The sequence below is a fragment of the Bos mutus genome, chromosome 2 (assembly GCF_027580195.1).
Source record: "Bos mutus isolate GX-2022 chromosome 2, NWIPB_WYAK_1.1, whole genome shotgun sequence".
Lineage (NCBI taxonomy): Eukaryota > Metazoa > Chordata > Mammalia > Artiodactyla > Bovidae > Bos > Bos mutus.
In genome coordinates this window covers 124,787,479-124,859,567 of record NC_091618.1, presented here as the reverse complement: position 1 = coordinate 124,859,567, position 72,089 = coordinate 124,787,479, and the positions used below count along the sequence as shown (strand labels likewise).

The 72,089-nt window shown below is 37.9% G+C and overlaps 1 pseudogene; it reads right to left on the bottom strand.

Annotated features, from left to right (window-relative positions):
• Window positions 1-26,589: 26,589 nt before the first annotated feature.
• Window positions 26,590-46,710, bottom strand: LOC102278127 (cyclin-dependent kinase inhibitor 3-like; annotated as a pseudogene).
• Between the last annotated feature and the right edge of the window lie 25,379 nt (window positions 46,711-72,089).

Sequence of the window (72,089 nt, the reverse complement as noted above, 5' to 3'; positions counted from 1 at the left end):
TCTAGTCAGAACTAGTCATATGGATCTGCCTCACCAAAGTGTTGGTCTGAGAAATCAAGGGCTGCTACCAGCAGAATCTCACACACTAGCAAAGTAATGCTCGAAATCCTCAAGTCAGACTTCAATAGTACGTGAACTGTGAAATTCCAGAGGTTCAAGATGGATTTAGAAAAGGTAGAGGAACCAGAGATCAAATTGCCAACATCCGTTGTATCATAAGAAATGCAAGAGAGTTACAGAAAAACATCTACTTCCGCTTTATTGACTATATCAAATCCTTTGACTGTGTGGATCACAATAAACTGTGGAAAATTCTGAAAGAGATGGGAATACCAGACCACCTGACCTGCCTCTTGAGAAACCTATATGCAGGTCAGGAAGCAACATTTAGAACTGGACATGGAACAACAGACTGGTTCCAAATAGGAAAAGGAGTACGTCAAGGCTGTATATTGTCACCCTGCTTATTTAACTTATATGCAGAGTAGATCATGAGAAATGCTGGGCTGGAAGAAGCACAAGCTGGAGTCAAGATTGCTGGGAGAAATATCAATAACCTCAGATATGCAGATGACACCACCTTTATGGCAGAAAATAAAGAGGAACTGAAGAGCCTCTTGATGAAAGTGAAAGAGGAGAGGGAAAATTTGGCTTAAAGTTCAACATTCACAAAAGTAAGATCATGGCATCCAGTCCCATCACTTTATGGCAAATAGATGGGGAAAGAATGGAAACAGTGACAGACTTTATTTCTGGGGGCTCCAAAGTTACTGCAGATGGTAATTGCAGCCATGAAATTAAAAGACACTGGGAAGAAAAGCTATGACCTGGGAAGAAAAGCTATGACCAACTTAGACAGCATATTAAAAAGCAGAGACACTACTGTGCCAACAGCGATCCATCTAGTCAAAGCTGTGATTTTTCCAGTAGTCATGTATGGATGTGAGAGTTTAACTATAAAGAAAACTGAGCTTTGAAATATTGATGCCTTGAACTGTGGTGTTGGAAAAAACTCTGGAGAGTCCCTTGGACTACAAAGGGATCCAACCAGTCCGTCCTAAAGGAAATCAGTCCTGAATATTCATTAGAAGGACTGATGCTGAAGCTGAAGCTCCAATACTTTGGCCATCTGATGCGAAGAACTGACTCCTTGGAAAAGACCCTGGTGCTGGGAAAGATTGAAGGCAGAAGGAGAAGGGGACAATAATGAGATGGTTGATGGCATCACCGACTCGATGAGCATGAGTTTGAATAAGCTCCAGGCATTGGTGATGGACAGGGAGGCCTGGCATGCTGCAGTCCATGGAGTCTCAAAGAGTTGGACACGACTGAGTGACTGAACTGACCTGACCTCCAGAATATTTGGTGAAAACTCCTGTGATTTCCATGGTACCAAGTTGCAGAGTACCTTAACATAATTAAATTCAGTTTTCAGTTCAGTTCAGTTCAATTCAGTTGCTCAGTCGTGTCTGACTCTTTGCTACCCCATGAACTGCAGCATGCCAGGCCTCCCTGTCCATCAACACCTCCAATACATTGCTCAAACTCATGTCCATTGAGTCGGTGATGCCATCCAACCATCTCCTCCTCTGTTGTCCCCTTCTCCTCCTGCCTTTGATCTTTCTTAGCATCAGGGTCTTTTCCAACAAGTGAGTTCTTCGCATCAGGTGGCCAAAGTTTTGGAGCTTCAGCTTCAGCATCAGTTCTTCTAATGAATATTCAGGGTTGATTTCCTTTAAGAATGACTGGTTTTCTCTCCTTGCTGTCCAAGAGACTCTCAAGAGTCTTCTCCAGCACCACAATTCAAAAGCATCAATTCTTTAGTGCTCAGCTTTCTTTATGGTCCAACTTTCACATCCATACATCACTACTAGAAAAGCCATAGCTTTGACTAGATGGACCTTCATCAGCAGAGTAATGTCTCTGCTTTTTAATATGCTGTCTAGGTTGGTCACAACTTTTCTTCGAAGGAGTTTTACCTTCTCACAAGGTATGGCACATCCAAACTAAAAATAGTTAATAATATATTACAATGGCTAAAGAGAGAGAGAGATAGATTATGTACGATATACAAGATCTGACTAAATTTTTGGCCTAGCCACTGCTTGCTATTTACTTTCTTCTTTAATCTTTTTCCTTTCCTTGTCTCTTCTTTTATTTCTTTCATTTTTGAATCATCTCTTCAATTTCTGTTGGCTCCAATCATTCCAGGTTATTGTCACGACAGTCCTGATTTTCTACTTTGTTTAAAATGCCCTTTCTTCTATTCAGTAGTGGACCACCTCCTTCCTGGGTCCAGTCTAGCTTTCATTTACTCTTCTGATTTAAAAACAAAACAAGCAAACAAAAATTCTTAAACTTTTCTTAGTTTTTTTCCTTTAAAACCACCTCAGTAAGCAGCCCCAAATAAGTAAAAGCAAAAAATAAGAAATCAGTAATTTGCTGGAAACAGAAGTATCAAATCACTCAGAAACACTCATTAGATTTTTTAATCTGATGTGTTAATTTGTTCTTAGTCTACATTCAGTCATGCCTATTATGTGATATAGTCTTGTTAAACTCAGGGACATCAATATGAAGTAGTAACGTTGCTTTTATGTTATTCTAGTTTCCTAAGATAATAGACTTAATATCCATTTTGAAAAATCATTATTTTTGTTGTTGTTGGTATTTTGCTTTGTTTTGATACAAACCCAAATCAGGAAAAACACACAAACAAAAACGTTCACTGGATTATTTATATTTTAAAATAACACATAGAAATGGAATTCAAAGAAATAAGTTAAAAAAATAAACACTATGTAATCACTCATACCAGTCCATTCTGAAGGAGATCAGCCCTGGGATTTCTTTGGAAAGAATGATGCTAAAGCTGAAATTCCAGTACTTTGGCCACCTCATGTGAAGAGTTGACTCACTGGAAAAGACTCTGATGCTGGGAGGGATTGGAGGCAGGAGGAGAAGGGGACGACAGAGGATGAGATGGCTGGATGGCATCACTGACTCAATGGACGTGAGTCTGAGTGAACTCCGGGAGTTGGTGATGGACAGGGAGGCCTGGCGTGCTGCGATTCATGGGGTCGCAAAGAGTCAGACACGACTGAGCAACTGAACTGAATTGAATCACTCATAAAACAGCTGCCTCTGTGTAAGAAAGATAGAAGGAATATGTGACTGAAGATTAAGATTTTACTCTATAATTTTTTATAGTAAAGAGATGGGATATGATTTTGACAAAATCATCTTTGCTACTTCTGAGTAGTATACAAGATATTGAGTATCGTTCCCTGTGCTATTTTATATACAGTAATATATCTTAACCCCAAATTTGGTGTATACATACATTTTTATCATTATGTTTTCATTTGTGTTTTTATGGCATAGTTTAAAAATCGCAAATATAATTTTTAAAAGACTATTCAGTACTTTACCCTATCAGTAACTCTTCTTAGTAATGTTTTCTACAACTTTGAAACTATAGTCTATTTAAGGCAATTTGTTAAAGCAATAAAAACAGGAGTCTTAACTCAGAATATGAATAGTTGACAAAGGATTCTGGAAAAGCTGATTTTGAAGTGAGATAATGCAAATTATACCCATTTAGTCTATTACCTTTTCGTTTTTTTTCATGCAAAGTAATCAAAATTTATGGCAATATCATGTACATATATAAAAAAAGACTTCTTTATTATCCAGAGAATGTATTCATATAACCACTTTAAAAATATTTCTCATGCTTTATTTGCATATTTGAGATGTTTTAAAATGTTATGTGTGCCATGCGTGCTCAGTTGTATCTGACTTTTTGTGGGTTCATGGACTGTATCCTGCCAGACTCCTCTGTCCACTGTATTTATTTTATTTTATTTTATTTTTAAACTTTACAATATTGTATTAGTTTTGCCAAATATCAAAATGAATCCGCCACAGGTATACATGTGTTCCCCATCCTGAACCCTCCTCCCTCCTCCCTCCCCATACCATCCCTCTGGGTCGTCCCAGTGCACCAGCCCCAAGCATCCAGTATCGTGCATCGAACCTGGACTGGTGACTCGTTTCATACATGATATTATACATGTTTCAATGCCATTCTTCCAAATCTTCCCACCCTCTCCCTCTCCCACAGAGTCCATAAGACTGTTCTATACAGATGGCTAACAAACACATGAAAAGATGCTCAACATCACTCATTATCAGAGAAATGCAAATCAAAACCACTATGAGGTACCATTTCACACCAGTCAGAATGGCTGCGATCCAAAAGTCTACAAGCAATAAATGCTGGAGAGGGTGTGGAGAAAAGGGAACCCTCTTACACTGTTGGTGGGAATGCAAACTAGTACAGCCACTATGGAGAACAGTGTGGAGATTCCTTAAAAAACTGGAAATAGAACTGCCTTATGATCCAGCAATCCCACTGCTGGGCATACACACTGAGGAAACCAGAAGAGAAAGAGACACGTGTACCCCAATGTTCATCGCAGCACTGTTTATAATAGCCAGGACATGGAAGCAACCTAGATGTCCATCAGCAGATGAATGGATAAGAAAGCAGTGGTACATATACACAGTGGAGTATTACTCAGCCATTAAAAAGAATACATTTGAATCAGTTCTAATGAGGTGGATGAAACTGGAGCCTATTATACAGAGTGAAGTAAGTCAAAAAGAAAAACAGCAATACAGTATACTAATGCATATATATGGAATTTAGAAAGATGGTAACAATAACCCTGTGTATGAGACAGCAAAAGAGACACTGATGTATAGAACTGTCCACTGTATTTTTCAAGCAAGAATACTGGAATGAATTGACATTTCCTATTTCAGCATATCTTCCTGACTCAGGGATCGAACCCATGTCTCTTGTATTTCCTGCATTGACAGGTATATTCTTTACCACTAGCACCACTTAACCAAGATTAAAAGATCATATAGAATATTTGATAAGCCATTGATTTTTTCACTTTAAAATATTTATCTAAATAGCTAAGAAAGAGGGACAATTTACTGTCCTTTTAAGTAAAATTTGGCATACTGTCCTGAGAACTCAATGCATCCAGTTGTTAATTTCTCATTCTCTCATGTGCTGTGCTTAGACATTAAGTCATACCTGACTATTTGCGTCCATGTGGCCTGTAGCCTGCCAGGCCTCTTTGTCCATGAGGATTCTTCATGCAAGAATACTGGAGTGGGTTGTCATGCCCTCCTCCAGGGGATCTTCCCAACCCAGGGGTTAAAACCAGGTCTCCTGCATTGCAGGTGGATTCTTCACCATCTGAGCCACCAGGGAAGACCCTCATTCTCTCATAGAACACAATAAAATTTACTTAGAACAGTCATGTTTTGGGAGAATCACAGGTTTTCTACTTGGTTTCACATATATTAGAAAACAGCAGCAGCAGTGTTTATTGTTGTTGGTTTGACTGATTGCAAATTTCAGAGACATTTGGAAGGCAGTGATACCATGAGAATTGTTTAAGTAAAATCAATATGATAGAAATTAGGAATGAAGGGGAATCCAAATATCACTACTTCATACTCTTAGTCAGTGGAATATTTTTCACAGCTTTCTTAACAAGTGATAATTTGTTTTCAGCCCTTCCAGAAAAATAAATAAATAAATAAAAAGCATAATATTCTTATGAAACAGAGTATTTGCTCAATGCATCTATATGTCACGAAACATTTATAGTTAGCAAAATATACCTTCTCCTAATTTCCATTTATTGATCTAACTAAATCTTGAAGTTAGTTATACAAGAAATAAACCATGATTTTCTGTGAAGAGTTTATTATCTACCATTGAGAACCATCTGGCCAAATTTATGAAATGCTTACTCTAAATGATGCCTAAATTTACCCATTTCCTCAGTCATGTCAAGACTCTGGAATCTAATCCTGAGCTAAGGCATTACGTATTTGAACAAGAGAGGCTAGAAGAATATGAGTGTCGTCAATCAACTGGAAATTGCTTCCCTAACATGCTTGGGAACGTTTAACTGCTGAGATTGGTCATCCCATACCAAGTCTCTTACATTAGAAGGTCTTCCCTGGAATCCCTCCATTTCCCAGAAATGTTGCCAACCAGTGGGGTGCAGATCCTCATTGCTCCAATGCTCACAAGTCTCTCTCTTACACCTATATTTGCCCCAGACTATTGAATGAGGAAGTGTTGTTACGTACCGTGATTTTCTAAGACCTTTCTCTCTCTCTGTCTTTTTTTTTCTCCCCATGAACCCTCTAATACCACCCAAGGATTCAGGATTTTGGAATACAAAAGCCAAAAAGATAGTGAAATCTACTTGTGCTTCCTGCCCATCCATGTACTTTCTCTAAAGCAATAATAAGCATGGAATTTGTAGAAATTTAAGAGAAAAGTCATGGAGGAATAAAGATAAAAACCAAAAATTAGCATCCTAAGTTTAGTGTCAACCACATTAACAATCTGGGCACTATATACTGTCCATTCCTACATGTGAATATTTTACTCGTACCTACTCCACGTTTTTTTGTTTTGTTTTGTACCACCTTAGCCATTTTAGTATACATGTTCTCCTACTTCTTAATTTATATTTTGATACATTCCCATGAGTCAGTTCTCAGTCACATGTGACTCTTTGTGACCCCACGTATGGTAGCCCACCAGGATCCTCTGTCCATGGGATTTTCCCACAAGAATTCTGGAGTGGATTGCTATTTCCTCCTCCAGGGGATTTTCCCAACCCACAGATTGAACCTATGTCTCCTGCATTGGCAGACAGATTCTTTACCACTGAGCCACCTGGGGTGCCTGCATGAATCAATATCCAATTTTAAATGAGGCCTCCACCCTGAGCATAACCCTCTGGATAAAATGTGACAGTGAAACATTATAGAGGGCTGCTGCTGCTAAGTCACTTCAGTTGTGTCCAACTCTGTGTGACCCCAGAGACAGCACCCCACCAGGCTCCTCTGTCCATGGAATCCTCCAGGCAAGAACACTGGAGTGGGTTGCCATTTCCTGCTCCAATGCGTGAAAGTGAAAAGTGAAAGTCAAGTCGCTTGGTCATGTCCAACTCTTCGCGACCCCATGGACTGCAGCCTACCAGGCTCCTCCGCCCATGGAATTTTCCAGGCAAGAGTACTGGAGTGGGGTGCCATTGCCTTCTCTGTTATAGAGGGCTAGAAGTCACATTTGTGAATGATTGTACTGTCATAATGATACACATTTTTTCTTAAGTTTCTCATCACTGAAACCAAATAATCTCTTTATATGTTAACAAACGCTAAGGCATATTCAATAATCTATCTATGTATTGTTTTGTGTGTATATGTGTTTACGTTTAAGCATGAGCCTTTCCATTTGTCTCTTAAGTTCACTGGCATTTTGTTATTCATTTTAAAATATTTCAGTATTTATATTTTAGAAAGTAGTAGAAGGTACTTCTAAGTTATCACGCCTTGTGTGGTTCTCATGCAACAGTAATTCACCAATTTTGGCTGTACTATTTTCTGAATAATTTTTCCATGAATATATCAGAAAAGAAACTATCAAAAATAGTTTTGAAAATCGATGGATGTGGCTTGTTCTATCAGCTGAGCAGACACATATTTTAAATGCTTTTCTTAATGAATTTATTCTGATCTTTCATCAAGTCCTTTTCTAAGGGTGTATAGAAATAATGACTGTATTTTAGAATAAAATTGGGTAAATGTTATTAACCTATAATTTTTAAAATGTATCTTTATATAAAGTAGATAACATATGTCACTCTCAAGTCTCAGTGACCTCTCTAATTGTTCACTAATTACTATTCTAATGTACGTAGTACATAACACAATTCCTAACATGTAACAATTGCACAAACTGTTTGGATAGAGGGAAAGAAGAAAAAAAGAAATTATTCAAATAACTGAGTTGGAATGAATCCTTCAAATAATGTATTCTTTCCTCTTTCTGGAATTAGAAAATATAATCAACAGAATACTTGAAAGATAGTCACAGAGACTCTGTCTGCTTAAGACTAAATAATGTAGAATTATATATATATAATTTCAAAGGAAATTGGAATATTTCCAAGTAATAAAGTAGTGTAACATTTTACTACTCTGATTTAGTTATAAAAATGTCACTTTTCCATCACTATCATTTGTGTTCTGTTTATTTAAATAATTTAACGCAGTTTAAAACTGTTTAACTTTTTCAGTGGTTTCAATTTTATGAGTATTGGAATATACAATTGTAAAAGCCTATAGACATGCAGCTTGGAACTTTTTAGATAACTAAAACATTTACAATACAAATGAATGATGAATCTACAAATGGCTCTTTCAGAAAATTGACACTGTAAACTCAAGGAAGTCACTTAATATTAATGACTACTGAAAAGGGAATATAAAAATATCTGCTTCATAAAATTTTGAGAGATTCTAAATAATCATATGAAAGTACTTATAATGTACTTTAAAAATTAAACTTAAGTTTAAAAGATTATTTTTCAGAATTATTGTTATATTACCACTCTATATATTATAGATGTTATAGCCAAACTTCTTGAATGAATTGTCTCAACCTTAAAGTTTGAGAACCTTTACACCTCAAACTAGGGCTTCCCTGGTAGCTTAGCTGGTAAAGAATCCACCTGCAATGTAGGAGACGCTGGTTCAATTCTGAGTTGGGAAGATCCGCTGGAGAAGTGATAGGCTACCCAATCCAGTATTCTTGGGCTTCCCTGGTGGCTCAACTGGTAAAGAATCTGCCTACAATGTGGGATACGTGGGTTTGATCCCTGGGTTGGGAAGATGCCCTGGAGAAGAGAACAGCTTACCCACTCCAGTATTCTGACCTGGAGAATTCCATGGACTATACAGTCCATGGGGTCACAAAGAGTCAGACATGACTGAGCGACTTTCACTTCACACATGTCAAACCACTCAAACCTTAGTTATTGTCTTCAGTTTCTTTGAAAGTTGCTTATCATCATGCTATCTGTTCAATGGTGGTATCCATTAGGCTGATTTTATCCCCATTTGTACTTCATATTTTAAAAAATCTTAAAAATAAAAATAATGCCATAAGTTGGGCAAGTGTGAAGAAGGTTTGAGTTGCAGAACAGTGCAATGTGAGAGACCATATTGAGCAGTTTATCCATTCATTTGATATCTCAGAAGTCATGCCACAGGAGGTATTTCCTAAACTGAATCATGGTCTGCAACAAAGACAAAAAGTCAAGTATTCTTTGCAAAGAATGGAAGCCCAACGGAGTCAAGAGAATAAGCCAGCAATGTATCTGCTTATCAGAAAGGAACTCAACATCAAATTCCACTGTCAATTATACAATAAAAATTTTAAAAAGAGTTAAAACTAGCAGATAAATACTTTATAACAACTGCTATAAATATGTTCAAGCACTTTAAAAATACTTATATGAGTGAACAAACATATATCAAAGCAGTGAAATGGAAATTCTGAAATATACTTGATGAAAAGGTCAACAGAGAGTGTTAACTTCTAATTCATGTATTTCCACAGCTATAAAACTGAAATTACTAATCAGATCTAGTTTCAGGGAAAAAAAAAAAACAAACATAATTTATGTCTTCCTTTTAATTATTCTATTAAAATTATTTTGTTTTTAAACATCATATTCAGCAATTGAAGTGAATCATTCAAATGTTAATTTTATTGTTAATCACCTGTAAACAAGTTTACTGAATTCAAAACCCTCCTAGTAAACAAACTAGAAAGTTTTCTTCCAAATAAATATGCTGAAAATTAACATTTTGACATATATTTTTCTGAGTTACTAGTATTCTAACACATTTTTTACATCATTTGCCAAAAGTTTTTTTTTTTTTTTTATTCCAACTTTTTTATATACTAGTATCCCTGATTCCTATTTTAGATTACTAATATATATTATTTATCTTTGTCTTTACTATTTTGGGGTAGAAGTAGTTTGTAACACACCAAAAAGGATGTTAATATGATGGGTATTCATAATATAAATTTTCATTATCAGCTTTATTTCCAAATCTGAGCTAAAGGGAAGCAAAACTCATCAGAACACAAAAATATTCACTAATGAACTTGCCACAGTAAAAACTAGTTTTTATTAAACTACACTTTTTGTTTAATATTTGCACCTTTTTTTTCTTTCTAGAGAATTAAAAAAAATAGTATATTCTCAACTGAAAAAATGCAAATCAGCTACAAACTTAAGTAATTTATTTTTCAGCAGGTAAAACATTCATTTTATAAAGTAGGTAAACAGTGTTTTTGAAAATATACTCATGTGCAAACCCAGGACTGATAATCTGTTGATATGTACCTGCTCAGATGGTGCGTCTTCATGTCATAGCAGTTGTAAATAATTTGCATAAAAAAATCAAAACATTTGGTATCTAGAGTTATGACAGAGATAGACTAGTTATCAACTAAAAAGGAGAAAATGGACAAAGATGATGAGATGCTTCAAAAGAAAATGATGATTACATCAATATAAGTGGGCCTTACAAAAAGTTATTAAGCCTCAGGGTCAGTTCAGTTCAGTTCAGTCGCTCAGTCACGTCCTACTCTTTATCACTCCATGGCCTGCAGCATACCAGGCCTCCCTGTCCATCACCAACTCCTGGAGTTTACTCAAACTCATGTCCGTTGGGTCAGTGATGCCATCTAACCATCTCATTCTCTGTCCTCCCCTTCTCCTTCTGCCTGCAATCCTTCCCAGCATCAGGCTCTTTTCAAATGAGTCAGTTCTTTCCATTAGGTGGCCAAACTATTGGAGTTTCAGCTTCAACATCAGTCCTTCCAATGAATATTCAGGTCTGATTTCCTTTAGGATGGATTGGTTGGATCTCCTTGCTGTCCAAGGGACTCTCAAGAATCTTCTCCAACACTACAGTTTAAAAGCATGAATTCTTCAGTGCTCAGCCTTTTTTATAGTACAACTCTCACATCCATACATGACTACTAGAAAAAGCCTCAGGTAGTTTGACATAAATGATCCTTTTATTTAATTGTGTTTTGATGGTCTCCTATAAAGTGAAAATGTCTTATTATATAGTGATACAATTTTATCTGAAAAGTTATCTACAAAAAATCAACTCAATCCACTTTTATTCATTTACTCAACATATAATTATTATATGAAGGAACGTTATATTACATATGTACATTTCCTGAAGTGATACTCATCACATTTAATTTCTTTCTGTTTGCTTTACTATTTACTGTAAAATTTTGTTTCTGTTGTTGTTTAGTCACTAAGTCCAGAGAAGGCAATGGCACCCCACTTCAGTACTCTTGCCTGGAAAATCCCAGGGACCGGGGAGCCTGGTGGACTGCCGTCTCTGGGGTCGCTAAGAGTCGGACATGACTGAGCGACTTGCCTTTCACTTTTCACTTTCCCGCATTGGAGAATGAAACGGCAACCCACTCCAGTGTTCTTGCCTGGAGAATCCCAGGGACAGGGGAGCCTGGTGGGCTGCTGTCTCTGGAGTCACACAGAGTCAGACACGACTTAGCAGGAGCAGTCACTAAGTCATGCCCAACTCTTTTGCAAACCCCATCTGTCAATGGGATTTCTCAGGCAATAATGCTGGAATGGTTTGCCATTTCCTTCTCCAGAGGATGTTCCCAACTCAGCGATTAAACCAGCATCTCCTGCATTGCAGGTGGATTCTTTACTGTTGAGCCACCACGGAAGCCCCAACAATTTTGACTCCATGCTGAAGGATTTACTTTAAATAGACTTTTTCAAATAACACTTTTCAATAATTGTTCAGTTCAGTTCAGTTCAGTCGCTGAGTCATGTCCAACTCTTTGCAACCCCATGAATCTCAACACGCCAGGCCTCCCTGTCCATCACCAACTCCCGGAGTTCACCCAGACTCACGTCCATCGATTCGGTGATGCCATCCAGCTATCTCATCTCCTGTCGTACCCTTTTCCTCCTGCCTGCAATCCCTCCCAGCATCAGAGTCTTTTCCAATGAGTCAATTCTTCACATGAGGTGGCCAAAGTACTGGAGTTTCAGATTTAGCATCATTCCTTCCAAAGAAATCCCAGGGCTGATCTCCTTCAGAATAGACTGGTTGGATCTCCTTGGAATCTAAGGGACTCTCAAGAGTCATCTCCAACACCACAGTTTAAAAGCATCAATTCTTTGGTGCTCAGCTTTCTTCACAGTCCAACTCTCACATCCATACATGAACACTGGAAAAACCATAGCCTTGACTAGATGGACCTTTTTTGGCAAAGTAATGTCTCTGCTTCTCAATAAGCTATCTAGGCTGGTCATAATTTTCCTTCCAAGAAGTAAACATCTTTTAATTTCCTGGCTTCAGTCACCATCTGCAGTGATTTTGGAGCCCCAAAAATAAAGTCTGACACTGTTTCCACTGTTTCCCCATCTATTTCCCATAAAGTGATGGGACCAGATGCCATGATCTTCGTTTTCTGAATGTTGAGCTTTAATCCAACTTTTTCACTCTCCTCTTTCACTCTCATCAAGAGGCTTTTTACTTCCTCTTCACTCTCTGCCATAAGGGTGGTGTCATCAGCATATCTGAGGTTATTGATATTTCTCCCGGCAATCTTGATTCCAGTTTGTGCTTCTTCCAATCCAGCGTTTCTCATGATGTACTGTGCATATAAGTTAAATAAGCAGAGTGAAAATATACAGCCTTGATGTACTCCTTTCCCTATTTGGAACCAGTGTGTTGTTCCATGTCCAGTTCTAACTGTTGCTTCCTGACCTGCATATAGGTTTCTCAAGAGGCAGGTCAGGTGGTCTGGTATTCCCATCTCTTTCAGAATTTTCCACAGTTTATTGTGAACCACACAGTTAAAGGCTTTGGCATAGTCAATAAAGCAGAAATACATGTTTTTCTGGAACTCTCTTGCTTTTTCCATGATCCAGCAGATGTTGGCAATTTGATCTTTGGTTCCTCTGCCTTTTCTAAAACCAGCTTGAACATCAGGAAGTTCATGGTTCACATATTGCTGAAGCCTGGCTTGGAGAATTTTGAGCATTACTTTACTAGCATGTGAAATGAGTGCAATTGTGTGGTAGTTTGAGCATTCTTTGGCATTGCCTTTCTTTGGGATTAGAATGAAAACTGACCTTCTCCAGTCCTGTAGCCACTGCTGAGTTTTCCAAATTTGCTGGCCTATTCAGTGTAGCCCTTTCACAGCATCATCTTTCAGGATTTGGAATAGCTCAACTGGAATTCCTTCACCTCCACTAGCTTTGTTTGTAGTGATGCTTTCTAAGGCCCACTTGACTTCACATTCCAGGATATCTGGCTCTAGGTGAGTGATCATATCATTGTGATTATCTTGGTCATGAAGATCTTTTTTGTACAGTTGTTCTGTGTATTCTTGCCACTTCTTCTTAATATCTTCTGCTTCTGTTAGGTCCATACCATTTGTGTTCTTTATTGCGCCCATCTTTGCATGAACTATTCCTTGGTATCTCTAATTTTCCTGAAGAGATCTCTAGTCTTTCCCATTCTGTTCTTTTCCTCTATTTCTTTGCATTCATCGCTGAGGAAGGCTTTCTTATCTCTCCTTGCTATTGTTTGGAACTCTTCATTCAGATGCTTATATCTTTCCTTTTCTCCTTTGCTTTTCACTTCTCTTTTTTTCACAGCTATTTGTAAGGCCTCCCCAGACAGCCATTTTATTTTTTTCTGAATTTCTTTTCCATGGGGATGGTCTTGATCCCTGTCTCCTGTACAATGTTATGAACCTCAGTCCATAGTTCATCAGGCACTCTGTCTATCAGATCTAGTCCCTTAAATGTATTTCTCACTTCCACTGTATAATCATAAGAGATTTGATTTAGGTCATACCTGAATGGTCTAGTGGTTTTCCCTACTTTCTTCAGTTTAAGTCTGAATTTGGCAATAAGGAGCTCATGATCTGAGCCACAGTCAGTTCCCGGTCTTGTTTTTGCTGACTGTATAGAGCTTCTCCATCTTTGGCTGCAAAGAATAAATCAATCTGATTTCAGTGTTGACCACGTGGTGATGTCCATGTGCAGAGTCTTCTCTTGTGTTGTTGGAAGAGGGTGTTTGCTATGACCAGTGTGTTCCCTTGGCAAAATTCTATTAGCTTTTGCCCTGCTTCATTTGTATTCCAAGGCCAAATTTGCCTGTTACTCGAGGTGTTTCTTGACTTCATACTTTTGCATTCCAGTCCCCTATAATGTAAAGGACATCTTTTTTGGGTGTTAGTTCTAAAAGGTCTTGTAGATCTTCATAGAACCATTCAACTCAGCTTATTCAGCATTACTGGTTGAGGCATAGACTTGGATTACTATGATATTGAATGGTTTGCCTTGGAAAGGAACAGAGATCATTCTGTCTTTTTTTAGATTGCATCCAAATACTGCATTTCAGACTCTTTTGTTGACCATGATGGCTACTCCGTTTCTTCTAAGGGATTCCTGCCTGCAGTAGTAGATATAATGGTCATCTGAGTTAAATTCACCCATTTCAGTCCATTTGAGTTTGCTGATTCCTATAAGGTTGACGTTCACTCTTGCCATCTCCTGTTTGACCACTTCCAATTTGCCTTGATTCATGGACCTAACATTCCAGATTCCTATGCAATATTGCTCTTTATAGCATCAGACCTTGCTTCTATCCCCAGTTTAAGAACCTCCAATTGACAAAGTGTGCTACTTAAGATGAAGGAAATTTAAGAATCCATGGAGAAGATACTTAGGGCAGTGACACTACTCTGTATGATACTATAATGGTGAAAACATATCATAAAATTGTCCAAACTCACAGAATGTACAACACCTTAATGTATTGTAAACATTGGACTTATAGCACTATGGACTATAATGATGTGTCAATGTAACAAATGTACCACCTCTGGTGGGAGATTCTGCTAATAGGGGAGATTATGCATGTGTGGGGTTAGAAAGTATATGGGAAATTTCTGTACATTTAGTTAATTTTGCCATGAATCTAAACAGCCATAAAAATAAATTCAGTTTAAAAAAAGATAAAGAATCCACAAAAACTCCAAGGAGGGTAACCCCACTCTTAATCATGGGAGATTGGGAGATCTCATTAAGAACATCTTTGTATGGCTAAAATATATATGCTAAATAAAACAGAATCAGCATTCAGGAAGATACAGTGTGCTCCACAGAGAGATAGGAGCTTGTTAGAAAGCCTGTGGGAAACTTCCCTGGTGGCTCAGAGGTAAAGAATCTGTTTGCCAAGCAGGGGACATGGATTTGATCCCTGGGTTGGGAAGATCTCCTGAAAAGGAAATGGCAAACCACTCTAGTATTCTTCTCAGGAAATCCTGTGGACAGAGGAGTCTGATGGTCTACTGTCCATGGAGTTGCAAAAGAGTCAGACATGACTTAGTGATTAAATGACAAGAGGACTATGTACAACACATTTAGGAAATGGAAAGAAAAAGGCAATTTGGCTATAGCACATAAAACAAGAATATATAATAGAGGGAATCAAAAGATATGAGAGAAATCAAGTTTAAAGGAGATTTGTAATTTATATTTTAAAAGTTGATGTATTAGTTTTGTTGTCCTGAGAAAACACAATCAAATATCAATATCAATATATCAATAACTATTAATGTCATCCCCTGTGGATCAGCGGGAAAGAATCCACCTGTGATGCAGGAGTCACAGGAGATGCCTGGCTCAGGAAGATCCCGTGGAGGAGGAAATGACAACCTACTCCAATATTCTTGCTAGGAAATCCAATGGACAGAGGAGCCTGGTGGGCTATAGTCCATAGGGTTGCAAGGATTTGGACATGACTGAACATTCACACACCACACACACATAGATATAACTAAAGATAGATTTTAAAGAATTGACTGAACAGGATTGTAGGGGCTGGCAAGACTAAATTTTGTGGGGCAGGCTGGAAGACTGGATCCAGTAGAGTTGATGTTTCAGCCTCAAATCTGAGTCAATCTGAAAGGAAAATTCTTTCTTCCTCCTAATGATCTCATTATTTTACTCTGAGGCCTTCACCTGATTGGATGAAGGCTATGCACATTAGGGAAGATACTCTCTTTACACAAAGTCTACCAATTTAAATGTCAATTCCATCTAAAAAAACAAAAAATAAAACACCTCAACTGCAACATCTAGACTGGTATTTAACCCAACAGCTGGACACTATAATCTAAATAAGTTGACAAGTAAAATTAAGATCATATTTAATCATGGAGAGCAGGGGCTGGTGATTTAGAGAAACGATAAATTGCACATATTGCATATTTTATTATATTTGAAAGAGTCTAGGGACTTTCCTGGTGGTTCAGTGGTTAAAACACCATACTTCCAACACAAGGAGCTCAGGGTCAATCCTTGGTCAGGGAACTAAGATACTATATGAAGTGTGGTATGTTCAAGAAAAAAAAAAAAAAATATATATATATATATATATATAAGAGTCTAGGCACAGGAATTCATAAATATTCAAATTAAATTGGATAAATAAATAGCATTATATATGTTGAAATAGTTTAATTGCTCATGGATTTGGTAATAAACTTATAAAAGACATGCAAGATCAAGATCATAAATAAAAACTCACAGTATTAGGCCAACTTTTTGCTTTCCTCTCTGTTTTCCCTTCAAATGTATTTCTTCTCTGCTCTTACCCATATTATGCCCATAAGTGTTAAATTTTACATAGCCACTTCTCTACTCCTTTGAACTCTTGACACCAATTGGCATTTGGCAACTCAATCCTTTTAACTACTGCCAACATATGTCTTGCTTTGCCCAGTGGAGTTCTGGTTTATAGTTGTGCCCTCTTTCACTTTCAATATGTTATAGAGTGACACCATTACTAAGTCAAGCAATTAATCATAGCATTTTTCTCAAGTAATGATATTTTTTTCTAAGTAATTCTGGTTCTATTGATATATTAATTCAGTTTTCTCCTCTTTATTAAAGGGGCTGGAGTAGCTAGTAGTGAAGATAGAATTAGAGGTACATTTGCAGTGTGAAACAGAAGACCTGGATAAAACTGAAGGTGTTGCCATCAGAAGGGAAGGAAATCCTTTTTCGTTGTAAAGTATCATGAGGATTACCTGGGGATTTTCCCCAGCTGAGAGGCCTGAAGCTCTATAGTTCTTTCAACATAAATAGCAGATCTTTTCATAATCTTAGTGCACTCAGCCTCCTCTGCCCAAGCTGTTTCTATTGACCGAAAAATAGACAGTGTTGCTTCAGACACAAGAAAAATGTCTGTTCCAACAGTCTAACAGTAATGAAGTACAGGAGTCGCTGATCTATGGATCAAGTTAGCAATAAAAGAAGACGTGTTCTTAGTATAACAGACTGGAATTTTGAATCCAATTCCCCAATTATTTGTTCAAAAAGTAATTTTAAATGTGTTTATATACTGGATCCTGTTCTAGGACTTGTGAGTACTTTCCTGCTCATGTTGTTGCTCTTCAATCATTCAGCCTTGTCTAACTCTTTGTGACCCCATGGACGGCAGCATGCCTGGCTTCCCTGTGGTTCACAATCTCCTGAAGTTTGCTCAAGCTCATGTCCTTTGAATCGGTGATGCCATCCAACTATCTCATCCTCTGTCATCTCCTTCTCCTCCTGCCTTCAATCTTTTCCAGCATCAGGGTCTTTTCTAGTGAGTCAGATCTTTGTGTTAGGTGGCCAAAGTATTGGAGTTTCAGCTTCAGCATCAGTCCTTTTTTTTTTTTTTTTTAATAAATTTATTTATTTTAATTGGAGGCTAATTACTTTACAATATTGTATTGGTTGTGCATACATCAACATGAATCCGCCACGGATATACAAATATTCATGGTTGATTTCCTTTAGGAATGACTGGTTTGATCTCCTTCCTGTCCAACAGACTCTCAAGAGTCTTCTCCAGCACCACAGTTCAAAAACATCAGTTCTTCTGTGTTAAGCCTTCTTTATAGTTCAACTCTCACATCCATACATAACTACTGGAAAAACCAAAGCTTTGACTAGGTGAAGCTTTGTCAACAAAGTGATATCTCTGCCTTTTAATATGCTGTTTAGGTTTGTCATAGCTTTTCTTCCAAGGAGCAAGCATCTTTTAATTTCAAGGCTGCAGTCATTGTGCACAGTGATTTTGGAGCCCAAGAAATAAAGTCTGTCCCTGTTTCCATTGTTTCGCCCATCTATTTGCCATGAAGTTATGGGACTGGATGCCATGATCTTAATTTTTTGAATGTTGAATTTTAAGCCAACTTTTTCACTCTCCTCTTTCACTTTCATCAAGAGGCTTTTGAGTTCCTCTTCACTTTCTGCCATGAGGGTGGTGTCATCTGCATATCTGAGGTTATTGATATTTCTCCCAGCAATCTTGATTCCAGCTTGTGCTTCTTCCAGCCCAGCGTTTCTCATGATGCACTCTGCATATAAGTTAAATAAGCAGGGTGACAACATACACCCTTGATGTACTCCTTTCCCTATTTGAAACCAGTCCATTGTCCCATGTCTGTTTCTAACTGTTGCTTCTTGGCCTGTGTACAGATTCCTCAGGACACAGGTAAGGCAGTCTGGTATTCCCATCTCTTGAAGAATTTTCCATAGTTTGCTGTTATCCACTTAGTCAAATGCTTTCAAGTAATCAATGAAGCAGAAATGGATGTTTTTCTGGAATTCTCTTGCTTTTTCTATTTCAACGGATGTTGGAAATTTGATATCTTATTCCTCTGTCTTTTAAAATTTATCTTGTACATCTGGAAATTCTCAGTTCATGTATTGTTGAAGCCCAGATTGAAGGATTTTGAGCATTACCTTGCTACTCCTACTCATGTAGCCCTTACATAGTAGTTGGAGGAAATAGACAATAAATACTATGCACAATAAATGTTAAACTGTGTAGTACCTAAGAAGGTAATAAGTGTAATAAAAACAAAAAAAAATAGAGAAGAATATATTTTTCTGAGTGACAGTAGGGAAAAAAAAATTAATGTGTTCAGTCATGAACTAGAGGAGAAGTGGGCAACAGAGGATGAGGTGGTTGTATGCATTACCAAGTCAATGGACATGAGTTTGAGCAAACTCCAGGAGATAGTGAAGAACAGCGAAGCCTGGCATGTTGAAGTCCATGGGGTCACAAAGAGTTGTCATGGCTTAGCCACTGTACAGCAGACATGAACTTGGAAGCAGGCAGGGACTAGCAATACTGGAAAGCCTTCATCACATCCAGACCTGAATTAGCATGTGAAAGAAGCCATAAAGCTGGTCATGGAGAGTCTTGTACCCATAGGAATATGATTGCCCACAGAACCGGTAGCCTTAAATAAAGAAATGCACCTTTAAGTACAAATTAGGGCTTAGCTAATTTGGTTAGAAAAGAACTGCTGGAATGACTATTCTGATCTCTCTCTTCTGCTTTTTAATCTCCTGAGAATGCCACACAATGCCAGTCTCAAGGGAGCTTGAAATGCAGGCTATAAAGACCAGCCTTTCAGAGAAGAATGAAAAATAGAAGAGGAGGCCCTATAGGGTTAGAATATTGAAAGAGTCAGTCACTGAGTTATGGGAAAACTGAAAATTCAAATAAGTCAATCCAGGTTCATCTTACTATTGAATATGGTGGTCATGTTCTAAGCATTAATAAAACAGTATATATTCATGCACTATATATTAACTACCATTTGTTTCTTTGTTCCATCACTAAGTCATATCTGACTCTTGTGACCCCATGAACTACAGCACACCAGGGTTCCCTATCTTTCACTGTCTCCTGGAGTTCACTCAAACTCATGAGTCAGGAATGCTATCAAACCATTTTATCCTCTGCTGCCCCATTCTTTTCTTGCCCTCAATCTTTCCAAGCATCACCATAAAACTTCAGTTAAGTTCAGTTCAGTCGCTTAGTCGTGTCCGACTCTTTGCGATCCCATGAATCCCAGCATGCCAGACCTCCCAGAGTTCACTCAGAGTCAAGTACATCGAGTCAGTGATGCCATCCAGCCATCACATCTTCTGGCGTCCCCTTCTCCTCCTGCCCACAATCCCTCCCAGCATCAGAGTCTTTTCCAATGAGTCAACTCTTCCCATGAGGTGGTCAAAGTACTGGAGTTTCAGCTTTAGCATCATTCCTTCCAAAGAAATCCCAGGGCTGATCTCCTTCAGAATGGACTGGTTGGATCTCCTTGCAGTCCAAGCGACTCTCAAGAGTCTTCTCCAACACCACAGTTCAAAAGCATCAATTCTTCATTGCTCAGCCTTCTTCACAGTCCAACTCTCACATCCATACATGACCACAGGAAAAACCATAGCCTTGACTAGACGAACCTTTGTTGGCAAAGTAACGTCTCTGCTTTTCAATATGCTATCTAGGTTGGTCATAACTTTCCTTCCAAGGAGTAAGCGTCTTTTAATTTCATGGCTGCAGTCACCATCTGCAGTGATTTTGGAGCCCAGAAAAATAAAGTCTGACACTGTTTCCACTGTTTCCCCATCTATTTCCCATGAAGTGGTGGGACCAGATGCCCTGATCTTCGTTTTCTGAATGTTGAGCTTTAAGCCAACCTTTTCACTCTCCACTTTCACTTTCATCAAGAGGCTTTTGAGTTCCTCTTCACATTCTGCCATAAGGGTGGTGTCATCGGCATATCTGAAGTTATTGATATTTCTCCCGGAATCTTGATCCCAGCTTGTGCTTCTTCCAGTCCAGCGTTTCTCATGATGTACTCTGCATATAAGTTAAATAAGCAGGGTGACAATATACAGCCTTGACGTACTCCTTTTCCTATTTGGAACCAGTCTGTTGTTCCATGTCCAATTCTAACTGTTGTTTCCTGACCTGCATACAGATTTCTCAAGAGGCAGGTCAGGTGGTCTGGTATTCCCATCTCTTTCAGAATTTTCCACAGTTTATTGTGATCCACACAGTCCATAAAACTTAGTAAACATGAAAATGTGTCTCTATTGGGTAATAATTCCTGTTTATCAAACAACCTGTTTGTGCAGAAATTTCTTACCATAAGCCATTGATAAGCTGGTTATTTACTACACTTGCTGCTGCTGCTGCTGCTAAGTCGCATCAGTCGTGTCCGACTCTTAGTGACCCCATGGACTGCAGCCTACCAGGCTTCTCCATCCATGGGATTCTCCAGGCAAGAATACTGGAGTGGGGTACCATTGCCTTCTCCATTTACTATACTTAAGTGGTAGAAATTAGATCATAAATTCTTACTTTTGGCACATTGTCAAATAAATAATGTTTTTTCTTTCTTTTTCTTCATTTTAAAATATTTTCTTAATATAATTATGTAGTTATCTGAAAGCCCTGGTGGTTTTAAGAGTTAATATATAGAACAGGAATCATTGACCAAAAATTGACCTAAATTAGATGTTATATATAGACCCTCATAGACCCTCTAATTTAAAAAAAGGAAAAGATATTTCTTCCTCATTTTCAGCCTTAACTTTAAAATAAAAAACATTATTTTATTTGGAGTATCAATATATTAATTAAACTATAATTATGAACAACTAAATATGCTATAGTTTTGTGATACAATGAAGCATATCTATAAAATTAAACTAAATTATTATTCATAGAGTATGTTCTATGTTTATTCAGTAAACACTGGAATCTTTAGTCAACACATTTAATACATAATTGCCAAGGATAGTCAAGTGGGACTATATAATGAGACTCTGTCTTGAGAGATTTGAATTAATTCCCTGAAACCAACTTTTAATCTATTTCCAGAACTATTACATGAGACAATTAAGTACACTTTTTCATTCATGCATTTTAGGTATTCTGCTACTTTCAGTTCCTGACAGTATTAATGGATATAACAAACTTGGTCTAATAGGAAAGATAAAGATAAAATACAATAGTGATGTAAAATATAATGATATGGTAATGTGAATATGCTGAAGATGATACTGAAGCTTAATTTTTTAGAAAGCGAATTTTGTGTTAAAGTTACCTCAGAGCTAAGTTAGAAAAACTAAGGTAAACAATGACAACAACAGCATTTTGAGGACAGGGAACAAGTTAAGCGATGCCAGAAAGGAGCAACACCCAACTGTGTGTAGGGAACTCAATAAATAGTTTGAGTGCTGGAGATTGGTGTGAATTAAAAGAGTTAAGACTAGAGTGCTAACCAAAGAAAAGGTCACAGGGTGCATTTTGTATTCTGTTTAATAGTATGAATTTTTCCTGTGGAACTTGGGAACCACTGAATTTTTTTTTTTTTTTTAATCAATGCCTTTGGCTGAATACCTATATTTAAAATATAAATGGAATAGGATCTTAGAAAAGAAAAGAAACCATTTTAAGGAAATATGAAGAGAAGTAAGAGTTTAGTTGTATAGTAGTCATGAAATTGAAACATGGAATTTCAATAATAATTAATAGAAAAATACATTTTACATTTCTGTGTATGTCTTTTTAGTTCTGTCTTTTTGTGTGAGTGTCCCTGCATTTTCTACTATGGATTTTGGAATATGGTCTGACATACCCTAAGTGAGAGACTTATCTGCCTAATATTGGTAGATATGAGGAGTGCTGTCTTTTCTGAACATCATTACACAAATATATTCCAGTTAGTATGCTTATAATAAACTGTGATTTGGTAGTACAATAGAGCATATGGAGTTTATTGGAATATTTAATTTAAATAAAACTTCAATTATGTAAAACAAAATACATAGCAATATGAATACTGATAGATTATTTCCAAAAGAAAAAAGAAAGGATGATTCTGCATTTTTTAAAACAAGCTTAGAAATAGGTGAAAACATTTCATCTTGGAAAGAACTTGAGATTTTGATTTATAAATATTTGTGCTCAAATCTCGTATCAAATATTAACAGTGAAACTTCAATCTGTCATGGATACATCATAAAAATATTTTCCTTAAATATCCTTAAAAAGATAAGAAACCTTAACTGAGGAGTTTCAACTATTTTAGCCACTCTAATGAGAATATCTTTAATTATAGACATATATTCAGGGAATTGCTATCAATGGCTTTCAAGATATTTTGTTGATTGATAAGAACACAACATTGTGAGATCATTTTGCTGACACTGATGAATGGCTTTTAATACTTGATTTATAGGTATTAATTGTATTCTTCTCATCTTGTACCAAGAAACTATGTTTACAGCTCAAAAGCAATTTACTTAAACCCACTAACCATATTTAAGATTGCTAAGAAAATAACCTTATTTAAGATTTAAGAGATACTGAAAACAGTAATATCAGATATAAAATCATTTCCCTCAGTTCAGTTCAGTTCAGTCTGGTCGCTCAGTCGTGTCTGATTCTTTGAGACCCCATGAATCCAGGTACTCCAGGCCTCCCTGTCCATCACCAACTCCCAGATTCACTCAAACTCATGTCCTTCAAGTCGGTGATGCCATCCAGCCATCTAATCCTGTGTCATCCCTTTCTCCTCCTGCCCCCAATCCCTACCAGTATCAGAGTCTTTTCCAATGAGTCAACTCTTCCCATGAGCTGGCCAAAGTACTGGAGTTTCAGCTTTAGCATCATTCCTTCCAAAGAACACCCAGGACTGATCTCCTTTAGAATGGACTGGTTGGATCTCCTTGCAGTCCAAGGGACTCTCAAGAGTCTTTTCCGACACCACAGTTCAAAAGCATCAATTCTTTGGCACTCAGCTTTCTTCACTGTCCAACTCTCACATCCATACATGACCACTGGAAAAACCATAGCCTTGACTAGAAGGACCTTTGTTGGAAAAGTAATGTCTCTGCTTTTGAATATGCTATCTAGGTTGGTCAATGCCATGCAAGTATCATGGACTATTAATGAATTTTTAATTTAATTCTCCCTAATAACCTCAGATATGCAGATGACACCACCCTTATGGCAGAAAGTGAAGAGGAACTCAAAAGCCTCTTGATGAAAGTGAAAGTGGAGAGTGAAAAAGTTGGCTTAAAGCTCAACATTCAGAAAACGAAGATCATGGCATCTGGTCCCACCACTTCATGGGAAATAGATGGGGAAACAGTGGAAACAGTGTCAGACTTTATTTTTGGGAGCTCCAAAATCACTGCAGATGGTGACTGCAGCCATGAAATTAAAAGACGCTTACTCCTTGGAAGGAAAGTTATGACCAACCTAGATAGCATATTGAAAAGCAGAGACATTACTTTTCCAACAAAGGTCCTTCTAGTCAAGGCTATGGTTTTTCCTGTGGTCATGTATGGATGTGAGGGTCGGACTGTGAAGAAGGCTGAGCGCCTTCTTTCCCTGATGCTGGGAAAGATTGAAGGCAGGAGGGGAAGGGGAGGACAGAGGAAGAGATGGTTGGATGGCATCACCGACTCAATGGACATGAGTTTGGGTGGACTCCAGGAGTTCGTGATGGACAGGGAGGCCTGGCATGCTGTGGTCCATGGGATCTCAAAGAGTCGAACACGACTGAGTGACTGAACTGAACTGATCTGTTGGTGGCCATCTGGTTGTTTCCATATCTTCACTATTGTTAATAATGCTGCAGTAAACATGAGAATACATACTAGTGTTAGTTGCTCAGTCATGTCCAACTCTTTGCAACCCCATGGACTGTCACCTACCAAACTGCTGTGTCCATGGGATTCTCCAGGCAAGAATACTGGAGTGAGTTGCCATTCCCTTCTCCAGGGGATCTTCCTAACCCAGGGATTGAACCCGGGTCTCTTGCATTGCAGGCAGATTTTGCTGTCTGAGCCACCAGAGAATCCCTGGAATGCATATATATGGTCAAAATCTTGTTTTCATTTCCTTTATGTATATACCTAGAAGTGGAATTGCTGGATTATATGGTAGGTCTATTATTAATTTTTTGAGGAAACTCCATACCGTTTCCTATAGTGGTTAGACCAATTAACATTTCTACCAAAAATGTATAGGAGTTCCCTTTCACTGCCAGTCTCTGTTGACTCTTGTCTTCTTGATGCTAGTCATGCTTCAGGTATGAGGTAAGAGCTCATTGTGCTTTTGATTTGAACTTTCTTAGTATTGGTTAGGTATGTTGAGCATTTTTTCATGGGTCCATTGGCCATTTTGATGTCCTTTTTGGATAAATGTCTATGTAATTATTCTGTTTATTTATAAATCAGATTGATTTGTTTTTGTTGTTATTGAGTTTTCTGAATGCATTATATATTTTGATTGAGGTTGCATTGTATGTGTAAATGGTTCTGGGCAGTTTACCATTTTAACAATATTAATTCTTCTGACCCATGAACATGGGGCATTTATCCATATGTTTGTATCTTTGGTTTCTATCAGCTGTGTTTAACAGTTTTCATTGTACAGATTTTTCACTTGCTTAGATAAATTTAGTTCTAAAAGTTTTTTTTTTTAATTTTTTGGTGCTTTAAGTGATTTTCTTTATTTCTTTTTCTGATGTTTCATTATTAGTTTAAAGGAATGCAACTGATCACTATGTTAATTTTGTATGCTGCCACTTTACCGTAAATTTTGATTAATTCTGATAGGTTTTTTTTTTTTTGGCTGATTCTTTGGAATTTTCAATGTATAGAATATCACCAGCAAATAATGATAATTTTATTTTCTTTAAATTTCAGTTCAGTTTAGTTCCTCAGTGGTATCTGGCTATTTGCGACCCCATTGACTGCAGCACACCAGGCTTCCCTGTCCATCACCAACTCCAAGAGCTTGTTCAAATTCATGTTCATCGATTTGGTGATGCCATTCAATCATCTCATCCTCTGCCATCCCCTTCTCCTCCTGCCTTCAATCTTTCCCAGCGTCAGGATCTTTTCCAGTGAGTTAGTTCTTTGCATCAGGTGGGCATAATATTGGAGCTTCAGGTTCAGTACTTGTCTTTCCAATGAATATTCAGGACTGATTTCCTTTAGGATTGAATTATCTGATCTCCTTGGAGTTCAAGGGACTCTCAAGAGTCTTCTCCAGCACCACAGTTCAAAAGCATCAATTCATCAGTGCTCAGCTTTCTTTACAGTCCAACTCTCATGTCCATACATGACTACTGGAAAAACTGTAGATTTGACTAGATGGACCTTTGTCAGCAAAGTAATGTCTCTGCTTTTTAATACGCTGTCTGGGTTGGTCATAACTTTTCTTCCAAGGAGCACACATCTTTTAATTTCATGGCTGCTGTCACCATCTGCAGTGATTTTGGAGCCCAAGAAAATAGTCTGTCACTATTTCCACTGTTTCCACATCTATTTGCCATGAAGTGATGGGACCAGATGCCATGATCATCATCTTAGTTTTCTGAATGTTGAGCTTTGAGCCAGCTTTTTCACTCTCCTCTTTCACTTTCATCAAGAGGCTCTTCAGTTCCTCTTTGCTTTCTGCCATGAGGGTGGTGTCATCTGCATATATGAGGTTATTGATATTTCTCCTGGCAATTTTGATTCCAGCTTGTGCTTCATCAAGCCTGGCATTTTGCATGATGTACTCTGTATATAACTTAAATAAGACAGGTGACAATTTACAGCCTTGACATACTCCTTTACCAATTTGGAACCAGTCCATGTTTCCATGTCCCATTCTAACTGTTTCTTCTCATCCTGCATACAGATTTCTTAGGAGGCAGCTAAGTAGGTCTGGTATTCCATCTCTTTAAGAATTTTCCAGTTTGTTGTGATCCACACAGTCAAAGGCTTTGGCATAGTCAATAAAGCAGAAGTAGATGTTTTTCTGGACTCTTGCTTTTTTGATGATCCAACGGATGTTGCCAATTTGATCTAAATGAATAATCCTTCCTTAAGTACAAAAATAATAAAAGAGAAATCTATAATAACACAATTTTAGACATTGAAAAGTGCATGAATTCGCAGAAATTTGCAAATTTGAAAAACATACTGTTTGAGTTATAGCAGAAGAAACGCAAAGTAATATGATTTTCACTGCAGAAGCCGTAAAAATCTCAGAAATTAGTGCTTAAACATAGGGTCAGAGTTGGCTTGAAAGCAAAAAGGTTTGTTGAATTGGTGAGCTTTTTTTTGTTAAGTGGTAAATCCTTATACTAGCAGAAAAGTGAAAATTTGGCCTTTTGAGACAGTGATCCAGAGACATATACATGAAGTACATGCAGGAACATCTAACTTCAGGAAGACAGTACAGAAAACAAAAGGATAAACTGAAAACCCATACCACCACTGACACAATCCATGCCTCTTCCCTCCTTCATTTCTTTCTCTCTCTGTTTTTGTTTTTTTTTTTTAGAAACTATTTAGTTTAATTTTTTTAAGACAGTACATTCTGATTTAATAATAACAGATGTAGAACAATTGTATGCCATCTCTAAAGGAAAAAAAAGAGTTAGATTCATTGTAATCATCAAAAGAAACAGTGAACTCCCTTATATAGAGAGGGATCTTGGTTATAAAAGGGAGACGTTCCTTTTACCCTCATAGTGAAGCTCAGTGACTTGATAATGGAGATGCCATGTTACAGTACAGGAACGATCAGCATCAGGCACATAGATAGCACTCCAGTGCATCCTTTTGGTCCACGTCTTTTATTGGAAGCCAGGACAGGAAATAGAGAGAGTATCCGAGTATTATAACTATCCTGAAATAAATTTCTGAAGATGCAACCAGATTATCAATTTGAAGTTTTCATTTGTAACCTTTGCCTAAAAATGCCAAACTTCTATTCAGAATTCCTCAACATGCCGTCTTTCTACTCAGTATGGCTTTTTCCTAAATATGAATCCTCAAATATTGGATGAAAATTCCTAAAAATAAAAAGGACCCTTAAACAAACCTGATGGGAACAATTAGTTTGGGTGACCAAAGACAGTTTCCTCAAAGAGATGAAAAAGATATTGTTATGAAGAAGAGTACAAAGAGAACAGAACAGGAATTGTTTGAATTAAACATAAGTTCAGTTCAGTCGCTCAGTCGTGTCCGACTCTTTGTGACCCCATGAATTGCAGCACGCCAGGCCTCCCTGTCCAGCACCAACTCCCAGAGTTCACTCAGACTCACGTCCATCGAGTTGGTGATGCCATCTAACCATCTCATCCTTTGTCGTCCCCTTCTCCTCCTGCCTTCAATCCCTCCCAGCATCAGAGTCTTTTCCAATGAGTCAACTCTTCGCATGAGGTGGCCAAAGTACTGGAGTTTCAGCTTTAGCATCATTCCTTCCAAAGAAATCCCAGGGCTGATCTCCTTCAGAATGGACTGGTTGGATCTCCTTGCAGTCCAAGGGACTCTCAAGAGGCTTCTCCAACACCACAGTTCAAAAGCATCAATTCTTTGGCACTCAGCTTTCTTCACAGTCTAACTCTCATATCCATACATGACCACTGGAAAAGCCATAGCCTTGACTAGACGGGCCTTTGTTGGCAAAGTAACGTCTCTGCTTTTCAATATGCTATCTAGGTTGGTCATAACTTTCCTTCCAAGGAGTAAGTGTCTTTTAATTTCATGGCTGCAGTCACCATCTGCAGTGATTTTGGAGCCCCAGAAAATAAAGTCTGACACTGTTCCCTTGGTATCTGTAATTTTCTTGAAGCGATCTCTAGTATTTCCCATTCTGTTGTTTTCCTCTATTTCTTTGCATTGATCTCTGAGGAAGGTTTTCTTACCTCTTCTTGCTATTCTTTGGAACTCTGCATTCAGATGCTTATATCTTTCCTTTTCTCCTCTGCTTTTTGCTTCTTTTCTTTTCATAGCTATTTATAAGGCCTCCCCAGGCAGCCATTTTGCTTTTTTGCATTTCTTTTCCAATGGGATGGTCTTGATCCCTGTCTCCTGTACAATGTCACGAACCTCCGTCCATAGTTCATCAGTCACTCTGTCTATCAGATGTAGTCCCTTAAATCTATTTCTCATTTCTACTGTATAATCATAAGGGATTTGATTTAGGTCATACCTGAATGATCTAGTGGTTTTCCCTACTGTCTTCAATTTAAGTCTGAATTTGGCAATAAAGAGTTCATTATCTGAGCCACAGTCAGCTCCTGGTCTTGTTTTTGCTGACTGTATAGAGCTTCTCCATCTTTGGCTGCAAAGAATATAATCAACCTGATTTCAGTGTTGACCATCTGCTGATGTCCATGTGTAGAGTCTTCTCTTATGTTGTTGGAAGAGGGTGTTGCTATGACCAGTGTGTTCTCTTGGCAAAACTCTATTAGCCTTTGCTCTGCTTCATTCTATATTCCAAGGCCAAATTTGCCTGTTACTCCAGGTGTTTCTTGACTTCCTACTTTTGCAATCCAGTCCCCTATAATGAAAAAGACATCTCTTTTTGGTGTTAGTTCTAAAAGCTCTTGTAGATCTTCATAGAACCGTTCAACTTCAGCTTCTTCAGCATTAGTAGTTGGGGCATAGACTTGGATTACTGTGATATTGAATGGTTTGCCTTAGAAATGAACAGAGATCGTTCTGTCATTTTTGAGACTGCATCCAAGTACTGCATTTCAGACTCTTTTGTTGACCATGATGACTACTCCATACTAAAGCAGAAATTTAAAAAATATTGTTTTGAAAGGTAAGTTTGAAGACATTTTCTTAAAAATGAAGAAAATATATATAGAAAATAAGAGAGGAGGGTTATGAAATTTGAGAAAAACTTTTGCGTGTCCAATACAAAATATTAGAAATCCTAAAAATAGAGACAAAATTAGGTCATAATACATACAGGCTATTTGCCTGGTTAAGCTGGAAGATAACATTTTCCCAGTTGGTCCTAGTGGTAAAGAACTTGTCAATGCAGGTAGACGTGAGACACGGGTTTGATCCCTCCTTGAGAAAATCCCCCGGAAGAGGGCATGGCAACCCACTCCAGTATTCTTCTCTACAGAATTACATGCACAGAGAAGGTTGGTGGGCTACAGTCGATAGGGTTGCAAAGAGTCAGACATGATTAAAGCAACTTCACATGCATGCATACATAACATTTTCCATTTTAGTTGTTCTATTGCTATGTGATTGCAGGTTTCCCCAATAACTTCTATTTTATATATGCATTCCTTGGTGTTATGACAATTTGTCTGTGATTCCTATGCATGACATCATTTTAATGGTTAGGACTTAGAAGCCTCATCATCATCATTTATTCCTTCCCTTTTTTATACATAATGTTCATTCAAATGTATTCAGTCCTTCTTATTTTACCATCTTCTAAGTATTTCTCAACTCTGTCCACTATTCCATCACCTTAACATTTGATTAAGATTTATTCATTTCTTGCCTTGTTGCAGTGGCCTCTGGAAATGTACAATCTGATGTGAATTTTAAAAACTGAATAGGCATTGATTCTTGTCACTGGGTTGTGTTGCAATGACATTTAATTCTTGATTTTCTACTGCTGTTTTTAGCTGTTTGGAATTTTTTTTATTTAAATGAATTTAGTACTGAGAACTATCTGCCTTCTGCTGCCTTCTACAGTAAATTCTATGTGTGTAGGGGTTTCCTGTCATTAAGGACCAGTAGAAAAGTTCAGATTGAGATAAATATTTTAAAAATTAAGCTTCACATAAGTTCTATACATTTTATTACATTTATCAGTATATAATGGGGTGACAAAAATCTATATTTGGAAGTTGGGGAGAAAGACCTTTCAAAAATAAATGTTCTATGCTATTTTTCTGCACTGTTATTAGCAGAAGTGCAGAGTAAATTTTATTTAGGACATACATAGTATCAATTCCCTTAAACAAAGAGTTGCTTGACTTCAAGAGAGGAGCAATAGCATCGGGCTTTTGAAATTGAGTAGAGAGATCATGTAGATATGCCCTTTAAAGGATCAATACCTCATCTGGTAATGAAAAGTAGAGTCTATTTCAACAAGTCATACCAAAAATCATAGATTAGGAGTTGTTATATTAAAACTTTCAAACCCAAACAGAATAGCTAAAAAATTCATAAGAGAACAAGAGAAAGAACAATAATCTTTATTAAATCACCCTGTGACTCTTTTCACCACCAATAATGGTTCTATAACAAAAACTAGATTAAGATTTAGGTGCCACAGTTTATTTTTAAGGTGTTTCCAGGGGAAGAAGCTGAGGCAGTCAATTTTCCTTTTAAAAGAATGACACAGGCAAGTACTCATATGACAGAAAGCTTGAATATCTTCCTGGATAAAACAGTCCTCCCGGCAATAAAAATCAAACAAAATCCATCTTGAACTCTGATTAGTCTTGATCTTTTAAAAAGTTTTATTTCTTAAGCTTGAGGAAGGTTTTGTGGAGTTTATACTGTATTTAGGATTATTTTAACTACATGTGATATATCTTGTACCTTTAAGTGCCACCTAATTTTTACCTTTATCTTAATTACTTTATTCTAGTGTTAATCTAATAGAGCATTATGTTGTGTTGCTATTTTTCTGAGCCTGAAATTTCTTGTTTGGATTTTAAGCCATGGGTTGTTCTCCTTTTTCCATTCTATTTCTCCCCTAAAATATTTATATTAATTTCTAAATATGATAAAACATTCTAATCAGCTAGGGATTATCACAGGATTATGTAGGGTATAGGAATTCAATATAAATATCAGATATCCAGTCTGTTTCAAGAAGAAAATAGGATATTTTTCTAGGAATTATACAATTTTATTCTTTAAAAATACCTCTTAAACAACTTTCCTCTCATTCTCACACCGAAACTACCCCCAACACACACACAGAGTTTTAACTTATTTTTTAAGCTTGCCAAAAGATAATTTAAAAGTAGTAATCTATTACTACAGTACATATAATACTTGCCTAAGAATATCCTTAACTTGAAGTAATAATGTCAACTCACAAGACAATGACTGTTTTCCAGACTCATCAATTCAAGCTTGAGATAATTTCATTTTTAATATTTGTATGCCTAACTGGTTTGTGATAGGTATATAGATTTATTAAATTTTTGAAATTTGTAGCTGGAAATAAAAGTTATTACTGTGGTCTTTGCATGTTTATTTTCTTACAAATTTCTGCCTATGAACTTCATAAAGGTGCTATTCCTCTGTAATTGATTTCGTTCCCTGTGCTATACAACTTATGTAATAATGTAAATCATCTATATTTCAATTAAAAAGTATAAATGAATTAAGCCTCCTTCCACTATATTATCCTAAATTCCATATCCAAATGAGTGGTCATCTGATAATACGTTGTAGTGTGTGCAGGTGTGTCCATCAGTCGCTCAGTCATGTCCAAATCTTTGTGACCCCATGGACTATAGCCTGCCAGGATCCTCTGTCCATGGGATTTCACAGGCAAGATTACTGGAGTGGGTTTCCATTTCATCCTCCAGGGATCTTCCCTACCAGGGATAGAACTTGTGTCTCCTATGTCTCCTGCATTGCAGATTCTTTACTGCTGAGCCACCAGGGAGGCCCAGTGATACACATAAAAACTATTATTTTCTAAGTAATTTGTCAGACACTGAGATAAGAACTTTGCATTGTCCTATTGAGCCATATTTAAAGTTTCAGAAAAAAAAATAAAAAATTACTTCAATGAACCTTTAGGTATATTCATGAGAAGGGCCACCCCTGCACCTTGATTCCCAGATCTTTGTATTCTGATTACAGGAAAAGAAGGCCTATGTATAATAGTCATTGCTTCAAATCTTAGGACATACTTCATAAAACTACACATTAGGCTTTCAGGGTTTTGTTTACCAGGTAGCATCATAAATGTACTGTGTGCTGTGCTTAGTCCCTCAGTCTGTCCGACTCTTTTTGACCCTGTGAACTGTAGCCTCTGTCCGTGGGGCTGCAGTCACCATCAGCAGTGATTTTGGAGCCCAAGAAAATAAAAATCTGTCTCTAATTCCACTTGCCCCTTCTCTTAATATTTGCCATGAAGCAATGGGACCAGATGTCATGATCTTAGGTTTTTTGAAGTTAAGTTTCAAGTTTCAATTACGCTCACTATGGTTGGATCTGTTACAGAATAGTTTTTAATTCAAGCAGTGCCCATTTGTGTCTCCTGTAGGGCTCCTAGTAGGGTCCACTATAGCCTACTCACCAGCTAACAGGTACTTTTTCTTGGGGAATTTTGTCTAAAGCCATCTTCACATCATTTCTTTCCTGCTGATAAGGAAGTACAGTAAGTTACCCCACATTTGTTACTTCAACATGTGGAAGCAAATATGTAATCACTTGATCCATCTTTGCACTACTTAAGTCCATTTATTTCATGAACCCAGGTCTGAACCCAGTTCTAAGGATCTGATATAGTCAGTAATTTAAGTAATCCAATCCATTTCTGAGCTAGCTACCAGGTTTTGTTGATGAGTCTTCATGATTCACCCCAATTTTCTCTCTAAATTTCCACAGATATTTTCAGAATTTTGAGTGTGGGAAATGGGGATGGTTTTACCACATAATTATCTAGGGCCTGTTTACATGACCATACTGCCAGCTTATTATGGCTTTAGGATCTATAAATTTCCAGCTCCTCTTCTGAGGACACAGGCCTATTCTATTACTAAATAGTTCCCTCAGCTTTAGTAATGGTGTAGATTTGCCCTTATTCTCTTCCACTAAACACCTTACCTTCTTTTTCGAGAGATTTATAGTCTGTGTGATATTATACATTTTATTGCCAAATAGCTGCTAAGCAGCTCCTTTTATATCTGTATGTCTTACTTGCATTACCAGAGACATGATAGTTATTCTGGGCTGAGGATTACCTGATGTATGTATGCCATTTAGTCTCAACTGACACCTGATGGCAAGTTAACAGTTGTCTTTGAAAATAGATTTCTTGAGGAAGTGCCTCATGCACTTTTGTCTAAAAATTCAATTTGCTTGCACCCTAACTGTAGACACTTCTGAAATCATTTGAATAATTGAATTAAATGTGTAAATGTTGTAGCCTGAGAAACAGCAGTTGATGAATCGTTTTTTAAGAAAAAAACTTCAGTGAAGTATAATTTATATGCAGTAAGCTGCACATATTGAGTGCACAATATGATACATTTTTATATATGCAGACATATATACCTGCATAACACCTGTGAAACCAGTAATTCAATCAATATAACTATATAACTATATCAGTTATCCTCAAAAATTATCCTTCCCACTCCTTCCAACCACTTCCTGCCCCATACAACCTCTGATCTGCTTTCTGTCATGATAGATTAGCTTGAAATATATGAAATTCTATACAAATTAAACCATAGAGTGGATATTCAGTTGTATCTGTCTTCTTTCACCAAATATTATTAATTATAATACCATAATTATTTACTAATTCATCCTTGTACCTATTAAACTTTGTTACTTTTTACGGCTGACTAATACTCCTTTAGATTACATATCAAAATTTTATACATCTTTTTTTTTATTGGTGATTATCAATAAAACTGCTATCAGCATTCACATCAAAGCTTTTGTGTGAACATAAATTAACACTGAACATGCTGATCCATATGGTAAGCTTATTTTTAACTTATGCAGATGACACCACCCTTATGACAGAAAGTGAAGAGGACCTAAAAAGCCTCTTGATGAAAGTGAAAGTGGAGAGTGAAAAAGTTGGCTTAAAGCTCAACATTCAGAAAACGAAGATCAGGGCATCTGGTCCATCACTTCATGGGAAATAGATGGGGAAACAGTGGAAACAGTGTCAGACTTTATTTTTTTGGGCTCCAAAATCACTGCAGATGGTGACTGCAGCCATGAAATTAAAAGACATTTACTCCTTGGAAGGAAAGTTATGACCAACCTAGATAGCATATTGAAAAGCAGAGACATTACTTTGCCAACAAAGGTCTGTCTAGTCAAGGCTATGGTTTTACCAGTGGTCATGCATGGATGTGAGAGTTGAACTGTGAAGAAGGCTGAGCACCGAAGAATTGATGCTTTTGAACTGTGATGTTGGAGAAGACTCTTGAGAGTCCCTTGGACTGCAAGGAGATCCAACTAATCTATTCTGAAGGAGATCAGCCCTGGGATTTCTTTGGAAGGAATGATGCTAAAGCTGAAACTCCAGTACTTTAGCCACCTCATGCGAAGAGTTGACTCATTGGAAAAGACTCTGATGCTGGGAAGGATTGAGGGCAGGAGGAGAAGGGAATGACAGGATGAGATGGCTGGATGGCATCACTGACTCAATGGACGTGAGTCTGGGTGAACTCCGGGAGTTGGTGATGGACAGGGAGGCCTGGCATGCTGCTGATTGATGGGGTCGCAAAGAGTCGGACACAACTGAGCGATTGAAATGAACTGAAGCTGTTTTCTAATGTGGTCAAACTGTGTTGCATTTATACAAGCAAAATTAGAAGCACCAATTTCCTCTATGTTGTAGCATTTGGTACAATCTATTTTTGTCTTTCATCCATTTTAAGAGATGTGTTGTGGTTTTTAATTTTATGTTTCCCTAATATATTCCATGTGTCTCTGTCATCTTTATATCTTCTTTGGTAAAGTGAAAATGAAATGATAGTTACTCAGTCATGTCCGACTCTTTGCGACCCCATGGACTATAGCCCACCAAGCTCCTCTGTCCATGGAATTCTCCAGGCAAGAATGATGGAGTGGTTTGTCATTCCCTTCTCCAGGCGAATCTTCCCAATAGCATGTGTTCAAACCATTTACTTGTGTAAAGAATGTTTTTTATTATTGAAATTGAAAAAGAATTTTTAACGTATTCTAGCTAGAAGAATTTTAACAGATATGTAAGTTTCAAATGTTTTCTCTTTGTGGCTCATCTTTTCATTCCCCTAACAATGTCTGGATTTAATTCATCTGAGGTCTAATTTGTCAATTCGTCTTTCATGGATTATGTTTTGGTTCTAAATATCTCGGCAAAATATTTAAAATATTTCCCTAATCAAGATCTCAGAGATTTTTCTCATGTTTTCTTTTAGAAATTTTTTCATGTTGTGTTTTACAATTAGTTCTATGATTCACTGTCAATTAATTTTTGTTCAATGTTATATGGCATAGATTAAAAACTGGTTTTCCACCTATGGGTATTCAATTGTTTTAATATCCTTTGTTGAAAAGTGATAATTTCTCCTTGAATTGCCTTTGAAGTTTTGTAGAGCATGAATTTTCCACTTAGTGTTGGCTTATTACATAGTTCTCACTGTGTTGATTTATCAGGTTGTCTGTCCTTATGTCAATACCTCTTTATCTTGATTACTGAAGCTGTATAATGATTCTGCAAAATAGTGTTCCTACATCAGTTCCATTCTTTTCCAAAGTTGTTTTGACTAATCAAGGTCCTTTGCATTTCCATATGAATTTTATAATCAGTTTTTTAATTTCTACAATTGATGGTTGCTGGAATTTCAATTGAATAGTGTTGAAATTATAGATCTATTTAGAAAAATTGACATCTTAATAATTTGAGTATATCAACCAATGAGCATAGTGTAGCTCATTATCTATTTAGGTTTTCTTCACTTGTAGTCAGCAATGATTTATAGATTTCAATGTGTAAGTCTTGTGTGTTTTGTAAAGTTTACTTGTAAATTTTTCAGTAGTAATTATTTGTAGTAATATATTTATTTTAAAGTTACATGTGCTTGTTGATTAAAGAAGTAATACAATTGATTTCTGTACATTGATCTTGTATCTTGAATTTTCCTGAACCATTTCATTCCTTCTAGGAGGTTTTTCATGGATTGTGTCAGTTTTTTTACATAGAAAATAATATCATCTGTGAATACTTTTACTTTTCTAAACACAATGCTTTTTTCCGCCTTTTGTCATTGAACTTGTTAGAACCTCCAATATAATGTTGAATTAGTGAGAGTGGAAATCCCATTTATTCCTGATTTCGGGGTAAATATTCAGTCGTTCATGATTAAATGTAACAGCTGTAGTTTTTCCATAATTGATCACAATTAAGTTGAGGAAGTTCCTTTTTCCTAGTTTGCTGAGAGCTTTTTCTTTGTCTATTGGCTTGGTCTCTCGGTTAATGTAATAAGTTACATTAACTGATCTTCAAATGTAAAAATAAATTAGACTCAGAATAAATATTAATAACACTTGAACGTGCTATATTAATGATTTTAATATGTAGTTGGATTTGGTGTGAAAAAGCTTTTACAAATTACACATCTTTATATAAAAGGAACATTGGCCATTAATTTATTTTTCTTTTGAGGTCTTTGGTTTTATTTCTGCCATCATAGAAAATGTTGGGAAACATTTCTTCATTTTTTTTCACTCTTATGGAAACTTGATTATTATTAGCTCTATTTCTTCACTAAAGTTTTGATAATCTATCACTAAGGCCATGTAGTCATAGAATTATTTTTTAGTGGGAAGGTTTTAATTACAAATACAATTTCTTTAATAAATTCAGGTCTAACAAATGTCTACATTCCTTTTTGCCTGAAATTTATAACTGTGCTCTTTCTCTTTGTTTTGTTTGATTATACTGACTGATGGATTATCACTTTTATCATTCCTGTCAGTAAAATCAACTTTTGGTTTCATTGATTTTCCCTATAGGTTTTGTCTTTTATATTTCATTGATTTCCACTCTGGTCTTTCTTGCTTTCTTACTTCTACTTACTTTTGGTTTATTAGCTCTTTGTTTTCTTAAAAAGTAGAAGTTGTGGCCACTGGCTGAACCACACTTTTCTTCTAATTTATTTATGCTGTAACATTCCTCCCAAAGTGATGTAATGGCATTTCACATATTCTCACAAATTATGACATATTGAAATTTCATTTTCATTCTGTATGAGATATTCATTAAATTCCTTTTTGATTTCTCATTTGGTCCATAAGTTATTTTAAAGTGCATTATTTAGGTAAACTAATTTTGAGAGATTCTGCTTCAGACATCATTTTGTTATTGATTTTACTTTAATTTTATTGCAATTAGAGATAAAAATTTGTATGACTTGATTCTTTTACAAATTATTGAGACTGTTTTTATAGAAGATACAACCTATCTTGGGAAATATTTTGTGTACCTTTGAAATGAATGCATTCTCCTATTATTTGTCACTATTCTGTCATCTCAGTGTGTTGTTAGTTGTCAGATATGCTATACTGTTACTGATTTTTCATGCTTAATTCTATTAATTTTAAAGGGAAGAACATTAAAATCTCTAAACTTAATTGTGGATTATCTATTTTCATATTTAATTTTTACTGGCTTTTGCTTTCTTTATTTTGAAATTATGTTATTATATGGACAAATATTTGGGATTGTTATGTCCCCTGAGGAATTGATTCCTTTGTTTTAATCAAATACAATTCTTTATCACTGATAATACCCTTTGCTCAGAAACCAGGATTTGATTTTTTGTATTGTTTCTCTATTCTCAATATCATTGATTTCTGCTCTAATTTTTATTATTCCTACCTTTGCTTGGGTTTAATTTGTTCTTACTTCTCCATTTTTTTAAAAGGAAAAGCACAGGTTACTTACTTATTGCTATTTCTTATTTTCTAATATAAACATTTCTTGCTATAAGTTTTTCTCTAAATCACTTTAATTGTACTTCACAATTTTGATATATTTTCTTTTCATTTACAGTTACATCAAAATATACATTTTTCCTTTGAAACATACTCTGTGACCCATGGTTTGCTTATAAATATGTTGTTTAATTTTCTATTTGGGATTTGTTTCAACATATATCCCTATTATTGATTTCTACTTTATTTTTGTTTAATTTTTAATTTCAATTATTTTAAATGTATTCATATTTGTTTGATTATCCAGTATGTGCTCTAACTTGGTGACTGTTCCATGTGTTCAAAGAATAATATGTATTCTCCTGTTGAGTATATTTTCTATGCCAATCAGGTCAAGTTTATTGACAGTGCAGTTAATGTTATTTATATGTTTATTGATTTGTTTCCTGTTTATTCTATCAGTTACTGAGTAAAGAGTGTTATATTGCCAAGTAATTATGAGTTTGATAGCTTATGGTGAAAGATGTCAGATTCCTGACCTCTGAAGAAGAAGATTTGACTTCAGGGTCAAGGACTAGGCTTGATCACTCAGAGCCTCTGTGTGGCAGAAGTTTTATTACAGTGATAAAGGACAGAGAAAGCCTCTGACACAGACATCAAGAGGGGGACAAAGAGTGCCTCCCTCGCTAGTCTTAGCAAGGGAACTATATGTTTTTTCAGTTGGCTATAACAGTAAATCAAAAGACTGTCTGAAGGTTGTAAAGGTCTTACCAGATCCACTTACACAATTTATATTTTAAGAGAATAGTATTAGAACTAACAATAGAAAGAACTTACCAGACACACACATATAGGTGCCCAATATGCTACTGGAGATCAGTTGAGAAATAACTCCAGAAAGAATGAAGGGATGGAGCCAAAGAAAAAACAATATCCAGTTGTGGAAGTGACTGGTGATAGAAGCAAGGCCTGATGCTGTAAAGAGCAATATTGCATAGGAACCTGGAATGTTAGGTCCATGAATCAAGGCAGATTGGAAGTGGTCAAATAGGAGATGGCAAGAGTGAATGTTGACATTCTAGGAATCAGCAAACTCAAATGGATTGGAATGGGTGAATTTAACTCAGATGACCATTGTATCTAGGACAGTGGGCAGGAATCCCTTAGAAGAAATGGAGTAGCCATCATGGTCAACAAAAGAGTCTGAAATGCAGTACTTGGATGCAATCTCAAAAACGACAGAATGATCTCTGTTCTTTTCCAAGGAAATCATTCAATATCCCAGTAATCCAAGTCTATGCCCCAACCACTAACGCTGAAGAAGCTGAAGTTGAATGGTTCTAATAAAAGCTACAAGGCCTTTTAGAACTAACACCCAAAAAGATGTCCTTTTCATTATAGGGGACTGAAATGCAAAAATAGGAAGTTAAGAAACACCTGGAGTAACAGGCAATTTTGGACTTGGAATACAAATGAAGCAGGGCAAAGACTAATACAGTTTTGCCAAGAGAACACAGTGGTGATACCAAACACCCTCTTCCAACAACACAAGAGAAAACTCTACACATGGACATGACCAAATGGTCAACCTGAAATCAGGTTGATTATATTCTTAGTAGCAAAAGATGGAGAAACTCTATACAGTCAGCAAAAACAGGACCAGGAGTGGACTGTGGCTCAGATCATGAGCTCCTTATTGCCAAATTCAGACTGAAATTGAAGAAAGTGAGGAAAACCACTAGACGATTCAGGTATAACCTAAATCAAATCCCTTATGATTTACAATAGAAGTGAGAAATAGATTTAAGGGACTAGATCAGATAGACAGAGTGCCTGATGAACTATGGACTGAGGTTCATGACATTGTAAGGAGACAGGGATCAAGACAATCCCCAAGAAAAAGAAATGCAAAAAAACAAAATGGCTGTATAAGGAGGCCTTAGAAATAGCTGTGGAAAGAAGAAAAGCAAAAAGCAAAGGAGAAAAGGAAAGATATAAGCATCTGAATGCAGAGTTCCAAAGAATAGCAAGGAAGCTATAAGAAAGCCTTCCTCAGTGACCAATGAAAAGTAATAGAGGAAAACAACAGAATGGGAAAGACTAGAAATCTTTTCAAGAAAATTAGACATACCAAGGGAACATTTCATGCAAACATGGGCTCGATAAAGGACAGAAATGGTATGGACCTAACAGAAGCAGAAGATATTAAGAAGGGGTGGCAAGAATACACAAAAGAATTATACAGAAAAGAGCTTCATGACCAAGACAATCACGATGTTATGATCAGTCACTTAGAGCCAGACATCCTGGAATGTGAAGTCAAGTGGGCCTTAGAAAGCATCACTATAAACAAAGAGAGTGGAGGTGATGGAATTTCAGTTGAGCTATTTCAAATCCTGGAAGATGATGCTGTGAAAGTACTGCACTCAATATGCCAGCAAATTTGGAAAACTCAGCAGTGACCACAGGACTGGAAAAGGTGTTTTCATTCCAATCCCAAAGAAAGGCAATGCCAAAGAATGCTCAAACTACCACACAATTACACTCATCTCACATGCTAGTAAAGTAATGCTCAAAATTCTCCAAGCCAGGCTTCAGCAATATATGAGCTGTGAACTTCCAGATGTTCAAGCTGGTTTTACAAAAAGCAGAGAAAATAGAGATCAAATTGCCAACATCTGCTGGATCATGGAAAAAGCAAGAGAGTTCCAGAAAAACATGTATTTCTGCTTTATTGACTATGCTAAAGCCTTTGACTGTGTGGATCACAATAAACTGTGGATAATTCTGAAACAGATGGGAATACCAGACCACCTGACCTGTCTCGTGAGAAACCTATATGCACGTCAGGAAGCAACAGTTAGAACTGGACATGGAAAAACAGACTGTTTCCAAATTATGAAAAGCCTATGTCAAGGCTGTATATTGTCACCCTGCTTATTTAACTTCTATGCAGTGTACATCATGAGAAATGCTGGGCTGGAAGAAGCACAAACTTGAATCAAGATTGCTGGTAGAAATATCAATAACCTCAGATATGCAGATGACACCACCCTTATGGTAGAAAGTGAAGAGGAACTAAAAAGCCTCTTGATAAAAATGAAAGAGGAGAGTGAAAAAGTTGGCTTAAAGCTCAACATTCAGAAAACTAAGATCATGGCATCTGGTCCCATCACTTCTTGGGAAATAGATGGGGAAACAGTGGAAACAGTGTCAGACTATTTTGGGGGCTCCAAAATCACTGTAGATGGTGATTGCAGCCATGAAATTAAAAGACGCTTACTCCTTGGAAGGAAAGTTATGACCAACCTAGATAGCATATTGAAAAGCAGAGACATTACTTTGCCAACAAAGGTCCATTTAGTCAAGGCTATGCTTTTTCCAGGGTCATGTATGTATGTTGGAGTGAGAGTTGTGACTGAGTGAGAACTGTGAGAGTTGGTCTGTGAAGAAAGCTGAGCGCTGAAAATTGATGCTTTTGAACTGCGGTGTTGGAGAAGACTCTTGAGAGTCCCTTGGACTGCAAGGAGATCCAACAAGTCCATCCTAAAGGAGATCAGTCCTGGATGTTCATTGGAAGGACTGATGCTGAAGCTGAAACTCCAATACTTTGGCCACCTCATGAGTAGAGTTGACTCATTGGAAAAGACTCTGATGCTGGGAGGGATTGGGGGCTGGAGGAGAAAGGGACGACAGAGGATGAGATGGCTGGATGGCATCACCGACTCGATGGGCATGAGTTTGAGTGAACTCTGGGAGTTGGTGATGGACAGGGAGGCCTGGCATGCTGCAAATCATGCGGTCACAGAAGTCGGACATGACTGAGCAACTGAACTGAACTGAACCAGACACACTCCTACATCATACACTTTAAATTGACAGGATTAGCCAGAAAGTTCTTAAGAAGGAGAAACATGTCCTCCAGTAGGTTACACTGTTGTCATATAACAATTGGTACAGAGTTTAAGGTAAAACATATCCTTGAGCAAGATGAGTTATTTTGTTGTGCAATCATTAGCTCTGAGATTAAAGTAGAGAAAACGTTTTATATGACTAAGACTTCCCCGGTGGCTCAGATTGTAAAGCGTCTGCCTACAATGCAGGAGACCAGGGTTCGATCCTTGGGTAGGGAAGATCCCCTGGAGAAGGAAATGGCAACCCACGCCAGTATTCTTGCCTGGAAAACCCCATGGACTGAGGAGCCTGGTTGGCTACCATCCATGGGGTCGCAAAGAGTTGGACACGACTGAGTGACTTCACCATCTTCACTAAGCAATGTAGTTTTTTATTGACCATGATGGCTACTCCATTTCTTCTAAGGGATTCCTGCCCACAGTAGTAGATATAATGGTCATCTGAGTTAAATTCACCCATTCCAGTCCATTGGAGTTCGCTCATTCCTAGAATGTTGACATTCACTCTTGCCATCTCCTGTTTGACCACTTTAATTTACCTTGATTTATGAACCTAACATTCCAGGTTCCCATGCAATATTGCTCTTTACAGCATCAGACCTTGCTTCTATCACCAGTCACATTCACAACTGGGTATTGATTTTGCTTTGGCTCCATCCCTTCATTCTTTCTGAAGTTATTTCTCAACTGATCTCCAGTAGCATATTGGGCACCTACTGACCTGGGGAGTTCCTCTTTCAGTATCCTATCATTTTGGCTTTTCATACTATTCATGGGGTTCTTAAGTCAATAATACTGAAGTGGTTTGCCATTCCCCAGAGAAGGAAATGGCACCCCACTCCAGTACTCTTGCCTGGAAAATCCCATGGATGGAGGAGCCTGGTGGGCTGCAGTCCATGGGGTCGCTAAGAGTCGGACACTACTGAGTGACTTCAATTCACTTCACTTCACTTGCCATTCCCTTCTCCAGTGTACCACATTCTGTCAGACCTTTCCACCATGACCCACCCATCTTTTGTGGCCCCACAGTGCATGGCTTAGCTTAATTGAGTTAGACAAGGCTGTGATCCTCGTGTGATTATACTGACTAGTTTTCTGTCATTATGGCTTCAGTTTGTCTGCCCTCTTGCAACACCTACCATCTTACTTGGGTTTCTCTTACCTTGGACGTGGAGTATCTCTTCACAGCTGTTCCAGCAAAGCGCAGCCACTGCTCCTTACCTTGAATGAGGGGTATCTCCTCACCGCTGCCCCTCCTGACCTTGAACAAGGAGTAGCTCGTTTAGGCCTTCCTGTGCCGGCGCAGCTACCACTCCTTGGGCATGGGGTAGTTCCTCTCAGCCGCCACCCATGATCTCTGTTCATTTCCAAGGCAAACCAGTCAATATCACAGTAATCCAAGTCTATGCTCCAACCAGTAACACTGGTTGGAGTTCAAGCTAAACTTGAACTGTTCTATGAAGACAAACAAGACCTTTTAGAACTAACACCCAAAAAAGATGTCCTTTTCTTTATAGGGCACTGGAATGCAAAAGTAGAAAGTCAGGAAACACCTGGAGTAACAGGCAATTTTGGACTTGGAATACGGAATGAAGCAGGGCAAAGGTTAATAGAATTTTGCCAAGAGAACACACTGGTCATACCAAACACCCTCTTCCAACAACACAAGAAAAGACTCTACACATGGACATCACCAAATGGTCAACCTGAAATCAGGTTGATTATATTCTTAGTAGCAGAAGATGGAGAAGCTCTATAAAGCAAAAACAAGACTGGGAGCTGACTGTGGCTCAGATCATGAACTCCTTATTGCCAAATTCAGACTTAAACTGAAGACAGTAGGGAAAACCACTAGAGCATTCAGGTATGACCTAAATCAAATCCCTTATGATTATACACTGGAAGTGAGAAATAGATTTAAGGGACTAGATCTGATAGAGTGCTTGATGAACCATGGACAGTGGTTCGTGACATTGTACAGGAGACAGGGATCAAGACCATCCCCATGGAAAAGAAATGGAAAAGACCAAAATGGCTGTCTGGGGAGGCCTTAGAAATAGCTGTGAAAAGAAGAGAAGTGAAAAGCAAAGGAGAAAAGGAAAGATATATGCATCTGAATACAGAGTTTCAAAGAATATCAAGAAGAGATAAGAAAGCCTTCCTCAGCAGTCAATGCAAAGAAATAGAGGAAAATAACAGAATGGGAAAGACCAGAGATCTCTTCAAGAAAATTAGAGATACCAAGGGAACATTTCATGCGAAGATGGGCTCGATAAAGGACAGAAATGGTATGGACCTAACAGAAGCAGAAGATATTAAGAAGAGGTGGCAAGAATACAGAGAAGAACTGTACAAAAAAGATCTTCGTGACCAAGAGAATTACGATGGTATGATTGCTCACTTAGAGCCAGACATCCTGAAATGTGAAGTCAAGTGGGCCTTAGAAAGCATCACTATGAACAAAGCTTGTGGAGGTGATGGAATTACAGTTGAGTTATTTCAAATCCTGAAAGATTATGCTGTGAAAGTGCTGCACTCAATATCCCAGCAAATTTGGAAAACTCGGCAGTCAGTGGCCACAGAACTGGAAAAGGTCAGTATTCATTCCAATCCCAAAGAAAGGCAATGCCAAAGAATGCTCAAACTACCACACAGTTACATTCATCTCACACGCTAGTAAAGTAATGCTCAAAATTCTCCAAGCCAGGCTTCAGCCATACATGAACCGTGAACTTCTTGATGTTCGAGCTGGTTTTAGAGAAGGCAGAGGAACCAGATATCAAATTGCCAACATCCGCTGGGTCATCGAAAAAGCAAGAGAGTTCCAGAAAAACATCTATTTCTGCTTTCTTGACTATGCCAAAGCCTTTGATTGTGTGGACCTCAATAAACTGGAAAATTCTGAAAGAGATGGAAATACCAGACCACCTGACCTGCCTCTTGAGAAACCTATATGCAGGTCAGGAAGCAACAGTTAGAACTGGACATGGAACAACAGACTGGTTCCAAATAAGAAAAGGAGTACGTCAAGGCTGTATATTGTCACCCTGCTTATTTAACTTATATGCAGAGTACATCATGAGAAACGTTGGACTGGAAGAAACACAAGTTGGAATCAAGATTGCTGGGAGAAATATCAATAACCTCAGATATGCAGATGAAACCACCCTTATGGCAGAAAGTGAAGATGAACTCAAAAACCTCTTGATGAAAGTGAAAGTGGAGAGTGAAAATCTTGGCTTAAAGCTCAACATTCAGAAAACAAAGATCATGGCATCCGGTCCCATCACTTCATGGGAAATAGATGAGGAAACAGTGGAAACAGTGTCAGGCTTTATTTTTTGGTGGCTCCAAAATCACTGCAGATGGTGACTGCAGCCATGAAATTAAAAGACGCTTACTCCTTGGAAGAAAAGTAATGTCCAAGCTAGATAGCATATTCAAAAGCAGAGACATTACTTTGCCAACAAAGGTCCGTCTAGTCAAGGCTATTGTTTTTCCTATGGTCATGTATGGATGTGAGAGTTGAACTGTGAAGAAGGCTGAGCGCCGAAGAACTGATGCTTTTGAACTGTGGTGTTGGAGAAGACTCTTGAGAGTCCCTTGGAATGCAAGGAGATCCAACCAGTCCCTTCTGAAGGAGATCAGCCCTGGGATTTCTTTGGAAGGAATGATGCTAAAGCTGAAACTCCAGTACTTTGGCCACCTCATGTGAAGAATTGATTCATTGGAAAAGACTCTGATGCTGGGAGGAATTGAGGGCAGGAGGAGAAGGGGATGCCAGAGGATGAGATGGCTGGATGGCATCACTGACTCAATGGACGTGATTCTGAGTGAACTCTGGGAGATGGTGATGGACAGGGAGGCCTGGCATGCTGCAATTCATGGGGTCGCAAAGAGCCAGACACAACTGAGCGACTGATCTGATCTGATCTTCTGGTCTGTATTGCTCCAGATCCTCTCAGGTCCCTCAGGCTGTCATGGCTTGCTGTGGTGATACTATGTCAGACAGTATAGGGGGAGGCAACAGCTACAAGACAAGATCTCCCAAGTCCTCCATAACAGTGTATTAAGGTTTTTTGGTTATTTTTAAGGCAAATTTCAAGCTCCTCCATAATTTCACAGCAGCTGGTGATGTCAGGAGTCCCTCCATCTGAAATTGAATGATGATGAGTGATAATTCCATACTGATGGTAGTGATCCAAACGGTTCGGAGCTCTGTATTTTGACAGTTCCCCTCTGGTGCAGAAACAAATATGTCTTGTATACCATAGCTCTTTAGTTCTTCTGTATCTTTTTGGATATTTCTTCTAACATTTTCAAATTTACAAACTGGAAGAACACATAAACCAAGAAACTGAGAACAATTCACTCATGATAGGGGTAGCCATGATCATCTGAATTAGAGTCTATTCATCTTCAATAGGCTCTTCTTCTGATGAGTCAAACTCACATGTCTGCATTGAGCTAGGTGGCTTCATTGTGGGCCACCCCACATCCTGATCGGCCACTGCCTCTCATTAACATTTTATCATGAGATTGTAGCAATGCGTTAATGTATTCAGGCTGTACTAATTTTAGTTCTCTCTGAAGTTGCTTCCTCCACTGAAGTTGTGAATCCCTCAAAGTTATCCAAGAGGGTTGGAACCAACGTTTCTCAGACTCCTGTGAATGTTCAAATTTTGACCTCTTCCCTTGAATAATGGGGCTTCCTAAGTGGGGCTAGTGGTAAAGAACTCGCCTACTGATACAAGAGACATAAAAGATGCATGTTTGATCCCTGGGTCAAGAAGAAACCCTGGAGGAGGTCATGGCAACCTACTCCAGTATTCTTGCCTGGAGAATCCCATGGACAGAGGAGCCTGGTGGGCTACATTACACAGAGTTGGTGTGTAGCCCACAGTTGATCCATGCTACTTTTTTTCTTTTTCTTTTTTTTATTTATCTTTAAATGAACTAGAGTTTTCAGGATATGATATTTGTAGGAAATTTCTGACACAGAGGGTAGAAATGAGTAACATATTTTTCAGTCCAGCTAAATTTTCATAACCAAAAGATTCTCCTTTTCTTTACTGGCAAAAAAGTACACTTCTTCATGCAAATGTAGCTCATCTTCAGCAAGTGGTGCTGCAAAGTTGGACAGCTTCATGTAAATCAATGAAGTTATCACATACCCTCACATCATGCACAGAAGTAAGCTCCAAATGACTTAAAGACTCAAACATAAGACATGACACCATAAAACTCCTAGAAGAGAGTGTAGGCAAAACATTCTATTACATAAATACTGCCAATGTTTTCTTAGGTCAGTCTCCCAAGCGAATAGAAATAAAACTAAAAATAAACAAATGGGACATAATCAATCTTACAAGCTTTTGTACAACAAAGGAAACCAAAAAAAAAAAAGAAGAAGAAGAAGAAAAGAAAGACAGCCTACAGGATGGGAGAAAATATTTGCAAATTATGTGACCAACAAGGGCTTAATGTCCAAAATATACAAACAGTTCACACACCTCAACAACAACAACAACAACAACAACAACAAAACAATCAAAAAATGGGTAGAAAATCTTAACAGACATTTCTCCAAGGAAGATACGCAAATGGCCAGTAAGCACATAAAAAGATGCTCGGATTCATTAATTATTAGGAAAAAAACAAACAAAACTACCACGAAGCACTACCTAACACTAGTCAGAATGGCCATCACTAAAAAGTCTGTAAATAACTAATGTTGGAGAGGGTGGAGAAAAGGGAACCCTCCTACTGTTACACAGTTAACCCTCCCACTGTTGGTGGGAATGTAAGTTGGTGGGGCCACTATGAAAAGAGTATGAAAGTGCCTTAGAAAACTAAAAGTTAAATTACTATATAATCCATTAATCCCACCCCTGGGCATATGCCCAGACTAAACTGTAAGTCAAAAGTATGCTGCAGTCCTATGTTCATAGGAGCACTATTCACAATAGCCAAGACATGTAAACAACATAAATGTGTATCAACAAAGGAATGGATAAAGATTTAGTGTATATATATATATATATATACACTAAATATATATATATTATAATTATATGTATGTAGTGGACTATAACTCATCCATAAAAATAACAAAATAATATCATTTGCAGCAACATGAATGGACCTACTGAGTGAATTAACTTAGACAAAGACAAATACCACATGATTTCACTTACATGTGGAATCTAAAATATGGCACAAATGAACCTTAGTACAAAACAGAAACAGACCCACAAACATAGAGAACAGATTGTGGCTGCCAAGGAAACAGAGGGAGGGAGAGGGATGGACAGGGATTTGGGGTTGGTAGATGCAAACTATTACACTGAGATTGGATAAACAGAAAAGTCCTACTGTACAGCACAGGGAACTATATCCAATCTCCTGGGATAAATCAAAATGGAAAAGCATATAAAAATAATGTATATATATGTATAACTGAGTCACTCTGCTGTACAGCAGAGATTGGAACAACACAGAAAATCAACGACACTACAATTTAAAAAGTAAAGATCTTAAAAATGTAGTTTATCTTCTTTCTGAACCAAGCAAATTCCAGGAAAGCTGTTGCCATCAGCTCTTCTAAGCTCAGCATGACCATTGTTGCAAACAAAAGTTATGTTCATTTTGAAGTTCTATTGCCTTTGGGGAAATCTGCCACTAATGGGCCTTCTCAGTGTTCTATGTGCTTCTGCTTAAATATTTTCTGTGATTTCTACTTAATCACAGTTGCTTTGGGAAGGAAACTCACATATTTTGGAGTGTTTAAAATATTTTTATCTCCATATAGACATGTAAATATATATAATTAATATATGCATATATTTACTTTTCCATTATAAAGTAAAAAAGATTTATACATTTTATACAGCCAATATCTATAAATAGGCAAATGATGCATCATAAACCTGAGGGTAGGTGTTATTTCCATTAACAATAGACATAACATATATTTTGGATGACCATATATATGGAGGTGGTGCTTTGTGAAATGGATTACACATAGATCTTTATATATCCCTCCATCTAATATTTCATAATATGTTTCATATATTTCATGATACATTCACATACATATATACTTTGCTATGTGAAATTAAATGTAAATATACATTTAATTTCACATAGCAAAGTGATGAAAAACAAATATCCTGACCTAGATGAGATGAATTTAAAATGTTTGGCCCTAGATAGTAAAGTAATCATTTCAATATTATCATAATTATGTTAGTAAATATTTCTTATTGTGTCTATATTCCATCAACTTCTAATATTAAACAACTTGAAAATCCTTAGTAAGTATCAGTAGTGAAATATTGTTATTTTGAGTTGTGATTAATATATTTATCTACATTTTATTTATAGGAAATTTTCAGGATATAATCTTGCTTATTTTGGTTTCCTTCAGAGTAAAGCTTGGCTCATGGATATAAGTTTTAATGCATATTTTATTTACAAATTATTTAAATTCATACATCTGACTTTGATTTAGAGATCAATAAAGTGAAACATTATGGCCCTAGTTGATTTTTAGTATTCTCTAGCTAGGACCCAGTTTGTGGAAAATGCAATTTTGTAAGTACTTAGTGTTTAATGTTGGTGTATTGAAGTAAAAGTACCTCTAAAATCTGGTCATACTTTAAAACATCAAAATTTATTCCACAGCATGTGTAGTGGGTGATTTTATTTTTCTCTAAAGTCAGCATTGGCAGCATATTAGAATCTTTTAATAGCTCATTTACCAGATTATTTTATCTGTTTCATATTTTAGCTATTCTTAAATACAGTAACTTTAAATTATATATTTAAATATAGGGACACAGGGATATCATGAGTTTTATTTTTTTAAGTCATAACCATCCAATAGCATAAATCCCATGTGTTAAAAATCAAGTATATATTGACATCATATATAATATCATTTTAAAAAGTGGAGTATACTGTGTTAATATGTAGATGTACTTTCCTCTTCAGTGTTATAAAAGCCACACATATGCATTATAATCATGTTATCTGAGAGATTCACAGAAAAAAACCCAAACTTCTTGCCTTCCTTATAATTTGAAATGATTCTCCTGTAAACATTTTCTCTACTGTGTCATATTTCTCGCCTTTCTTTACTCTCTGTGCTTGCTCCTGGTGGGACTTCGACTTCAAGCGAAAAGTAGTGGCAGTTTATCATTCCTGCAGCCAACTCATCCTTGGAGAGAGAAAACTTCCCACGTTGTTGTCTTTCATTGGCTTGCTACCTCAAGGTTTGCCCCAAGGATCAGATCAGATCAGTCGCTCAGTCGTGTCCGACTCTTTGCAACCCCATGAATTGCAGCACGCCAGGCCTCCCTGTCCATCACCAACTCCCGGAGTTCACCCAGATTCATGTCCATCGAGTCAGTGATGCCATCCAGCCATCTCATCCTCTGTTGTCCCCTTCTCCTCCTGCCCCCAACCCCTCCCAGCATCAGAGTCTTTTCCAATGAGTCGGCTCTTCGCATAAGGTGGCCAAAGTACTGGAGTTTCAGCTTTCACATCATTCCCTCCAAAGAAATCCCAGGGCTGATCTCCTTCAGAATGGACTGGTTGGATCTCCTTGCAGTCCAAGGGACTCTCAAGAGTCTTCTCCAACACCACAGTTCAAAAGCATCAATTCTTCGGCGCTCAGCCTTCTTCACAGTCCAACTCTCACATCCATACATGACCCCAAGGATGCTGTAGTGTAAATACAAATTATAAAGAAGTAACAATAATATTGTTCTATTTTAAACCATCTATTTTCAGATCTAATAAAAACTCATATTGATTTCATTTCAATGTTTTGCTCATTTACTCTGTGATTACAAATAAATTAAATGATGTTTCCTTTTAGTATGGAGGTTTGCTGTAATGAAACATGGGGTACACTGATATAATGAAACATAGGTAAACGTGGTGATGCACCTGAGGCATAGGGGTCCCTATTATGTTGTCAAATAGCCAATCACCAAATTACTTTCCTTTTTTGATAGCAATGAATGTAGAACTGGCCTTGACTTTCTTCTTAATTGCCCATAGAAACCTAAATCTTTTAAGATGATGCCTCTTCACATAATTAAAACTGGTCTTACAGTGTTCCTTGAGTGCTTCAGTAGCTAAATAAACCTTTTCATTTTTTTTTAACTTTATCTAGATAAAAGTATGTTCTTGATCATCTTTGTTGGTAAGCTTTAACAATTCTGGAGTTTACACTGATATTTTATTGAGACTCTTGCTGCCATAAACTAATAACCTTATCTTACAAGTAGTGTTCTTATCTTCTGTCTAAACCTACTAGAGGCAAACTAGCCAATAAATGGAGAAGGCAGTGGCACCCCACTCCAGTACTTTTGCCTGGAAAATCCCATGGATGGAGGAGCCTGGTAGGCTGCAGACCATGGGGTCGCGAAGAGTCAGACACGACTGAGCGACTTCACTTTCACTTTTCCCTTTCATGCATTGGAGAAGGAAATGGCAACCCACTCCAGTGTTCTTGCCTGAGAATTCCAGGGATGGGGGAGCCTGGCGGGCCGCTGTCTATGGGATCGCACAGAGTCGGACACAACTGAAGCGACTTAGCAGGAGCAGCAGCAGCCAATAATAGTAAGGGAAGTCAATACTGAAGCTATGCTCCAAATCCAAATGAATAAGATTTTCTGTTTCTTCCTCACAATGAAGGATTCAGATCTCTTTGCATATCTGATCTGTTTATACTCATTTTCCTTGATGAAAGACTGAAAAATGATTTTTGGCCACTAACCATCCCCTCTGATTTTTGTTTGTTGGTTGGTACTTCTTGTTTATTAGAGAAAAAAGAGGAACTTCAAGGTCCCCATAGGTCTGATAAATGTCTTTCCAACTGAATCTGAAGACTAAAACCCTTCTTAGAGATTTTTTTTTATGGGGCAAACATTGCCTTGTGTCATTAACAAACAACACAACATCAACACTTTCCTCAGAATTGCTGAGTATACAAGTTCAGTTCAGTCACACAGTTATGCCTGACTCTTTGCGACCCCATGAATCGCAGCACACCAGGCATCCCTGTCCATCTCCGTGTCCCAAGTTCACTCAAACTCATGTCCATCGAGTCAGTGATGCCATCCAGCCATCTCATCTTCTGTTGTCCCCTTCTCCTCCTGCCCCCAATCCCTCCCAGCACCAGGGTCTTTTCCAGTGAGTCAATACTTCGCATGAAGTGGCTAAAGTACTGGAGTTTCACCTTTAGCATCAGTCCTTCCAATGAACACCCAAGACTGATCTCCTTTAGGATGGACTGGTTGGATCTCCTTGCAGTCCAAGGGACTCTCAAGAGTCTTCTCCAAGATCACAGTTCAAAAGCATCAATTCTTCAGCACTCAGCTTTCTTCACAGTCCAACTCTCACATCCATACATGACCACTGGAAGAACCATAGCCTTGATTAGATGGACCTTTGTTGGCAAAGTAATGTCTCTGCTTTTGAATGTGCAATCTATGTTGGTCATAAATTTCCTTCCAAGGACTAAGCGTCTTTTAATTTCATGGCTGCAGTCACCATCTGTAGTGATTTTGGAGCCCCAAAAAATAAAGTCTGACACTGTTTCCACTGTTTCCCCATCTATTTCCCATGAAGTGGTGGGAACAGATCCCATGATGTTCGTTTTCTGAATGTTGAGCTTTAAGCCAACTTTTTCACTCTCCTCTTTCACTTTCTTCAAGAGGCTTTCTAGTTCCTCTTCACTTTCTGCCATAAGGGTGGTATCATCTGCATATCTGAGGTTATTGATATTCTCCCAACAATCTTGATTCCAGCTTGTGCTTCTTCCAGTCCAGCGTTTCTCATGATGTACTCTTCATAGAAGTTAAATAAGCAGGGTGACAATATATAGCCTTGACATACTCTTTTCCTATTTGGAACCAGTTTGGTGTTCTATGTCCAATTCTAACTATTGCTTCCTGATCTGCATATAGGTTTCTCAAGAGGCAGTTCAGGTGGTCTGGTATTCCCATCTCTTTCAGAATTTTCCACAGTTTCTTGTGATCCACACAGTCAAAGGCTTTGGCATAGTCAATAAAGCAGAAATAGATGTATTTCCGGAACTCTTTTGCTTTTTTGATGATCCAGCAGATGTTCACAATTTGATCTCTGGTTTTTCTGCCTTTTCAAAAACCAGCTTGAACATCTGGAAGTTCATGGTTCACGTATTGCTGAAGCCTGGCTTGGAGAATTTTGACCATTACTTTACTAGTGTGTGAGATGAGTGCAATTGTGTGGTAGTTTGAGCATTCTTTGGTATTTTCTTTGGGACTGGAATTAAAACACATTTTCCAGTCCTGCGGCCACTGCTGAGTTTTCCAAATTTGCTGGCATATTGAGTGCAGCACTTTCACAGCTTTATCTTTCAGGATTTGAAATAACTCAACTGGAATTCCATCACCTCCACTAGCTTTGTTCATAGTGATGCTTTCTAAGGCCCACTTGACTTCACAATACAGGATGTCTGGCTCTAGGTCAGTGATCACACCATCGTGATTATCTTGGTCATGAAGATCTTTTTTGTATAGTTGTTCTGTGTATTCTTGCCACCTCTTCTTAATATCTTCTGCTTTTGTTAGGTCCATACCATTTCTGTCCTTTAATTGAGCCCATCTTTGCATGGAATGTTCCCTTGGTATCTCTAATTTTCCTGAAGAGATCTCTAGTCTTTCCCATTCTGTTGTTTTCCTCTATTTCTTGCATTAATCACTGAGGAAGGCTTTCTTGTCTCTCTTTGCTATTCTTTGGAACTCTGCATTCAGATGCTTATATCTTTCCTTTTCTCCTTTGCTTTTTGCTTCTCTTCTTTTCACAGCTATTTCTAAGGCCTCCTCAGACAGCCATTTTCCTTTTCTGCATTTCTTTTCCATGGCAATGGTCTTGATCCCTGTCTCCTGTACAATGTCATGAACCTCTGCCCATAGATCATCAGGCATTCTGTCTATCAAATCTAGCCCCTTAAATCTATTTCTCACTTCAACTGTATAATTATAAGGGATTTGATTTAGGTCATACCTGAATGGTCTAGTGGTTTTCCCTACTGTCTTCAATTTAAGTCTGAATTTGGCAATAAGGAGTTCATGATCTGAGCCACAGTCAGCTCCCAGTGTTTTTTTTTTTTTGCTGACTGTATAGAGCTTCTCCATCTTTGGCTGCAAAGAATATACTCAATCTGATTTTGATGTTGACCATCTGGTGATGTCCTGCATAGAGTCTTCTCTTGTGTTATTGGAAGAGTATGTTTGCTATTTTGCCATGCTTCATTCAGTATTTCAAGGCCAAATTTGCCTGTTATTCCAGATATTTCTTGACTTCCTACTTTTGCATTCCAGTCCCCTATAAAGAAAAGGACATCTTTTTTTGGTGTTAGTTCTAAAAGGCCTTGTAGGTCTTCATAGAACCTTTCAATTCAGCGTTACTGGTTAGGGCATAAGCATGGATTACTATGATATTGAATGGTTTGCCATGGAAATGAACAGAGATCATTTTGTCATTTTTGAGATTACATCCAAGTACTGCATTTCGTATTCTCTTGTTGACCATGATGGCTACACATGGTATACCATGATGGTTTACAAAGTTGGCTTTTAAAAACTGTTTCTCTCTGAAAATTCCACCTGCCAGGGGAACTGCTGATTTTCTCAAGTCAGCAGGCAGAAGCAGCTTGTCCTTAAGATTGAGTATCAAAGTTATGTACAAGAGATATTTTTACTTTTGACTGATCATCAGCCAGCTTCTAATGAATTGGTTCCTGGTAAATGTGTTAGCTCCTGGCACTTGCTTTTGTATTATCCTTTTTCCATTTTTCTTTCTTAATGGCATGATTGTGCCAAGGACAATTTAAAATTTCAGTAGTAACATTGTAGACTTTTAGCTATAACCAAAATTGTGTTTTTGAGATGCACCTTGGGAAAAAATGGGGAAAAATGAGGAAAAGTAGAACAAAAAAATGGAAAAAAACTCACAGAGAAATAAAATCTTGTCATATAAAAGAAAGATTACTTTGTTTAATTGAGCAGGCTTCCCTCTTTTCTTTTTCTGTATTGTGAAGATTAATAAGTACCAAATTTTAATCATGAAATCTTGATGGAATTATTTAAACCAGCTACAGTGACAAGCTCTCTCTCATCTAAATTAATTTTGCTTCATAGATGCCTTCTTCCCATCTTGTGAAGAGAACACAATTAGCTTCCACAGTGAACTTTAACTCTCGTCTGTCTATAGCTGGTGAAGGCTAGTTTCCATTATTTTTTCTTCTTCTTTTTCTCATTTTCCCCCTTCACTTAGGAAATTAATTCATCATGAAAATGGGCACTTTCTAAGAATATCTGCTATAGAAAATAGATATAACAGAAATGGGAACAAATTATAGGAGAAAATTTCCTACACTGTAATGCTTTTATAAACAATTTTGTCATGTTAAGGTCTACATACATTTGACATTTGGGAATTCAAAACTTTCCCATAAGTAAAAGAAACAACTCTCTTTAAAATTTTGTTTGTTCTTCTAAAGAAGCAATTCTATAATAGAAAAATAATTAAGCTGCTATATTATTGGCCTGTAACTACATTAAGGGAAAGCAAGATACTCAGTTTTAAAATATGATCTAAATCTTCTTTAAAATTTGATATTTAGATACAAATATTTCTAAATTATATTAGAAAAAAGTTTTTGTAATATTTATATCAAGATGGATATTTATGTATCTTAAAACAATTTAAATGGCTTTGAAAAAAAAATGTCTCCTTTTTGATTTTACCAAAGCAAAAAATATTTTATTTTTATACAGTACAAGTCTACAGTATTTTAGCTTGTACAAGATTAAGGTTCATCTTCCTGTGACTTAGCATTCTAACTTTTTACATTGGTTTTAAGGATCAAAAGAAATGTAATTGATGTTACAAATTGTTTAAAGCTGAAAAAACATAAAATTATGTCTATTCAAGTAATTTTAAGGCTGAAATTATTTTACAGGAATTTAATCTTCTGAAATTCTTAGTCTTACAAATCACAGAGACCTGACATGTGAACTTTATATTGCAATTTTCGGATCTTTGATTAGCTTTAGGATTTTAAAGTGATATAAAGAATAGATAATAATATTGTATTTCTGTACAACAAAATTTTAATTTACTGAGCTGTTTTAAATGCATCATAGATTAGCCATTGAAGAACTATACAAAAAAAGGTCTTAATGACCCTGATAATCACAATGGCGTTATTAGTCATCTAGTGTAGGACACAGTAAGAATAAAAGAAAAGCAGGCCCGGGCAATGGCCACAAAAGAAATTTATAATTATTGATAAACTGGATGCTATATGGCATGAGACTCTTGGAACAAGGCCAGAGGGAACAGTTCATAATCTTGAAAACAAGATATGATCCTGGGGTCAGAAAACAGACCCCAGACTGTTTCTCAACTGGCATCTCAGAGTCACGTGTTTTATGTATCTGGTGGAAAATCTATAGATCGCTCAGTCATGTCCAGCTCTTTGCGACCCTGTGGACTGTAGCCCACCAGGCTCCTCCGTCCATGGGATTCTCCAGGCAAGAATACTGGAGTTGGTTTCCATTTTCTTCTCCAGGGGATCTTCCTGACCCGAGGATTGAACCCAGGTCTCCTGCATTGCAGGCAGATGCTTTAACCTCTGAGCCACCAGGGAAGCCCAAAGTGAAGTGAAGTTGCTCAGTTGTTTCCGTCTTTTTGCGACCCCATGGACTGTAGCCCACCAGGCTCCTCTGTCCATGGGATTTTTCAGGCAATAGTACTGGAGTGGGTTGCCATTTCCTTCTCCAGGGGATCTTCCAGACCCAGGGATCAAACCCAGGTCTCCCACATTGTAGACAGACACTTTACCGTCTGAGCCACCAGGGAAGTCATATTAGTCTCAGTTACTGATTTGTTATTAATTACTGTTTCCTAATTTCTCAATGCTTTATGATCATTTTGTTTTTTGGCCTTTAAGGCCACATGAGTTATAGTTTAACTCCCCACATATTCTTTCATTCACTGCTGAAAGTATAATAAAGCTGGCTTGGATTCAGTTTCAGCACCTTCACCTTGGAGTGGTGTTGGTCCCCTGATCCTCACTTTTCTCTGAATTCTCTCTTTTTAATTTTATTTTTTAATTAATTTATTTTAATTGGAGGCTAATTACTTTACAATATTGTAGTGGTTTTTGTCATACATTGACATGAATCAGCCATGGGTGTACATATGTCCCCCATCCTGAATCCCCCTCTCACATCCCTCCCCATCCCATCCTTCAGGGTCATCCCAGTGCACCAGCCCTGAGCACCCTATATCATGCATCAAACCTGGACTGGCAATCTGTTTCACATATGATAATATACTTGTTTCAGTGCTATTCTCTCAAATCATCCCACTCTTGCCTTCTCCCACAGTCCGAAAAACTGTTCTATACATCTGTGTCTCTTTTGCTGTCTTGCATGTAGGGTTATCATTACCATTTTTCTAAATTCTATATATATATACTTTTGTATACTGTATTGGTGTTTCCTTTCTGGCTTACTTCACTCTGTATAATAGGCTCCAGTTTCATCTAGCTCATTAGAACTGATTCAAATGTATTCTTTCTAATAGCTGAGTAATATTCCATTGTGTATATGTACCACAGCTTTCTTATCCATTCATCTGCTGGTGGACGTCTAGGTTGCTTCCATGTCCTGACTATTATAAACAGTGCTGCATTGAACATTGGGGTACACGTGTCTCTTTCAATTCTGGTTTCCTCAGTGTGTATGCCCAGTAGTGGGATTGCTGGGTCATATGGCAGTTCTACTTGCAGTTTTTTAAGGAATCTCCACATTGTTCTCCATAGTGGCTGTACTAGTTTGCATTCCCACCAACAGTGTGAGAGGGTTCCCTTTTCTCCACAACCTCTCCAGCATTTACTGCTTGTAGACTTTTGGATAGCAGCCGTTCTGACTGGCATGAGATGGTACCTCATTGTGGTTTTGATTTGCATTTCTTGGATAATGAGTGATGTTGAGCATCTTTTAATGTGCTTGTTAGCCAGCTGTATGTCTTCTTTGGAGAAATGTCTGTTTAGTTCTTTGGCCCACTTTTTGATTGCATCTTTTATTTTTCTGAAATTGAGCTGCAGGAGTTACTTGTATATTTTTGAGGTTAATTCTTTGTCAGTTGCTTCGTTTACTATTATTTTCTCCCATTCTGAAGGCTTTCTTTTCACCTTGCTTATAGTTTCCTTCATCTGAATTCTTGTGCCTTGTTTCTCATTCTCTCACTGTATCGCACTTTCGGAAACCCTGTTTGTCAAGTGGGTCTCGACAAGTGGTGCCCGAACAGGGACCAGAACATGAATCCAGCCTGCCAGGCTAGCCCCTAGCAGTGGAGAATGAAGGGAAATCCGGCCAGCTTGGTGGACGAGGAAAGTACTTGGTAAGTACACCCCTGCGGATTTGTCAATCAGGGTAACAATGGGGCAAAATCTTTCTAAGCATAGTGACTATATGCAAGTGTTAAAAACTTTGCTAAAAAGTTTGGGGGTTGAGATATCTCATTCTTCTTTTAAATAATTGTTTTCTGCCATTGAAAAATATTGCCACTGGCTAGATCCAGATAAAGGGACCTTGAGGCATGAGAAATGGCAAGAAGTTATGTGTTGCCTGTGCTGTGCCTACCAATGAGGGGAAAAGATTCCTTTGTCTGTATGGTCAGTAGGGAATCCACTAGCACAGCTTTAGGACCACTGCAATCTGAAACCTCAGATTCAGGGGATTCTGTAGAACAAATACAAAACAATGGAAGGAAATGAATTTATATGATAACATAGGTGATGAGGAAGAAAAACAATCAATAAAAATGAAAAATAAAAGCCAAAAGAATGGTAGAAGTCAAGAACAGATCTTTCTCACTCAACCAACTGCACCTTTGGTGGAGCCCCCTCCTTTCAATCCTGAAACCCCTTGAGATGATGAATTTGCTTTTAAACCACAGACAACTGTGCCTAATAAAATGACGCCTTTACAAAAGGGAGTTTGTATGGCACAATTACAGGGGTATGAAGACTCTAATTCTCCCTGTGGCTATAACTCAAACCCCACTAGATCATCAATTCCCACAAGGAGGAATGCACTATGATTATAATGCCATACCATTTAAAACTATAAAGGAGATAAAACAAGCATGTTCCAATATGGAACTAATTCTCCTTTTACCATGGGACTAATTCAGGGACTTTCACAAGCTGAATGGTTAATTCCTTATGACTGGGAAATGATAGCCAGAACTTGCCTATCCACGTCAGAATTTTTACAATTTAGGACCTGGTGGCAAGATGAGGCAAATCAACAAGCTTGCAGAAATATGACAGCCAACCCACCAGTTGATATAACACTTGATCAATTAATGAGTAGTGGGGCACATTTTGGCATTCAAGCTCCGTTACAATTTGATGATCAATTACTCACTCAAGTGAGAATGATATGTTTAAAAGCCTGGGGGAGAATAAATCCACCTAGACAAGCCTCGATATCACTTACCCAAATTAAACAATCAAATGGGGAAACTCATGTAGGTTTTATTGCCAGGTTACATCAAAATTAAATAAAACAGTCTCCCAACCTGGTTTGAGAGATTTGCTGATGCAAATTCTGGCTTATGGCAATGCTAACTCAGAATGTAAAAAGGTGATTTAGCCTCTCAAAACACAGGGTGCCCCTCTAGAAGAATATCTTAAAGTCTGCCAGGATATTGGGTCAGAACAATGTAAAATGCAACTTCTGGCTCAAGCATTGTCTAAGGCTTGGATGGGTATGAGATGTCACCAATGTGGAAAATTAGGACACAGTAAAATAGACTGTAAAGGAAGAAGAAGGTAGTCAGTATTATTGGCTCTGATGCCACTCCTATTTACATTGGTTTTGGAAGTATATGTCTTAAAACAGGATATCAAATTTGGCTGTCAGTTGTCAAAGAAATGAATGAGGATAAGACTTCCCTCTTTCTCTTAACTGCTCTTACTTTTCTAGAAAAAGAAGAAACTTCCAGCATGATGAATCCACCTGACCTTCCTGATTGTGTTGCTGAAATTAGCCATGGTATTGAAAATTGGTTAAGATGGAAATCATGTAAAGGATCAGAAGGTCACTTATTATTAAATGTTGCAGAAGCCTCCATTATTGATTAGGGACCCTGAAGAACCCCTAAACTTATTGAATCTAAAGTATCTTCTCCATGAGTATATAATGATAATACAATTAGTACTAATGGTAGTCAACCCTTCATATGGCATGGGGTAGGATTAGCTCCCCCTGTGCCTCGTTTAGATCATTATCCTATTCATGATGAAATATGGAAAATACCCATGGCATTAAAAGAACTAATTGCGTAGAAGGGATGATATACTGAATATATTTTGAATGACTCAAAAGCTACCTTTAATTTTACAAAAACTCTACCCACACTACTCAGACTTGTGTAAGAATTCCTTTTGTTTTTATGATTGGACCAGCAAAATATGATCCCAGTTTGGGATTAGTAACATGTATTAACTGTTCATTTTATACATATATAAATAATACAATTCCCTTTGATGAAAGTTGGCAGAGTATTTACAGTCTTAAAACCGGAACTGGCATATGGGTTCCAGTTGATTTACAACGACCTTGGCAAAAAAGCCTACATTATATGTTATTGAAGAAATATTGAAAAATCTTAAATGTGTTAAATGTTTTCTGGGATCGCTAATTGCTGCCATCTTAGGCATTATTGCTATTGCCACTATGGCAGCCGTAGCTGGAATGGCTCTTCATAAATCTGTACAAACAGTTCATTTTGTACAAGTGTAGCATAAAGATGCTGATGTCCTTTGGACCACTCAACAAAAAATTGATGGAAAGGTGCCCTGCCAAGTGGCTGATCTTCAACAATCTGTTATTTTATTAGGAGATAACTAGTCAGTTTACAAAAACAGGTGAGACTAATGTGATTGGAACTATACTTCCTTTTGTGTAATGGCTTTCAAATATATTAAAACACAATTCAATTGGGATAAAGTTAAACAACACCTATTGAACCAAGGTAATATTTCTGCAGATATTCAAGATCTACAACAAGATATATTAAAAGTTTTTAACAAACATCTCAATGTAATTTCTGGATCAGATTTTCTTGACACTGTTGCTGATAATCTTTTTTCTCTTAATTCCATAAAACAAATTAAGACATTTGGATATGGAATTGACTGGTTATGGGAGTGCTATTAATTATGTGTTTGTGTTTCTGTATAGTCTGGAGAAGAATGATCAAGAGACAACAAGGCCAACAACAGCAACTAGCATTTCTCACCATTTCTCATCACATACAAAATCAAAAAGGGGGAGATGTAGGAGACAGGAAGAATAAAAGAAAAGCAGGCCCCAGAAAGGGCCACAAAAGAAATTTATAATTATTGATAAACTGGATGCTATACGGCATGAGACTCTTGGAACAAATCCAGAGGGAACAGTTCATAATCTTGAAAACAAGATATGATCCTGGGGTCGGAAAATCGACCCCAGACTGTTTCTCAACTATCTAAGAGTCACATGTTTTATGTATCTGGTGGACAATTTATAGATAAGAATATTAGTCTTACTTACTGATTTGTTATTGATAACTGTTTCCTAATTACTCGATGGTTAATGATCATTTTGTTCTGTGGCCCTGAAGGCCACATGAGTTATAGTTTGACTCCTGCATATTCTTTCATTCACTGCTGAAAGTATAATAAAGCTGGCTTGGATTCAGTTTCAGCACCTTCACCTAGGAGCAATGTTGGTCCCCTGGTCCTTGCTTTTCTCTGAATTCTCGTGTCTTTTCTCTCATTCTCTCACTGTATCATGCTTTTGAAAACCCTGCTTGTCAAGCCAGTCTTGACAATCTAGAGCCAGACATCCTGTAGTGTGAAGTCAAGAGGGCCTTAGGAAACATTACTCTCAACAAAGCTAGTGGAAGTGGTAGAATTCCAGCTGAGCTATTTTGAGTACTAAAAGATGATGCTGGGAAAGTGCTGCACTCAATATGCCAGCAAATTTGGAAAACTCAGCAGTGACCACAGGACTGGAAAAAATCAATCTTCATTCCAATCCCAAAGAAGGACAGTGCCAAAGAATGTTCAAACTACTGTACTGTTACTGCTACTGCTAAGTCATTTCAGTCATGTCTGACTCTGTCCGACCCCATAGATGGCAGCCCACCAGGCTCCCCCGTCCCTGGGATTCTCCAGGCAAGAACACTGGAGTGGGTTGCCATTTCCTTCTTCAATGAATGAAAGTGAAGAGTGAAAGTGAAGTCACTCAGTCGTATCTGACTCTTAGCGACCCCATGGACTGCAGCCTACCAGGATCCTCCATCCACAGGATTTTCCAGTCAAGAGTACTAGAGTGGGGTGCCATTGCCTTCTCCAAAACTACTGTACAATTGTGCTCAATTCACATGTAAGTAAGGTTATGCTCAAAACTCTTCAAGCTAGGATTTACCAGTACCTGAATTGAGAACTTCCAGATATACAAGCTGGATTTAGAAAAGGCAGAAGAAGAAGAGATCAAATTGCCAACATTCATTGAATCATAGAAAAAGCAAAGGGATTCCCCCCAAAAATAACATCTATTTCTGCTTCACTGACTGCGTGAAAGCCTTTAACTGTGTGGATCACAGCAAACTGTGGAAAATCCTGAAATTTCAATGGGAATACTAGACCACCTTATCTGCCTTCTGAGAAGCCTGTATATGGGTCAAGAAGCAGCAACCAGACATGGAACAACTGACTGGTTCCAAATTGGGAAAGTAGTAAAACAAGGCTGTGTAACGCCATCCTGTTTATTTAACTTATATGCAGGATACATCATGCGAAATGCTGGGCTACATTAATCACTAAGTGGAATCAAGATTGCCAACAAAAATATTAAAAACCTCAGATATGCAGATGATATCATCCTAATGGAAGAAAATGAAGAGGGACTAAAGAGCCTCTTGATGAGGGTGAAAAAGGAGACTGAAAAAGCTGGCTTAAAACTCAACATTTAAATAACTAAGATCATGGCATCCGGTCCCATCAATTCAAGGCAAATAGAAGGGGAAAAAGTAGAAACAGTGACCGATTTCATTTTCTTGAGCTCAAAATTCACTGGGGACGGTGACTGCAGCCATGAAATTAAAAGATGCCTGCTCCTTGGAACGATCAGTTCAGTTCAGTTCAGTCACTCAGTCATGTCCGACTCTTTGCGACCCATGAATCACAGCATGCCAGGCCTCCCTGTCCATCACCAACACCCGGAGTTCGCTCAGAATCACGTCCATCGAGTCAGTGATGCCATCCAGCCATCTCATCCTCTGGCGTCCCCTTCTCCTCCTGCCCCCAATCCCTCCCAGCATCAGAGTCTTTTCCAATGAGTCAACTCTTCGCATGAGGTAGCCAAAGTTCTGGAGTTTCAGCTTTAGCATCATTCCTTCCAAAGAAATCCCAGGGCTGATCTCCTTCAGAATGGACTGGTTGGATCTCCTTGCAGTCCAAGGGACTCTCAGGAGTCTTCTCCAACACCACAGTTCAAAAGCATCAATTCTTCGGCGCTCAGCCTTCTTCACAGTCCAACTCTCACATCCATACACGACCACAGGAAAAACCATAGCCTTGAATACAGGGACCTTTGTTGGCAAAGTAATGTCTCTGCTTTTGAATATGCTATCTAGGTTGGTCACAACTTTCCTTCCAAGGAGTAAGAGTTTTTTAATTTCATGGCTGCAGTCACCATCTGCAGTGATTTTGGAGCCCCCCAAAATAAAGTCTGACACTGTTTCCACTGTTTCCCCATCTATTTACCATGAAGTGCTGGGACCGGATGCCCTGATCTTCGTTTTCTGAATGTTGAGCTTTAAGCCAACTTTTTCACTCTCCACTTTCACTTTCATCAAGAGGCTTTTGAGTTCCTCTTCACTTTCTGCCATAAGGGTGGTGTCATCTGCATATCTGAGGTTATTGATATTTCTCCCTGCAATCATGATTCCAGCTGTGTTTCTTCCAGTCCAGCATTTTTCTCATGATGTACTCTGCATATAAGTTAAATTAGCAGGGTGATAATATACAGCCTTGACGTACTGCTTTTCCTATTTGGAACCAGTCTGTTGTTCCATGTCCAGTTCTAACTGTTGCTTCCTGACCTGCATACAAATTTCTCAAGAGGCAGATCAGGTGGTCTGGTATTCCCATCTCTTTCAGAATTTTCCAGTTTATTGTGATCCACACAGTCAAAGGCTTTGGCATAGTCAATAAAACAGAAATAGATGTTTTTCTGGAACTCCCTTGCCTTTTCCATGATCCAGTGGATGTTGACAATTTGATCTCTGGTTCCTCTGCCTTTTCTAAAACCAGCTTGAACATCAGGAAGTTCATGGTTCACATATTGCTGAAGCCTGGCTTGGACTATTTTGAGCATTACTTCACTAGCATGTGAGATGAGTGCAATTGTGTGGTAGTTTGAGCATTCTTTGGCATTGCCTTTCTTTGGGATTGGAATGAAAACTGACTTTTTCCAGTCCTGTGGCCACTGCTGAGTTTTCCAAATTTGCTGGCATATTGAGTGCAGCACTTTCACAGCATCATCTTTCAGGATTTGAAATAGCTCCACTGGAATTCTGTCACCTCCACTAGCTTTGTTCGTAGTGATGCTTTCTAAGGCCCACCTGACTTCAATTCCAGGATGTCTGGCTCTAGTTCAGTGATCACACCATTGTGATTATCTGGGTCATGAAGCTCTTTTTTGTACAGTTCTTCTGTGTGTTCTTGCCACCTCTTCTTAATGTCTTCTGCTTCTGTTAGGTCCATACCATTTCTGTCTTTTATCGAGCCCATGTTTGCATGAAATATTCCCTTGGTATGTCTAATTTTCTTGAAGAGATCCCTAGTCTTTCCCATTCTGTTGTTTTCCTCTATTTCTTTGCATTGATCGCTGAAGAAGGCTTTCTTATCTCTTCTTGCTATTCTTTGGAACTCTGCATTCAGATGCTTATATCTTTCCTTTTCTCCTTTGCTTTTCACTTCTCTTCTATTCACAGCTATTTGTAAGGCCTCCCCAGACAGCCATTTTGCTTTTTTGCATTTCTTTTCCATGGGGATGGTCTTGATCCCTGTCTCCTGTACAATGTCACAAACCTCATTCCATAGTTCATCAGGCACTCTATCAGATCTAGGCCCTTAGTTATGACAAATCTAGACAATGTATTAAAAAACACTGATCACTTTTCCAACAAAGGTCCATATAGTCAGAGCTGCGTTTTTTCCCAGTAGTCATGTACAGATGTGAGAGTTGGACCAAAAGAACACTGAATGCCAAAGAATTGATGCTTTAGAAATACGGTGCTAGAGAAGACTCTTGGGAGCCCTTTGGACAGCAAGGAGTTCAAACCAGTCAATGCTAAAGGAAATCAACCCTGAATATTCATTGGAAGGACTGATGTTGAGGCTGAAGTTCCAGTACTTTGGCCATCTGATGCAAAGAGTTGCTCATTGGAAAAGACTGACACTGGGAAAGATTGAAGGCCAGAGGACGACAGAGGATGAGATAAAGTTAGATAGCATCGCTGACTCAATGGACATGAATTTGGGCAAACTCCAGGAAGTAGTGAAGGACAGGGAAGCCGGGCATGCTGCAGTCCATGAGGTCACACAGAATTGGACAGAACTTAGCAACTGATTAACAATAAAAGAGGTTAAGAAGGATGCATAAGTGTCTTTGATTTACATTAGCATGACTGTTCTCTTCTTAAAAAATGTAAAATAAAGTCCATAACAATACAGCAGATGTTAATGGAAGATCATAAATATGTTTTGGTTTGTCCAGGAAACATTTGTCTTTAAAGGAAAAAGTTTTAATTAATGTCAGAATATTAAAATGAAGGGAGGATGAAGGGTGAATTTGAATCAGTACATTAAATAAACTTTTATCCTTCTGTATAATGCATACAAGTAGTGAGTTTGATGGGAGCAGTGGAGTATGTTACAGTAAAACAAGTGGCTATATTGCATTATTAGTGTTGGTGTTTGCAAGAAAGAGAAAGCATAAGAATCTTTTATTGCAGATTTTTTCTTACGTGATATAAAGGTTAAGCTAAACTTTAAAATTTTTTAGTTTAAAATTCTTTGCCCTGTTGAACTTTATCACAAAAATGTTCTTTTGTTTTATTGTGCTTTTGATGTAACATTGCTGTATACCTGAAACTAATACAATGTAGTAAATCAAATAGACTCCAATAAAATTTTTAAAATAAAAGTTCATTGTTTAAGAAAAATATTTTTTGGGAATATAATTGATATTTATTCCTGAACTTGGGTTTTCCTGCTGGCTCAGACAGTAAAGAATCCAGCTGCAATGTGGGAGATTTGGATTCAATCCCTGGTTTGGGACTATCCCCTGGAGGGGAGCATGGCAACTCACTGCAGTATTCCTGCTTGGAGAATCCCCATAAACAGAGGAGCATGGCAGGCTACAGTCCATAGCGTTGCAAAGAGTCAGATATGACTAAGTGCCTAAGCAGAGCACACATGAACTTAAAAATGTTGTCTCAATATCTTTATAAACTTGTGACTTATTTTCTTGTCTTTTCCCCAAAAAATTATTGATTTTTATTCTTTCCTAACTCAAGTACCAAATTCAGAATAAAAATACATATGAAAATAACTTTAGTATCAAAACTGTCTTTGTGTAACCTAAATAACAATTAATAGTTGACCTTTCACATTACAAAAGGAAGGAAAACCAGAATAATTTTATTTTTTTGTAAATCTATAGATTTTAACTAACTTAAAAATATACTGAGAGCCATTTTTATTTAGGAAACATTTGAGTCCCTGCAAAATCTGAAAAATTAAAGAGTAAATTAGCCTAACTAGTTAAAAATATTGTCAATATAGAAATGCTGTAATGATGTATTTTGCAGATTAAAACAATATACCCATCCTTTTTTGCAGAAGGACACAAACATTGGCAACAAAATAATTAGGGGGAAAAAAGGCATTGTTCCTAGGTTTCCATATTTTATAAATTTCTGATATTCATAATACACTAGTGCATAAATTAAAGGCCTAGAGATTTGTTCATGCATTCATTGTTATTATATTCCTATTATCAGAATAATCAATGAAGAAATGTATTTATGGTATGTTAAAACACATGGGAAGATTTTGCTACATTTTATATTGGTCAATATGAAAAATAAAATCCCAGAACTATCTAGTATTATGGTCAACAAAGTACTGATTGTCTTCGATTTCCAGGGAAGAACTCAGTTCACTCGCTCAGTTGTGTCCGAATCTGCAATCCCATGAATCACAGCACGCCAGGCCTCCCTGTCCATCACCAAATCCCGGGTTTACCCAAACTCATGTCCAGTGAGTTGGTGATGCCATCCAGCCATCTCATACTCTGTCATCCCCACTCCTCCTGCCCCCAATCCCTCTCAGCATCAGGGTCTGTTCCAATGAGTCAGATCTTCACATGAGGTGTCCAAAGTATTGGAGTTTCAGCTTCACCATCAGTCCTTCCAAAGAACACCAAGGAATGATTTCCTTTAGAATGGACTGGTTGGATCTCCTTGCATTCCAAGGGACTCTCAGGAGTCTTCTTCAACACCACAGTTCAAAAGCATCAATTCTTCAGTGCTCAGCCTTCTTCACAGTCGAACTCTCACATCCATACATGACCACCGGACAAACCATAGCCTTGACTAGACAGACATTTGTTGGCAAAGTAATGTCTCTGCTCTATAATATACTATTTAGGTTGATCATAATTTTCCTTCCAAGGAGTAAGCACCTTTTAATTTCACGGCTGCAATCACCATCTGTAGTGATTTTGGAGCCCCAAAAAATAAGTGAGCACTGTTTCCACTGTTTCCCCATCTATTTGCATGAAGTGATGGGATCAGATGCCATGATCTTCGTTTTCTGAATGCTGAGCTTCAAGCCAACTTTTTCACTCTCCACTTTCACTTGCATCAAGAGGCTTTTTAGTTCATCTTCACTTTCTGCCATAAGGTGGTGTCATCTGCATGGTGTCAACCGCATGTCTGAGGTTACTGATATTCTCCTAACAATCTTGATTCCAGCCTGTGCTTCTTCCGGCCCAGCGTTTCTCATGATGTACTCTGCATATGAGTTAAATAAGCAACGTGACATTATATAGCCTTGACATACTCTTTTCATGATTGGGAACCAGTCTGTTGTTCCATGTCCAGTTATAACTTTTGCTTCCTGACCTGCATATAGGTTTCTCAAGTGGCAGGTCAGGTGGTCTGATATTCCCATCTCTTTCAGAATTTTCTAGAGTTTATTGTGATCCACACAGTCAAAGGCTTTGGCATAGTCAATAAAGCAGAAATAGATGTTTTTTATGGAATTCTCTTGCTTTTTTGATGATCCAGAGGATGTTGGCAATTTGATCTCTGGTTCCTCTGCCTTTTCTAAAACCAGCTTGAACATCTGGAAGTTCACGGTTCACATATTGCTGAAGCCTAGCTTGGAGAATTTTGAGCATTACTTTAGTAGCATGTGTGATGAATGCAGTTGTGTCATAGTTTGAGCATTCTTTGGCATTGCCTTTCTTTGGGATTGGAATGAAAACTGACCTTTTCCAGTCCTGTGGCCACTGCTGAGTTTTCCAAATTTGCTGGCATATTGAGTGCAGCACTTACACAGCATCATCTTTCAGAATTTGAAAAAGCTCAACTGGAATTCCATCACCTCCACTAGCTTTGTTCATAGTGATGCTTTCTAAGGCCCACCTGACTTCACATTCCAGGATGTCTGGCTCTAGGTGAGTGATCATACCATCGTGATTATCTGGGTCATGAAGCTCTTTTTTGTACAGTTCTGTGTATTCTTGCCACCTCTTCTTAATATCATCTGCTTCTGTTAGGTCCATACCATTTCTGTCCTTTATCGAGCCCATATTTGCATGAAATATGCCCTTGGTATCTCTAATTTTGTTGAAGAGATCTCTAGTCTTTCCCATTCTGTTGTTTTCCTCTATTACTTTGCATTGATCTCTGAGGAAGGCTTTCTTATCTCTTCTTGCTATTCTTTGGAACTTTGCATTCAGATGCTTATATCTTTCCTTTTCTCCTTTGCTTTTTCGCTCTTCTTCTTTTCACAGCTATTTCTAAGGCCTCCTCAGACAGCCATTTTCCTTTTCTGCATTTCTTTTTCTTGGGGATGGTCTTGATCCCTGTCTCCTGTACAATGTCATGAACCTCCATCCACAGTTCATCAGGCACTCTGTCTATCAAATCTAGTCCCTTAAATCTATTTCTCACTTCCACTGTAGAATCATAAAGGATTTGATTTAGGTCAGAGCTGAATGGTCTAGTGGTTTTCCCTACTTTCTTCAATTTTAGTCTGAATTTGGCAATAAGGAGTTCATGATCTGAGCCACAGTCAGCCCTGGTCTTGTTTTTGCTGACTATATAGAGCTTCTCCATCTTTGGCTGCAAATAATATAATCAATCTGATTTCGGTGTTGACCATCTGATGATGTCCATGTGTAGAGTCTTCTCTTGTGTTGTTGGAAGAGGGTGTTTGCTATGACCAGTGTGTTCTCTTGGCAAAACTCTATTAGCCTTTGCCCTGCTTCATTCCGTACTCCAAGGCCAAATAGCCTGTTACTCCGGGTGTTTCTTTTCTTCCTATTTTTGCATTCCATTCCCTATAATGAAAAGGACATCTTTTGGGGGCTACCCCACGTCCGAGGTCAGGGGTGGTGGCTGAGAGGAGCAACCCCATGTCCAAGGACTGGCAGTTGAGCAGGCACAGGAGGGCTGAGAGGAACTATTCCACGTTCAAGGTCAGGAGGGTCAACCTCGTCCAAGAGAAGCAGCAGCAGCTGTGCTTTGCTGGAGCAGCCATGAAGAGATACCCCACGTCCAAGGTAAGGGACACCCAAGAAAGATGGTAGGTGTTGTGAGAGGGCATCAGAGGGAAGACACACTGAAATCATAATCACAGAAAACCATCCTATCTGATCACATGGACCACAGCCTTGTCTAACTCAATGAAACTAAGCCATGCCATGTGGGCCACCCAAGATGGACGGGTCATGGTGGAGAGGTCTGACAGAATGTGGTCCACTGAATAAGGCAATGACAAACCACTCAGTATTCTTGCCATGAGAACCCCATGAACAGTATGAAAAGGCAAAATGATAGGATACTGAAAGAGGAACTCCCGAGGTCAGTAAGTGCCCAGTATGCTACTAGAGATCAGTGGAGAAATAACTCCAGAAAGAATGAAGGGATGGAGCCAAAGCAAAAACAACACCCAGCTGTGGATGTGACTGGTGATAGAAGCAAGGTCTGATGCTGTAAAGAGCAATATTGCATAGGAACCTGGAATGTTAGGTCCATGAATCAAGGCAAATTGGAGGTGATCAAACAGGAAATGACAAGAATAACGTTCTAGGAATCAGCAAGCTGAAATGGACTGGAATGAGTGAATTTAACTCAGATGACCATTATATCTACTACTGTGGGCAGGAATCCCTTAGAAGAAATGGAGTGCTCATCATGGTCAACAAAAGAGTCCAAAATGCAGTACTTGCCTGCAATCTCAAAAACGACAGAATGATCTCTGTTCGTTTTCAAGGCAAACCATTCAATATCACAGTAATCCAAGTCTATGCCCCAACCAGTAACACTGAAGAAGCTGAAGTTGAACGGTTCTATGAAGACCTACAAGACCTTTTAGAACTAACACCCAAAAATATGCCATTTTCATTATAGGGGACTGAAATGCAAAAGTAGGGAAGCGCTAAATGAACCTAAATTAGTAGACTGGTGTATTTTGATAGCAAAATCATTTTCAGAAACATAATCCTAAGAAAAGCACTCTACTTAAAAATGATTGGGAAAGTAATATTGACAGGTATCTATTTGAAGTAAAACTTCAAGGGATTGATTTTTGAATGATTATTTCCCTCTATAACTACAGTGCCAGTTACTGAGCAAAAAATATTAGAAATTCTACAATATTGGAAACTGAAACAACGGATTCTTAATAATCTTTCAAAAGCAGACAACCTTAACAAGGAGACAGCTAATTCAAAATCTTGTAATTAAACAGATGATATAATAAGAAGTAGAAAGCTTCTACTTAAGACAAAAGAATTGTTTCTCTGAAAACTTTTCCACTCTTTTCCTTCTAGCTTTATTTTTAGTCATCTGTACCAAAGTCATCTGTTATACTTCTTATCTCCCACATGGGAACGTGCTGAGTCCCTTCAGTCCTGTCTGACTCTTTGTGACCCTATGGACTGTAGCTTGACAAGCTACTCTGTCTATGTGAGTCTCCAGGCAAGAAACTGGAGTGGGTTGCTATTTCCTCCCCTAGGGGATCTTCCTGAACCCATATCTCCTGTGGCTCCTGCTGGGCAGGTGGATTCTTTACTTGAGCATTTATATAGATTCAAAGAGTTGCATTTTCATCTTACATCTGATAGCTGAATTGGTCACCTTCCCTATATGATCTTATTGTCAAAATATTAATGAGTTTGCTTAAATACTACAGAAATAGATAATCTTTCATTAGTCCTTTATGACACTGATTTTTCTCACTTAAAGAAAAAAATACTTCCACTGATATTATTGCATTGTTGTCTTTGGAACTAAGCTCCAGTGATTAAAACAAAAGATACTGCAGCAGTTGTTAGTCTGTTCTCTTTGAAGACTCTCCAGCCTGTTTGCAGGAATTATTCAGGCCAACATAGGGAAGCTTTCTACCTCAAAAGACCAAGAATCAGTA